The following is a 72,089-nucleotide window of genomic DNA, read 5'->3' on the forward strand; positions in this document are numbered from 1 at the left end:
ACAAAAAATGGATAACAAAGGGTTTTGAACTCGGCAGTCATATTGTGTGATTTTTCTTTCTCTTTTTCTCGTGCATCACGTATACTCTGGGGGTTAATTTCACTCTTTTGACTCTTTTTCTACTCAAATTTTTCGAGCATTTTATAGGTGTTAGAGTCTTAAGTCTCGGCAAGTGCATTTTTTTTCTTTTTTCTTTTAAGGAACATACATACTATTTTTCTTTTTGTATGATCTCTTATTATGCACTTGCCCTCTCTTTCAAGATTTCCACCCCAAACTTAGTTTTATTGCACATCTTGCAATTCACACAATCATACCGAGTAATGGAAAAAAAATAAAAATGAATGATTAAAAGTTAACAGGGGGTTTATGATGAATAAATGCTTAATAGTTAACAGGGGGTTTATGATGAATAAAATGGCTAAGGCTCAACGGGGTTCACGAAGGGAAACATACAGATAGGGATGGTTAGAAAGGCCCTGGCTAAACAAACAACTTGCCTCAGTGTGTGTTGTCATGTTGTGACGTATCAACAGGACATACGCAAAATCAGAGTGATAAAGTCATACCTGGCTGAACTCTCATGCTGATATTTAGTGTTTGGATTTTTGTGATCTCACCATGTTGGTTAGCTTGCAAGCTCTTAAGCCTCCTCGTGTTATGTGGTTCTTTTCTGACTTGGTTTTTCCATACCGCTCTCTTGGTCCGGTGTCACCAAATTGTGTCCGACTTTACTTTCTCATGGTTGCATCAACTTCCGGGGTGCCTTATCAGAATAAGTATGAGGGGTGTCTTTCATCCACTACCATTGATCCCGGATTTGTACAACCATTTCTCATCACTCTGTACACACAAGTAAACCACAAAAAAAACGAAAGCAAAAAACGATGAAGGAAAACATGAACAAAATGAAAACGAGCAAAAAACATGAAAGGAAAAACCCCCCCACACCTGAACTAAACATTGACCTCAATGTTTAAATCCAGATACAAAGGGGACTCACAACGACTACTGTTGTTTTACTGCACTTGTGTGGTTTCCTTCCATTTTGAGGTGTTTGTGACTTTGCCCTTATAGTTCTCCTCCTCCCCTACAACAAAATTTGAGCACACACAAAGAAAAAGAAAAACGAAATAAATTAGAAATCAAACGCGTGGGTTGCCTCCCACGAAGCGCTTCGTTTAACGTCGCATGGCTCGACGGTTCATTTGGCTTATCATGGGGGGTATTTCAGGTTCAAAACCTTGTTGCACCTCTTGTCTACAACTCGGACATTGTCTTTTTTATCAGTGTGGACTCCTTTGTGCCACGTTTCCTTTTTAACCTTCCTTTCGGTGTTAGGAATCTTTCCGTTTCGGGTGGCTACTGGTAGTGGTGAGACTTTGATAGTATTCAATGTCCTGATTAAGCCTACTTGATACTGAGATTCTGCATCTTCCTCCATCTCCTGGTCTTCAATAGCCTTCAATGTTATTTCCTTGTTGTGAACTTTCAAGGTTAACGTGCACTCATCCATGTCGAGCTTGCATCGACTCGTCTTCATGAAAGGTCGACCCAAAATAATAGGTGCTTCATTGTCTTCAGGTATGTCTAGGATTACAAAATCGACTAGGAAAGTCAAGTCAGCTATTGTTACCAGCACATCTTCAGCCAGACCATAAGCATCTTTTCTTGAGTGATCTGCAAACTTCAGATTGGTCTTTATATCACTGATATTTTTAATACCCAGCCTGTGATAGATCGATAATGGCATAAGATTCACACTAGATCCAGAATCTATTAGTACCTTTTTGAAGGTTATTTCTTTGATTGTGCATGGTACTGTGACGGTTCCTGGATCCTTTTGTTTGTTAGGAATGTTCTGCTCCAGGGAGTTTGCATTATATTGTTCCTTACCGGATACCTGTTCTTCAGTAGTTGGTTTCTTTTCAGTCATTACCTCTTCCATGAATTTCTTGTACATGGGCATCCTTTCAAGTGCTTCAAACAAGGCCATATGACCCTCAATCCTTTTAAACATTGTCACGAATTTCTCCAAGTCTGACTCACTAGGTTCCTTCTTTGTCATTCTCTGAGGATAGGGCAACTTAATCACCAGTTTAGTTCCTTTTGTAGTTTCTTCTTTAGTCGGCTCGCTCGGTGATATAATTTTTTTCTTTTTAGCAACCTTTTTCTCTGTCGTCGTGACAGTATTAACATTCTCCTGACCTCTCGGATTTTGAACTGTTTCACTTGGTAGGGAACCTGGTGTTCGAGAACTTGCCAAGTGTTGTGCTATCTGCCCCAGCTGAACTTCGAGATTCTTGAGGGAGGCGGTGGTGTTTTTCTGATTGTTTCTAGTCTCTTCTTCAAATTGCATATTTTGAGCTGCCATCTTTTCAATTGCAATCTCCCAATCTGCCTTCCTTGGGACTTGTTGTTGTTGCTGCTGATATTGGTTTTGATATTGGCCTTGTACTTGTTGTTGCACATTCCCCTTCTGATCTTTCCACGCAAAGTTGGGATGATTCTTCCAACCCGGATTGTACGTGTTGGAGTAGGGATTGTTTTGCTTTAAAAACTTGATGTCTTTTATCTGCTGTGGTGTTGCAAAGCGATGAACAGTATTGTGAGCTCCATTACAAATGCCACACACATCGTTTGGTGCCTGTTGTACTTGAGCCACTTTCTGAGCACCTATGTTTAGTGCTTTCAACCTTTTATCTACCTCCGCAATAACTGCTTCTTCAATTTTCACTTGTTTGTTTATTTTAAGCTTCAAGTCGATAACTGCAGATTTGCTTGACACCCTATCATATAACTCCAAATGCTCATTCGAGGCAATTGCTTCAATTATCTTCTTCATACCGGTGGCTGTTGCAAAGTTAGCTGAGCCACCAGCTGCTGAATCAAGGATTTGTCTCGTTTGAATTCGAAGACCATTAACAAACATTTGCATCTGCTCAGTTTCATCCATGTTGTGAGTAGGACAAGCAACTAGAATTCTCTTGAATCTTTTATAGGCATCTCCTAGTGACTCACCCTCCTTCTGCTTGAAATTTAGAATCTCGTATCTTTTTCTCAGTGACACTGATGCAGGAAAATATTCGTGCAAGAATGCTGCTTCCATCTCCTCCCATGTAGTGATACTGCCCGTAGGTAAGGAGTAGAACCACTCTTCGGCTTCATCTGTTAAAGTGAATGGGAACATGTGAAGCCTCATTGCTTCTTTGTTATGTCCAGGCATTTTAAGCGTTGTGCTCATAGTTAAAAACCTTTGGATATGCTTATTGGCATCTTCATTCACTCTTCCAGAAAATGACCGCCTTTCGAGTTGATTAATTGTGCTGGGATGCGGCTGAAATTGGTCTACATTTACCGGTTGGTTTACAATTGTCATACGACCACCCGCAATGTTGTTTCCACCATAGTCACCGAGAAGTCTCTCTGGTGGTGGTGGTGGTGGGTTTGCAGCCATGATTTCAGGAACTGTTTCCGCGTTTGAATCTGAATTCTCTGAGTGCACTGAAACAATTTCCTCCTCTGCTTTCTCTGCTAATTCCAGTTTTTCTCGTTTAGCTTGTCTCAGTCTAGCGCGAAGAGTTCTTTCTGGATCTGCGTCAAAAGAAAAATCCGCTGAGGCCTTACCTCGCATACACTAGTTAGACAAATATTAGACTCGAATAACAAGATTGTCACAGGTAAAATTTTGGTTGACGAGCAACAAAATTTCAATAGAATAAAAATTAAAATAGGTATTTTGGCAATCCCCGGCAATGGCGCCAAAAACTTAGTCGGAAAAATAGCAAGTGTACTATTTTTACCGATGTAGTAATAAGGAGTTTTATCTCCAAGTATCGATCTCAAGGATTGCGTAGGAAATACTTATTTTACTTTGATTCTATCAGAACAAAAAGATAATGGTTTGGTTGTTTTGGAATTCTAACAATAAACACAACAGACAGTAAAATATAACTGATTAATATAAAATATGCTAGGGGAAGTGGTTGATTTAACCAGTTATGAATTCAGTCAAGATTTCCTTAATACATATGAAACATTCAATTACCTAACCTCAGAATGTTCTTCCTTAAGTCCTTAAGGAAGAAACTATTAAACTACCAATTCTTACTCAAATATCCATTCAATTAATCATTGGTTTTAATCATAAATAATATCAAGGTTTGCAGTGGTTTATAACAGTTACTAGTCCTAGATGATGCAATCATAAACCTAATTATGTGAAAACCCTAACAATCACAATCCTGTTATTGATAGTCATAGATCAATTTGTATTTGTCCAATACAAAAGCATAATAACATCACACAATTGAATTGAAATAAGTAACATAGCAATAAGGAAATCATTTGTTCAAATTCATAACATACGATCAAATCAGGACCACCCCCCTAACGTAGGGGGTTTAGCCTCTCATAGTAGTAAACGAAATCATAGTATGAAAATTAGACATTACAAAGAACTAGGAGATTTGGATCTTCAATGGTCGGAACCCTTGAATCTCGCCGTCTTCGAATCCTCCGTAGTAGTTATCTTCTCAATGTCGTGTTTTCTTTCGTCCGTCAAAAGTATCTTCTCCTTTCTCTTCCACGCCTTCTTATAGTTTCAGATGAATCTCTTCCAAGCAAAAGGTCCAAACTATCCTTAATGAGCAGAATAGGTTCACAAATCAAAAGTTGAGGTTTCCTAGCCGCGCCCAACAACACGGGCCGTGTGTGTACACACGGGTGCCCGTGTTGCTCTCCATGATAATTATCTTCAACCCAAGCTACAGAGGCAACAACACGGGCCGTGTTTCTCCACACGGGTGCCCGTGTTAATGCACTGTTTTAAACAACATGGCCGTGTGTCACCACACGGGTGCCCGTGTTGTTCTCTGTTTTTCTTCTCCCATTTTGCTCTGCCTGATCAACAACACGGGCAGTGTTGTAGCACACGGGTGCCCGTGTTGACCTGCTGTCTCTTCATATTTTTGCCTTTCTGAGTATCCATAACCTCACCATTAATGCTTTTAAACCTGTGCAGTGGCCTGTAACAATAACACTACCAAACGAAGCATAAAAGAGATCTTTTTAACATAAACTTGTAATCGAATGCAATGCGATACCAAACCAACAAAACCTGATAAATGACTCTGAAGCCACTATAAACAAACATAAATCTTACCAAAGTGATGAAAATATGTCGGATTAACGGTGGGAATTCAATGGAAATGGTGACCGATCAAAAATGAGTAAAGAAAATCAAGAGGGGGGGAGGGGGGCAAATGAGTCCTTTTATAGGGCAGTTGAAATTACAAGCTTTTGAAAACCTTTTGCCCCCTCACCCCACCTAAAAAAAAGTCTTAAGAAAAGGTTAACACATTTTTTAACACGTGTGATGGCCAAAATTATTTAGCATCTCAAAAATAAATCATCATTGGCTTCATTTAATAAAATTGAGTACTTTCATCAAGTGACTGAAGTTTGATATCCCTCAGCTGATACACAAGCTATGAAGAAAAAACCTAGTATAGGTTTGATGACTCGCCCTTTAACTGAGGGACTCACCGTTAACTGAGGGACATGCGCTTGACTGAGGGATTCGCCTTTAACAATAGGATTCACCCACAAGTTGCGGGACCCAATAGAAAGAAATGAAGAGTTTAAAATATTTCTCCCTTTATAAGTCACCATGCTTGAGGGAATGTGTAATAATATATTTGTAAAGGCCCATAAAAGGGGCGTCATAATGCATGTCATCATCAGACGCCCGCCTTAGAGTACGTCGTCTAAGCCTTACCCTCACGTAGTAGGCAACTCGCCCAGAGAGGGAATGTGGATGGTGACACATACATTACTTATAACCACATGTCCAAGAAGCCATGGCCACAATTCTTTGAGAAGTGGGTAGTCAACATCCCCCAGTCAAAAGTGGAGTGGTTACTACTTCTGCCCAATGAGCCTCTATAAATACCTCAACTTTAGGGTTAAGGAGGATATCCTGAATACACACAAATTTCCTAAAGAATACAAAACTTCTCACCTCACGTGAACTTACTCTCAGATATTATTTTTTCAATAAAGTGTATAGTTCTTGATTACTACTATATTAACGATTATAACTTTATTTACAAGTAAAATATTTTTAATATGATCCTATCTTTATTATTTTTAGTTATCATGTAATATTATTTTGAGTAGTAAATATATAATTTATTTTAATATTTTAAAGTCATAAATAGATTATTATCTAAAAGTAGAAAAATGAATTATTTACAAAATAAAAGAAACTATAACTTATTAAATAAATAGTATGATATACTTAAAACATATATTTTTAACCATTATTATATATATATATATATATATATATATATATATATATATATATATATATATATATATATATTACAAAAATTGTTATTTAAATATATATTATAATATATGAAGGAGTAAATTTGAAAATAATTTTATTTAAGAATTTAATTGAAATACATTAATAGTGTAAAGAAAATGTATGTCGTCAGTTAATATAATAAGATGAATGTTATAAAGAGTTTGACTTTCTTTTAACCACCTATAAAATAATACAAAGCACATGATGATGAATTGAACGAATATTAATTAATTTTATTATTTAAATACTTAAAATTGTATTTTTAATAATTTTCCCATTTTATATAAGAAAAATTAAGTTAGATTTGGATGAGTGACACTAAAATATGATATAGATAAGAGTGAGAAAGATGATACAAGTTATATATTTAAAGTAAAAAAAAAATACTATGAATTTATATTATAAAATTTACAATTTATTATAAATAAATATTTAAATAATTTGTCTGTAGTTGTAACATAAATATTTTATGTTTACTATAACTTTTTTATAAGTTGACTTATTATCTATTTAAAAGATATGAATATTTAAAAATATATATTTTTATTTTTTAAAATAATTTTTTAATTAAACTGACTGAAATTCACTTTATTAAAAATAAATAAGTGAAATATCATATATTCGAATTAGAACTCATATCCGATATCTATACAACTTCTAAGTTAGAGGGGAAAAAAAAGAAAGATAATTTAAATCATTGATTTTAACTTCTATTTTTACAATATCTTCCATTACAATAAAGTAAAATAAATTATTTATATACAAGTATCCCAGTGAATCACAAAACGATATATTATTTCTTGCTTCTTAAAATATATAAACTATTAAAAAAAATAGAGTATATACTTTTAAACTTTAAAAAACCAAAGAATTTTTTTTTCCTTCAACTTGTGACTTAAATTACTAACTATAATAGAACCAAATGATTTAAATCTATTCACAAAAATACAATTACAATGGCCATCCAAAACAATAAAGGTTAAATAACCTATTCACAAAATCAGCATGTGGCATTTTTTTTTATGAAACGGACACATGAGTTCCTACTAATGTCTATTTTGTGCTTTGTCTCAACTCCTTCACAAAGTGTTTCACCATTCTAACAATGAAATTTTCTCCTCCAAATTGAGTCTTTGTCGCCACCTTTACTTCAAACTTATCATTCTTGAAAGTGATGAGAGACACATCGAAAGTACCACCATCAAGATGAAGGGTAAAAATATTTCTATTTTCAACACAACACAAGTTACTTGGATCCATTCTTTTAACGCAGTCATATATGTAATAAAATTAGATTCAACAATAATAAATAAAAAATGTCAGATATTGGTCGGTCATTCTTGCAAATACTTACTAATAAATAAATCCAACATAGGTTTTGCTATATTTATATTGAGTGTTTGTATAACAAACACAAACTTCAATAAGTGTTAGATTTTGGTTTAAGGAGATGGGTTTTAAACCCAAGTAATTCATCTTAAAATAAAATTTAAATTTGAAATTAATTAATTTTCAAATATTTTTTTTAAATTATTAATTTATTCTATAAAAATATTGATTAATAATTAATTTACAAAATAACATGAATAATAAAAAATTAATAAAACTCATATCACATCATAACAAAATAAATTATTGATTTTGTAAATATGATATAATAGGGGAATAAAACTGTAATTTAACATAAATTATACAATATTATGATAATCGAAAAAATCATTTGAATTGAATTTGTAAACAATTTCTATAAATATATAAGATAATTTTTAAAAAAATATCTCAAACAAATATTTAAAAATACTAAATAAATAATTTGAGTATAGCCAATTCAGTGACATAATACTATGTAAAAAACAATTATAATCTAAATTAGTTATTAAAAATTACAAAATTCAATAAAAAATAAAAAATATAATATAATATGTAAAAACTATTAAAAAGTTATATAAGTTATCTTTTGAGTATCAAATTTTATGGACACATCAAAATGATATTTAATTTATTTTAAAATATTTATTAAAATTTATAAAAGAAATCAATATGAATTTTCATATTTTAAATAACACTCTTATTTTAAATATTAATTAATTTTAATTATATTTAAATTTAAAATAAGAGAGTTATTTAAAGTATGAAAATTCATATTGATTTGTCTTATAAATTTACCAAATACTTATGTAGAAGTGAGAAAACAACAAATCTTTCCTTTTTGTTTACCATGTCATTAATACAGCTGTCCATGAATCGTCATAAGAAAAATTACAGATGTCTCTATACGGGCTGTCTTTTATCGAGTAGAAGTAGCAAAGCAAACGGCTGGCAAGTGAACAATTGGCATCATAACAATTTTCACTGTTTGAATGGAAATGGAATATCCTAGTGTCTTTAACAAATCCTAGAAAACATACCTATCCTAATTCTTAAATACTAGTAGTATCTTCTAATAGACTAGTTTTGAATTTTAAGTTGACAATTTTTCTGTTTGAATTATTAGATACTGATGAATTAATTAGATATTAGTGAATGGTGTTCGAATATGATTACATTTACGCTTAGAGAAATACAACTACAAATGAAAATTGTTAAAGTAAGACTAAACTAATGTACAAAGTATTGCTTATATTAAAATTGAATAATATATTTCGTATACATTATTTCAAATGTTTCGCATCCGAAAGATCTTTTAGAGGAAATGAACTCACTTTATTCGAGGCTAATCTCTATAGTCTAATCTATAATTCAGACACATGATTTTGTTCGAACAAAAACTACATTAGTTTTCTAAAAAGTTTTTTAAACAAGTCTCTAAGACGCTTATTGTTGCACTCATTAGTAGTTTGTTTCAATAATTTTCGATAAAATAGGATACAATAGAGATAGTTTTATATTTGACTCATTTTTGTTTTTTAAATTCATATTTCGTGAGTCTATGGGAGAAATGACTTTATTTAATAGCTACAGTTGGTTACTTTTAAAATAACAAATATATTTCGTGCAATTTGCTATTGTGTTAATTGTTTTATTAATATTTGGCATCAGAGTTTGTCAGATAGACCTGATTGAGAGATAAATTAGAGGTATTCTTCGAATGAAGCTTGAGAGAAGAGGGAGAAAGAATGGCAGAGAGCAGCACCAACAACAATACGTTTGTGCAGCCTGCCATCCCTAAATTTGATGGCTATTATGAGCATTGGACCAAATTGATGGAGAACTTCTTTCAAGCAAAGGAATTCTAGTCTTATAGAAGATGGAATTACTGTGATTTTAGAGGGGGAAATCCATCAGAAGCCGCAACGAAACTCATAGGAGAACGGGAATTGAAGGATAAAAAAGTGAAGAACCGTCTCTATTAAGCTATAGTTAGAGAAGCCTTGGAGACCATTCTTAACGTCAACACATCCAAGCAAATATGAGATTCAATGAAGTAGAAATTCAAGGGATTAACTAGAGTCAAAGAAGCATAACTTCAAGCTCTTAAGACTGAGTTCAAAACCTTAAGAATGAAGGAAGGGGAGACTGTTAATGCTTACTTCGGAAGAACATTCTCTATTGCCAAGAAGATGAAGGCATGTGGAGAAAATGTGAAAGAAGCCGACATCACAGGAAATATCATATGCTCTTTAGTTTTCAAATTTAATTATGTTGTGTGTTCTATTGAGGAACCAAATAATGTTGATACATTAATTATGGATGAACTCGAAAGTAGTCTCTTAATCCATGAGTAGAGAATGAGAGGCCCAGCTGAAGAAGAGAAGGCCTTAAAAGTGACATATGAAGCTCGAGGTGGAAGAGGCAAAGGAACAACTAGGGGTCGAAGAAGAGGAGAGGAAGACAATTTATTGATAAGTCTGTTGTGGAATGCTATAGGTGTCACAATTTGGTGCATTATAAATATGAATGTACAAATTGAGAGAAGAGAGCTCAATATGCTGAAATAAATGATGAAGATGAAATGCTTCTAATGGCACATGTAGATCTCAAGCAGAACAAAAAGGAAGGAATCTGGTTTCTTGACTCCGGATGCTTAAATCACATGTCCAGAAATAAGAAGTGGTTCATGCATCTCGATGAAGAGTTCAAACATTCGGTCAAACTGGGGAATGACTCTAAATTAATGGTGATGTGGAAAGGAAGCATAAAGATGGAGTTTGGAGGTCAAGTTCAAATTATAAGTAATGTGTATTTAATACCTGAGTTGCATAACAATTTTCTCAGTGTAGGTCAATTGCAAGACAAAGGCATTATTACACTAATAGAGAATGGAGCATGTAAGTTGTACCATCCAACTCGTGGAATCATAACCGAAAGCATGATGACTGTAAATAGAATGCTTGTAATCATCACAAATATTCTCATTGTAGATTCAACATGCTTTAATACATATGATGAAGATACAAGTGAAATTTGGCACAAACGGTATGGGCATTTGAGCTATAAAAGTCTTGCCTTACTGCATAATAAGGAGATGGTTAAAGGGCTTCCAAATATCAAATCACTAACAAAGAAGTGCACAAGTTGTATGCAAGGGAATCAACACAGAAAATTTATACCAAAGAAGAGCAAGTGGAGAGCCACAAAGCAACTACAACTCATTCACTCTGATATTTGTGGTCCTATCTCACCTACATCTTATAGCAAAAAAAGGTATTTAATAACTTTCATTGATGATTCCAGTAGAAAATTATGGGTGTATTTTCTGAATTAGAAGAGTGAAACATTTTCAACTTCCAAAACTTTCAAAATAACGGTGGAAAAGGAGTCTAGCTTATCCTTATGTAGCTTGAGACAAACAGAGGAGGAGAATTCAACTCAAAAGAATTCACAGATTTTTGTAAATCACAAGGGATCAGAAGACATCTGACTACGACATATACGCCTCAGCAAAACGGAGTTATCGGGCGTAAAAACCGAACAATTCTCAACATGGTGAGATGTTTACTCGAAGAGAAGAAAATGCCTAAAACGCTTTGGCTAGATGTTATGAAATGAACCTGCCATATTTTAAATCGGAGTCCCACTGCCTCTTTGAAAAACAAAACTCCAGAAGAATGTTGAAGTGGTTTTATACCTAACATTAAATATTTCAGGGTCTTTGGATGCATTGGCAATGTCCATATAGTTAATGCTAGGAGACAAAAAATAGACGCAAGAAGAAAAAAGCAAGTGTTGATCGGTTACAGTGAAGAATCAAAAGGGTACAAGATGATTGATCCTTGTACAAATAAAGTAACAATCAACAGGTATGTAATATTTGAAGAAGGTAAAAAATGGACAGGAAAAGCACATCAGAAGAGACAAAACATGACGTTTTGGATTAGGGAGAAGCCTATGAACATACATACAATAAAGGGGAGGAAAGTGAAGATTAAGCTGCCTAAATGAATATGAAGGAAATACAACATACTCAAATCACAAAGATGATGCGGCCATCTCAAAGGATACAACATCCTCACAAGATCAGACAAAAGAAGACACCAATTCCAATGATGATGTTATTAGTGATGTCGTTACCTTACCAACTCGAAGAAGAAGAACTCTGGCTTATCTAGAAGATTATACCAATAAAGAAGGGCTATCGGATAATGAGGTACAAAACTTTGCTCTCTTTATTTCTGAATCTGATTCATTGTCTTATGAATAAGCAATAAAATCAAAAAAATGGAGGGGGGCAATGAATCTTGAGATCAAAGCGATAAAGAAGAACAATACATGGAAGCTGGTAAAAGCTCCTCCTGGAGTAAAGGTGATAGGAGTCAAATGGGTTTACCAAACCAAATTAAATGAGAACAGAGAAGTTAACAAATGCAAAGCAAGACTTGTGTTAAAAGGTTATGCTCAAGAAAAAAGGATAAACTACAATGAAGTTTTCGCTCTAGTAGAAAGATGGGACACCATCGAACCGTCTTGGTTGTAGCAACAAGAAATCATTAGAAAGTTTTCCAGCTTGACGTCAGAAGCACCTTTTTACATGGAAAAATCAGTGAAGATGTGTATGTTGCTCAACCACAAGGCTATGAAGTGAAAGGGGATGAGAACAAGGTGAGCAAGCTTGAGAAAGCCCTTTATGGCTTGAAGCAAGCTCAGAGGGCGTGATTTATTAGAATTGAGGGATACTTTATCAAAGAAGGATTTGGAAGGAGCTGTTGTGACCACACTTTATTTTTCAAGAAGCTTGAGGACAACAAAATTTTGATTGTAAATCTATATGTTGATGACCTTATTTTTACGAGTAATGATTTGTCGAAGGTGCAAGGTTTCAAGACCTCAATGAAAAATGAGTTTAAAATTTCTGATCTTGGAAAAATGAGGTATTTCCTAGGTGTAGAAGTTAACCAAGGCAGTAATGGAATTTACATTAGTCAAAAGAAATATGCAAATGAAGTACTTGAGAGATTTTGAATGAGAGGTTGCAATGTAGTCAGAAATCCAATAGTACCAGGAAGCAAATTGACAAAGGAAGGAGGAAGAGCAAAAGATGATGTAAAAATGTTCAAACAAATTATTGGAAGTCTCATGTATGTGATATTGATGAGACCTGACTTAATGTACAATGTTGGTCTCCTAAGCAGATTCATGTCGTGTCCAAAGGAAACACACATGTTAGCAGCCAAAAGAGGATTGAGATATATTCAGTCCACTGTAGATTTCTGTATTTTTTATAAAAAGGATTGTACAATTGAAACGATGGTGTATACAGATAGTGATTATGTCGATGATTTGGATGACCGAAAGAGTGCGTCCAGATATATATTTATGTTAAGTGGTGGAGTTGTAGCTTACGCATCTAAGAAGCAACCCGTGGTAACTCTGTCAACCACAAAAACAGAATATCTGGTTGTTGCCTCTTACACCTGCCAAAGTATATGGATAAAACATATTTTAAAACAGACCAAAGGAACTCAAAATGATTATGTTAAAATTCTTTGTGATAATTATTCCACTATTAAACGTGTGAAAGATCCTGTCTTCCATGGAAGAAGTAAGCACATTGACGTGCAGTTTTATTTTCTAAGAAATCTTACAAATGATGGATCAATTTGTTGGTGTAAGCCCTAGAGGCCAATACTTTTGGTACTTGTATCAAATTATTTATTAATAATAAAAAGCTTTTTCTTTATTATGTTTGTTTAATAAAGTCCCTAAAATAGATAGTCTGTTTAATGTATCAAGTGTGACTTAATCATGAGATCACATTAAACATAAGGACATTATTCTTAAAGTATCCATAGTCGAGCTTTATTGTGAAGTGAGATAACCTTAAAGCATTAAGACTGTTATGTATATAGCCTGATGATCACATCTCATGGATCATGGATAGGGAGTTATCAAGTCTTAAACATAGGTATGAATATTAAGAGTAATATTCATACTGGATTGACCCGCTATGAGAATACTCTATAGAATGTTATACAAAGTGTCCTAAGTTATTCTCATGGTGATATTGATGTATACCACCCTTTGACCTGAAACCACTATGGACCCTAGATGTAGAGTCGAGTGCCTTATTGCTGATCAAACATTGTTCGTAACTGGATGACCATAAAGACAGTTGATGGGTACTCCACGAAGCATGCTAAGGGACATGAGTGACCTAGATGGAATTTGTCCATCCTGCGTAGCAGGATAAATGTCTATGAGCCTAATATTGAACTGGACAAGGATGACACGGTCTATGCCATGTGTTCAATATAGACATAAGGGCAAAAGGGTAATTGTACACATAAGTATTATCACAGAAGGATTTGTCAGATCACATGACATTTTCGTGTCTTGGGTAGCAGTGATGTGTTACTAGATACCACTCACTGTTTATTATGTTAAATACGTGATTTAATATAATTGGCAATACCGCGAAAACCTACAGGGTCACACACAAAAGGACGGATTGATGAGAGATAGAGTAACTAAGGAATACCGTAATGTACGGTGCACTTAAGTGAATTGTAGAACATCGTAAGGTACGGTGTACTTAAGTAGAATACGAAATATGGTAAGGTACCACGCGCTTAAGTGATTTTGGCATATTATAAGATATGGGCCACATACACTTGAGTGGATTTTTTAGCTTGCAGCCCACACAAGTGGTTCTATAAATAGAACCCTTGTGTAGAAGCATTAGTGCAGTTGCAATTTCGTCTCTCTCTCTCTCTCTCACTCACTCACTCAAAACCTTCATTTGTAGCAGCTAGCACTGAGATTGAAGGAATTTGTTCGTGTGGGCTGAGTAGAGGCGTTGTCATCGTTCAACGTTTCGTGATCGCTCCGTAGATCTGCATCAAAGGTTACAATCGCCACAAGAGGTAACAATTTTATCATTGATCATGCCCATCCGTAAGGATCACTAAAGGAGAAATTTTAAATTCCGCTGCGTTATGGGAGAAGTAAGCACATTGACGTGCAATTTTATTTTCTAAGAAATCTTACAAATGATGGATCATTCAACATGGAATACATTGGTAGCAATGATCAAATAGCTGACATCATGATCAAACCTTTGAAGATTGATTAGTTCGAAAAACTCAGAGAAACAATGGGCATTAGAAACAGTTTAGGGGAGAGTTTTGTTAGTATTTTCTTATTAGTAGTTTATGTTTCATTAAGTTTCTATAAAATAGGACATGATAGATTTAGTTTTACATTTAACTCATTCTTGTTTTTTAAATTCACGTTTCCTGAGTTTATCGGAGAAGTGGCTTTATTTCAGATTTTCAATTTCTTTGTAAGGCTATTTAAAAGCTGCACTTGATTACTTTCATACTAACAAATATCGGTTGCATTTTGTGCAATTTGCTATTGTGTTCATTATTTTATTAACATTTCGACCGTGTTGATTTTTCCAGACTCTAACTCTTGATCTTTCAAGAGTGTCTTTCTTTTGCTATCGAACTACTTTATCTATTCTTTTTCGAGTCATCTTTATGTCTCAATCAAAGATGTATTTCGAATCTTCAAATTTTAAGTATAATAGAGGTCTCTCCAAATTTGTTAACTAAGAAAAATAATTATGCAATTAAGATTTTTACCCGTGTTTTTAAAATTTTGGAGTTTCTTAAACTTCTTGAAAAGTAATAGTTCTATTTTGAGCAATCAACAACCATGTATCTAGTTGCATACAATCTTCCTCGACTTCCCATTCATAAAAGTTAGACATACAACTTACTAATTTAACCTTTTTCACTAATAATAGCAAAAAATGTTACTTCATTTTATTTTCTTATGCAACATTTTGAACTTACTCCCTTTCTATTTTTTCTTCCTTCATTTCAATTCAATTTTTTCATCATATCGTCATGTCTTCTAACTCACAAATCTCTGATGTTGTACATCCGTCCATGATTTTCCAAGCTCCAAAGCACGTTCTAAAAGGGAAAGTTGAGTTTTCTTCTAAGTTTGAAGGTAAGGAGGAAAAAAAAGGAAATCTATAAATTCCCAATATTAATCTCTTTTATTATAATCTCACAAAGTTTTGCCTGTCTGGATCCATTTTCCCCTTCTAGGTATCACCCTCACCATGAGTATTTTTACCTTTTAACCCATAGACGTTATTGTTGGCCTTAAAAGATTAAGTGAACCTTAAGTTTCTAGATACTACTATGAACACATTTTGTTTTTAACTCACCAAAATTAAGTTCTAAGAAACCCTTTACTAGCCACTTTAAATTGAATGATTAACTCATGTTTTTGTCAAGAAATATTTGTCTTGAAAAATTACGGACTATAAATTGATTAACTCATGTTTCTAAGAAACCCTTTACTAGCCACTATAAATTGATATTTTAATAACTCACGTTAAGATTTTTCCTAATGTAATTAAACTTCTTTTACGCACAGTTATTACACTGAAATAAATTAATTTTATTGTTTAAAGATTTATTTATTTTTCTTAAATTGGATTTATATAATAATGTTCACAGTATTTCCTTTTTGTTTGATGGCTGATTGATTATCATAATATGTATTAAGTTTTTTTTTCCAATTTGATTGCAAAAATAAATAAATAAAATAAAAGATTATAATAAGTGACTATTATTATGAGATAATAATATTGTAGTAAATTATGTATTAATTTGTCATTGGCTATGATATTTTATGATTTAAGTGTCATTTTTTTCTGAAATAAATCCTAAAACATTAGTGTAATATTAATATATGGTATATTGAAGAGTTATAAGTCTTGTTTGAAAGTTTTTTTTTCATGAGAACCAGTCATAATTTGAATTAAAATTTTGTGTTGTAGGTGATAGCTAATTATTCATAGAGCCAAGAATATTATAAATAAAAAAAATATTATGCATGCTCTTTTACTTTTTTTTATAAATATTATCGGTAGTTCATCATTTTCTTTATGTTTTAGAATATTGTTATCAAAATATTTTAGCAAAGATACAAGCATTTATAATATAATTGTTATAACATGTCATATAAATTAAGATTTTATGTATGTACGGTATTTACTACTCTAATAAATTTATTAAGATTTTTGTGATTATAATAAATATTTAATGGAAAATTTTTGAATTTTATTTTTCAATCATGTTAACATTTTATGTGACACCTCAAAAATAATTGAAGGCTCCTGTAATTTTTATGTGGAGGAACAATATTACACATTAAAAATGCATTATTTTTTCCTAAGTTTCATACAAATTTATCAAGTTTCAAAGATATTCATCTAAAGGGATACCATATTGAAATAAGAGAGATGAAGATATTGAATATCTTTATATTACACAATACAATTTGGACAAAAAAAAACATGAAATGGAAAAGCTACTTGCTTCTTCCTTAGACTTGTACTTCACTTACATTAGTACAAATGAAACATATGTCATTGTAAATCAAAAATTTACAAATCACACTCAAGTGTGTTGTTTACAAAATCGGTTGGATCATCTCAGATGGATATATTATGATACAATAACTAGTATTGAAGAATCAGAAATTTCTTCAATCCAATAAAATGTGTGTCTTCTTAAAGAAAATTAAAATGTTAAGAAGTTGAGTTTTTTTATATAACATATATAAGGTGATGTTTACGAATAAATTTATCAATCATGTAGACCACTTAAATATTTTATAACATTAATTATTACATCGACTAAAAGATCATGCACTTTATTGTCTACTCACAATCAGAAGCTTGTGAATTTTTTTTCAACTAATTAGAGTAAGATCTCATTTTCTGAATTTTCCAAATATTTATTTATAAGTATCTGTCATACCCCAAAAGTTGCCCATTAATCTTACAAAACATTTCTCGAAGCACTCCAACTTATTCCGAAAGGCACTGACCTTAAAGGAACAAAAGCCCAGCTCACAACAGACCCAATCCAGAAAATGGCCCAAACTGTCATGCTCGCTAGGCGAGCAAAACCTTCGCCTAGCGAACTCTTCGCTACAATACTCGCCTAGCGAAGCTTGCGAATATCAGAATTTCTGGGCTTCATTCTGAGCCCATTAGGTCACAACAAAAGCATTATAAATAGCCAAGCTTCAGTCAGAAAAAGGGAGAACGAAAACAGACGAAGACGGACAGAAACCCTGACATAGAAACCCTGGAGACCAATTCAGAGGATTCCGAGTAAAGAAACCCTGAAGGCCGCTCATCCGCACCGAAGTTACCTCCGCCCAATTCGACCCGATTTGTCATTCCAAAGCTGCAATTCCATTGCCAACAGGTTTGCGCATCACTACTGTTTTATGCTTTTAATCGGTAATCGCTACATACATAAGGCATCATGATTAAGTTTTCGGATATGTAATTTGATTTCACATGTGAATTTAAGTATGCCTGAATATCCAGAATGTTTGTCCATGTTATTCCTGTAATTAAATGCCATAAAGTTCAGGGTGCCGGAGATCATGCTGCTATCAAACTCAAAACCCGTAGCAGCTCGCTAGCACATCGCTAAGCGAGCCTGTAGCGAGCACTCGCTAAGCCTTCGCTAGGCGAAGCAGGAGCGAACGGGGCAGTGGCTGTTTTGTTTCTTTTCTGTTCTGCCTTATGTTTATCTAATCGAGATCTATTGTAATTCTGCATTATTTGGCCTGACCTTATGACTGTTGTGTTTATTTTGTGGTGCAATTTTAAATTGCACTTTATCTCGATGTTCTAACCCGTGTGCTGAAATGTGTAAAGGCCTACACATTCCCGAAGAAACGGCCGGCTAAGTATTCCACTTTATTTGTGGGATACCCTTATGGAGATGGATTCTGAATTACTTAATTTTAATGTGGAGATACATCCTAAATTATCTAGCTGATTTTAATGTATTGATTTCATCGATTTTAATGTGGACCTAATTACTTAATCGATTACGGCTATCTAATTAATTGTAAAACTTTGCCTTTAAATATGTGATCTTGGACCTCTCTTTGTTGCTCTACGGTATTACGGTATTATGGTCATGTCCCGCGAATGTGGGGATACCCTTAGCCAAGACCCTTCGATTAAATCATCATGTCCCTATAAAATAAATCATAGTCCATCGGATGTTGCCTTCGAATATATGATTTTGTCCCTCGATGACCCTTCGGTGTAGCTTACGGTTAAATGATGATCGTCCCTCCGAATGCTAGGGTATCCTTACAAATGTTGCCTTCAATGACCAATCGATGACCCTACGATGACCCTTTTACGTCCAAAGGGTAAAACTACTTACTTCTCAATAGTAAGGACAGTTTTACCCTCATAAGGATAGGAAATGCCCATAAAGACCTTGGGTAGGTATAACTCTTAATTGCTTACTCACAATTTAAAAATACTTTTCACACTTCACAAATACTAGAAAATCACCATTTGGTATACATTCATACTAGAATCATTACTGAGTTATATTTTTCTAAACCATTTTCAAAACTAAACGAGATAACCACTTTGTATACATTCATACGAGAATCATTACAAAGTTAAATTCTCTTTTTCAAAACATTTTCTAAACAATTCACGAACACTTTTTCAGACAAGAAAAATAATATAAGTGATCAAGCAATTAAGAGCCCATGGATAACCATGGATACAAAGGGTGCTAACACCTTCCCTTTGTATAATGTACCTCCCGAACCCAAAATCTAAATTAAGGTCTTTCCTGTTCTTTTCCACCTTTCCTTATTGGATAAAAGAAAAGTCGGTGGCGACTCTTGCTAACCGCGACATTTGCTTTCCAAAGCAAAAACACACAAAGTCAGTTCACCGTATGACAGTATCAAATATATTAAAATTGATATTGAACATCTTATAACATATGTTTATAAAAAGATGGTCTTAAAGATCCATTCTTTAGACGTCTAAAGTTAATTCTATGGTTGATACTTGTGAGATCATGATTCTAAATTAGATATTTGAAACACACAAAGTATGAATATTAAGATGTTTATCCGCATTAAGCCAACACATTACATATGCTTCTCATTCCTTAACGTACAATTCATTTTAGGTTCATAACCTAATAGTTCTCATCTAAGTTAACTTTTAGATGTGTTGTATATAATTCAATTGCTCTAATATAGTACACAAAGAAGAGTCTTGAACGAATATTGGGGAAAATGTGTTTATATATGAACCTTGTATTTAAGGATATATCTTGATCCAATAATTGGATACTTGATTGTAGTCCGATAGGCTGGTTGTTAACTGAGAATTAATTTTTCCAATATCAAGCGGAAGAGAATAAACGACTGAAAAAGTGAACTAAAAGTTCAAATGAACAATTTAAAATAAATTGTTATCTTGATCCTTTTATAAACTAATATGAACCAGAAGTTCAAAATTTTATTCATTTGCAAAGTTTATAAAACCAATTATAAACTGCTAATAATTCAATCAAACTAGATTCTCCTAATTGGAAATCTAATATTGCAGATGAGTTGAAACCACGTATGAAGCACGACAGAGCAATCAGTTTCAAAAATAAAAATCCTCGAACAAGAAAGGGAGCTAAGAATAAAGATGATCCAAGTTAGGATATAGAAAATCTAAAAGAATCTTTCATACATAATAAATATTTCATCTCTATAAGAGATTGATCAGGTACCTGAAACTCATGAAAATAAAGAGATCTTGATAAATTATGTCCAAAATGGAATACAATGGAACCGACACGAAGTCTACATTGATGATATTTTTGCATACTATATAACGCTAAATGAGATAAATTAAAAAGAGGATCAGGAACCAAAGTTTATTAAAAATTTGTAGACAAAGTGAGGATTCGTCAAAATAGAAAGATGCAATTGAAGCAGAATTAAACTCACTCTACAAAAAATAAAATTTTGGACCTGTAGTCCAAACACCTCAAGGTGGGAAAGCAGTTGGATAAAAAAAAAGGGTTTTCATGCGAAAACGAAATGAAAATAATGAAATTGTGAATACAAAGCTAGACTTGTCGCTCAAGGATTTTCGCAAAGACTTGGAATTGATTTTGATGAGACATATTCATCTGTAATGGATGTAAACACTTTTCGATATTTAATAAGCTTTGTAGCACATGAAGAGCTTAATTTGCACATGATGGATGTTGTAACAACTTATACGTATGGTTCACTTGATAGTGAAATTTACATGAAATTCCCTTAAGGGTTCAATATACCAGATGCACATAATTCTGGATTTTAAAAAAACTACTCAATAAAATTGAACAAGTCTCTCTATGGACTGAAACAATATGGACGCATGTGATTTAATCGTCTTACTGAATATTTGCTTAGAGAGGGATATACAAATAATTGCATCTGTTTTTCTATTTTTATAAAAGTATAAGGAAAAGAACTTGCAATAATAGTTGTCAATGTGAATGACATAAATATTAGTGGAACTCCTGAAGAGCTTCCAAAAACTACGAATATATTATCCACTTTAATAAAACTCAAAAATGGTGTTGTCTTGTAGGTAATCAATATTGTAATTCTTAATTACAGTTCATAATTATAAACTGTTTACACACATTAATATAAGGCTTCACAAATATTGTTTAAAAAAATAGCTCTTAAAAAGAAAATATCAGAAGAAAGAAAAATGGTCAACCACAATTATTGGGATATACAGGTATCTTTGCTAAACTATTGCATGTTTTTTATGCGCGTATGCATGCAAGCATCTACTGTCAGCAACTTTGTGAACATCGACCAAACAAATGAACTAAACCAAGAATACAAAGCCATTCTAGTACAATTTTTTAAGTTGAAAGTAATCTTTTGAACGCATATTCTTCTCACATTCCTATCATGGATATAATTGAATACAAATATCACTTATCTATATATACATATACAACTCAATTAAATTAAACTAAACATTCAGTTTCAATCCCAAAACATTGAACACCTACATAGCAATAGTGTTGCTGCCATATTACTTATTTAACTATAATGGCACCACCCGGTAGACCCAAAAAAGTTGTGCAAATGGAAGAAGAAGAAGATGATCATGATGAGATGAAGAAGAACGTGGTCAGAGCTTTGCCATTCTTTAAACTGTTGAGCTATGCTGACTATGTGGATTGGATTCTTATGGGTTTGGGAACTTTAGGTTCTATTGTGCATGGCATGGCACTTCCTGTTGGTTATTTGTTGTTAGGAAAAGCTCTTAATGCTTTTGGTAACAATATTCATGACATTGATGCTATGGTTCCTGCTCTTAAAAAGGTACTTAACAATATCCATATAGTACACACAAACAAATGTTATATAGGTTGTTGATGTTGTTGTCGTCTTCGTCGGTTTCAGGTTGTTCCGTACGTGTGGTACATGGCCATCGCCACATTTCCTGCTGGGGTACTTGGTATATTATTCTTTCATGCTTATGACAGAATTTTCATGATCATATATATTTGAAAAAATGAAACTCAATTCTACAATTCACCAGATGAAAATTTATGCAGAGATTGGTTGTTGGATGTATGCAAGTGAAAGACAGTTATCGCGACTAAGATTAGCATATCTAAAAGCAGTCCTAAGCCAAGAGATAGGAGCTTTTGATACAGAATTAACAAGTGGAAAAGTCATCACTGGAATAAGCAAGCACATGAGTGTTATACAAGATGCCATTGGTGAAAAGGTAAGCAAATAAATAATTGTAACAATAAGTTTCACCTTTCTTTTTATGACTGAACCAAGCAAGTGAAGTTCTTGCTCACAGTTGGGTCACTTTACCTCTAGCTGCGCAACTTTCTTCGCTGGAATTGTGATCGCCGCGATATCCTGCTGGGAAGTAGCACTTCTATGTTTAGTGGTTGTCCCTCTTATTCTCATAATTGGAGCAAGTTACACTAAAAAAATGAACAGAATCTCAACTACCAAATTGTTTTACCATTCTGAAGCCACGTCTATGATAGAACAGGTATACAACATTGATCCATGCATAGTGCAATACTATGATTTACAACATGACAAATTGTGCATTTTATACACATATATATATATACACAAGCCAAGTCTTCAATATCAAGAATACTTTTAGTCTAATCTATTGTCACATAGCTGATTATAACAAAACTCTGAAACTGATAATATGACAGACCATATCACAAATAAAAACAGTATATGCTTTTGTTGGAGAGGGTTTGGCAGTCAAATCCTTCACAGAGAACATGGATAAACAGTATGTCATAAGCAAAGGGGAGGCACTTGTGAAGGGAGTTGGAACAGGAATGTTTCAAACTGTGAGTTTTTGTTCTTGGTCTCTGATTATATGGGTTGGAGCCGTTGTTGTCAGAGCCGGGAGAGCAAAGGGAGGAGATATAATAGCTGCAGTAATGAGTATTCTTTTTGGTGCCATGTAAGGAAGCAATAAACTTCATGCTAGTTTTAGAATGAAAATAAAGGTTAACAGTGTGCAGTAACAAAAGTTGCTTTTTTGAATTGCAGATCTATCACTTATGCAGCACCAGACATGCAAATATTCAATCAGGCAAAAGCTGCGGGGTATGAGGTCTTTCAAGTGATCCAAAGAAAGCCACTTATACATAATGAATCAAAAGGGAAGATTCCTACGAAGATTAGCGGTTACATTGAGCTTCGAGATGTTCACTTTTCATACCCGTCACGGCCAGAGAAATCTATCCTTCAAGGACTGTCATTGTCCATACCAGCAGGAAAGACAGTAGCTCTAGTTGGTAGCAGCGGATGCGGAAAGAGCACTGTCATTTCCCTGATAACTAGGTTTTATGACCCCACTAGAGGTTAGTGCATTAGAATAATAGAAGTGTAGGAACTGATTGTGTAATCTTGAATGCAAATAGCCAAGCCTGATATTGTTCAATACATTCCAGGAGAAATTTTTATTGACAGTCACAATATCAAGGACCTTGATCTGCAGTTTCTTCGAAGTAATATAGGGGCTGTATACCAAGAACCATCGCTCTTTACGGGCACTATTAAGGATAATTTGAAACTGGGAAAAATGGATGCAGATGACGAAGAGATTCAAAAGGCAGCAATGATGTCTAATGCACACTCTTTCATATCACAGCTTCCTAATCAGTACCTAACTGAGGTGAGCTACTTAATCTAGCATGTCACTTTTGTTGTTAGCACAATTGCGGCTTCTCTGATTTTGTATTTTTTTCTATTAACTTGCATACTTTGTATACATTAATTATATTTTGATGTATTTTCAAACGCGTCTTCAGGCTACATTTTTTTTCCATTCACAACATTAATCGCAACATATGTGTGCCTGAAATTACAGGTAGGACAAAGGGGCGTTCAAGTATCAGGAGGTCAGAAGCAGAGAATTGCAATTGCAAGAGCCATTCTGAAAAATCCTCCTATTCTTTTGCTTGATGAGGCCACTAGTGCCCTTGATTCAGAATCGGAAAAGCTGGTTCAAGAAGCACTTGACACAGCGATAGAGGGAAGGACTGTCATCTTGATTGCACACAGGCTTTCAACAGTTGTAAATGCAGATATGATTGCTGTCGTGGAGAATGGACAAATCATAGAGATAGGAACACACCAGAGTTTGTTAGACACGAGCAAATTTTATAGTACATTATTCAGCATGCAGAACCTTGAATCAGTTCCTGAACTAAGGTAATTAACCACTTTATATTCATATTCTGATATTGAACCGATGGCACTCAATGGACAACTCTAACCAGATTTAAATGTTTAATGGATAGAACTACAACTTCCAAGAATAAAAGTGCCCGCCAAGTAGGCACTATTGATGAAACTAGACCATTGCCGGAGACACAGAGAGAGGTCCAAAGAGATCTTACAGACCATTCTGTACTGGAGGAACAAAACAAGACGAGCTTAAGAGAAGAAAATATATTTTTCAGAATATGGTTTGATTTAAAAAAGAAGGAGCTGGTGAAGATTGCTATTGGCTCGTTTGCAGCAGCTTTCTCTGGCATCTCAAAGCCGTTTTTCGGTTTCTACATCATCACCATCGGAGTAGCATACTTTGAAGAAGATGCAAAACGAAAAGTTGGAATGTTCTCAGCAATCTTCTCTGGAATAGGGTTGCTTTCATTATTTAGCCACACCTTCCAGCATTACTTCTTTGGAGTGGTTGGAGAAAAGGCCATGGCAAATTTCAGACGTGCTTTGTATTCAGGTATTGGATATTCCCTATCAGAATTTCTACATACCTAAGCTCTCTTTTATTGAAGGAAGAAAGAACTCTCAGCGTGAGCTAAAAAGCCTACAACAAAGCATTATATACGTAAAATCGCAGTATGATTTAACAAAAATCAGTCGATAATGATTTAAACTTTTACAGGTGTGCTTCGTAATGAAGTAGGCTGGTTTGACAAACCTGACAACACTGTCGGTTCGTTAACTTCACGCATCATCAGCGATACTGCCATGGTCAAAATCATAATTGCTGATCGCATGTCCGTCATTGTGCAATGTGTTTCCTCCATACTTATAGCAACATCTGTTAGCATGTATGTCAACTGGAGAATGGGTTTGGTGGCATGGGCTGTGATGCCCTGCCACTTCATAGGTGGTCTCATTCAAGCCAAGTCCGCCAAAGGATTTTCAGGCGACTACTCGGCTACACATTCAGACCTTGTCGCTCTTGCATCTGAGTCCACAACCAATATAAGGACTATAGCATCATTTTGTCATGAAGAACAAGTACTGAAGAAAGCCAAAACATATCTGGACATTCCAAAGAAAAAGTACAGAAAAGAAAGTATCAAATATGGGATCATCCAAGGCTTCTCCCTTTGCTTGTGGAACATTGCACACGCTGTTGCTTTGTGGTACACTACAATTCTGGTCGACAGACGGCAAGCCTCTTTTGAAAATGGAATAAGAGCATACCAAATATTTTCTCTTACAGTTCCTTCTATCACAGAATTATACACACTGATCCCAACTGTCATCACTGCCATCAATATGCTAACCCCAGCATTCAAAACCCTTGACCGTAAAACTGAAATCGAACCAGATATACCGGACAACTCAGAACCCGAGAGGATCGAAGGAACTGTCGAATTTGAAAATGTAAATTTCAAGTACCCTTTAAGACCTGCAGTCACTGTTCTTGACAATTTCAGTTTAAAAATTGAAGCTGGATCTAAGGTGGCTTTTGTAGGACCGAGCGGCGCTGGAAAATCGTCAGTTTTGGCCCTTTTACTAAGATTTTATGATCCAGTGGAAGGAAAAGTACTAATTGATGGGAAAGACTTGAAGGAATATAACCTAAGATGGTTAAGGACACAAATAGGACTGGTACAACAAGAGCCACTGCTTTTTAACTGCTCAATTCGAGACAATATTTGCTATGGAAATAATTCGGCTTCTGAAAGTGAAATTGTGGAGGTTTCTAGAGAAGCAAATATACATGAATTTGTGAGTAATCTACCAAATGGATATAACACTGTTGTTGGAGAGAAAGGTTGCCAGCTTTCAGGAGGACAAAAGCAAAGAATAGCCATTGCAAGAACCTTACTAAAGAAGCCAGCAATATTACTCCTTGATGAAGCAACGAGTGCCCTCGATGCTGAGTCTGAAAGAACTATAGTAAATGCTATTAAAGCAATGAATCTGAAGGAAGCAACTGGTTTGTGTTCGAGAACCACCCAGATCACAATAGCTCATAGACTTTCCACAGTAAAAAACTCGGATACCATAATCGTCATGGAAAAAGGTAGAATTGTAGAGACAGGCTCCCACTCAACTCTAATTGCAGTGGATGCAGGACTTTATTCAAGATTATTCAGACTACAGAGCTTCGACGAGACCTCATAGGTTGATAACTCTAAAAATCTGGTATCTGAAACAATGAAGATTGATTTTACAAAACTAAGTTTTTTTCTTAAATTTCTTCTCTGATGTAATTAAGTTATTGTCAGAGTGTACCTTGATGTAACAAAGTGCTTTACATGTTTGCCTATAATTCAAAGAAGACACTATCCATTGTCTTGAGCTTTTCCATCTCCTCCTCGCTAGCGATTCCGGGATCAACGTAACACAACTGGAATAGAAACAAGACCATCAAGATTAATCATTTTTTGATCAAATTCAACTATAAGTTTTTGTTAAGAGAAGCAAGACCTGGTATTGTGGCTTCTTCAGTGTATTCGTCCCCTTTCTTATGAGCTTTTGCCATCCCATTTTCTTCTTTAATGATCTTTCAAGAGCAGTTATACTCTATAATGAAAAAAAAAAAATTCTAAGTTTGAAGCTTGAAATGAAAGGATGCAAAATTAGTACACCTGCATGTAACATGCAAATTTTCAAAATCGTCGGAACTACGATCGAGAAAACAGATATTAACAACTAAATATGAAGTTGGCAAGGAAGACAAATTACATGAGCAGGATCCAAAACTAGGAGATTATACGTTAGAATTCCATCTCGTTGATGCTTGGCTTGCACGCCAACGATTGTTCTTGAATGACCATCATGTTGAAAGTACAAGGGCCTGTCCAACAAAGCATTTAAAATTCAAAAAATAAGAAACAAAATTGTTTGTATGGCTAATATGCGTATCTTAAATGCGCCCTCACGTTTTCTCGCCGACCACAACATGCTGCAAACCGAATTGGACTGTGTTTTCATCTGAAAAGTAATTCCACACAAAATCCATGAGAACTTGATAAGCCTCACTACTTGCTTTATCGTCCGTGTTATCAACATTTGTTCCTACGACAGATTGAGATTCCTTAGGACCGAAATCAACTACTCTTGCACGAAAACCAAAAGAACGCAATAGAGCAGCGCATTCAGTAGTCCCTATCCATTTTTTGGAACCATAAACATCATGATCAAGTTGAGAAGCTCCTGGTGCATCAAAACCCTTTTCCCAAGCAACCTCAAGCCATCTCTGCAACGACACGATATCAGGAACAAACCCCGAACCACCAAACAAAACCTCTCTTGCTTCCGGCCTCTGCGCTAGCAAATGAGAACTAAGCATTTGAATGTTACGCCATCCACAACCCCATCCAGCATCCTCAGAATCAAGGCTCTGGAAATGATCAACATAACCGGACAAAACGGTTTTCGAATTCTCAGTTTCAGACTCCAGACAGTTTCTCAACAAGGTCATTAAACCCGATTCAACTTTGTAAAACTTGCTCCGTGTCTGTAAACCAATCAAGCAAGAGATTTTTTCATCCATTGAACATTCCTCTTTATCTCTACTAGTCTCACCACCATAATAGTTACAATATTCACTCTGCAAAATATATAATTCTCCATTAAAACACTGCTTTTAAAACCACAAGAGGAACCTCTCATGTAGGCACATAGATTAATAGATATAGTAAAAGTACCGGAAGAGATTGGAGGGGCTGTTGGGGCAGCTCAGGATCATGAAAATGAGCATTGGCGTGCCTGCGTTTATGCAGAATCATATTGATATATCATCTTCATATCATCGATGTGAAATGGTGAAGAAGAAGAAAGTGACATGCATACATACATACATACATAATACATACATAATACATATATACATACGCATACATACAATTGAAGTTGAGACGAAGGAACTGGTGAATCACAGAAGGGACACGTGCTCCATGAATCAGGATCCATTTTGTCTCTGTTGTCACAATATATGTCTTATTTATTATAAATTGCGAAATATCTACCAAAAGTCGCATTATATTTAAAAATAGCAGTTTAATTTATATGGATCACTCATTAAAGGAATAAATTATAAATTGCAAGATATTTACAAAAAGTCACCTTTTATTAGAAAATGCAATTTAACATATATAGTAAAGCAACATTGGCGGTCAAACTCAGAGTTAATTAATAGATTTGAACGAGTTTAAAATACTCGGTGGTTAAAAATGAACTATTAAAAGGAGAATTTAACTAAAGACTATTTTTACAAGATAATAGGGGAAGGGAAATAAGGGGTTAAATTTTTTTTAATTTTAAATTCATATCATATATTGAAAAAAGAAAAATAAATAAATATTAGTATTAATATATTTTTAATTTTAAATATTATATAAACTTAGAGTATAATTGAAGACTAGGTTAGAGTGCCTTATTCTTGGATGTTCATAGTATCGATTTAAATCAGTTTTGAGATTTAATTCAAAATTAAATTTATTCGTGGTTTGATTTGGTTTTTGGATGATTAATTCAAAAAATCATGCAGTTTAATTTAAATCGATTTTTAGATATTCAAATTATAAATTATATTTTTATTAAGATTTAAAAAATACTAATAAATAATAAATTTTATATAATATACAATGTATAATTTATTAAAAATTAATAGTAGAAAATAAAAAATATTAATTTTAGGTGAAATAAATAAAATAATAAAATAAAAATGATTAGTTATAGTTAAAATACATAAAATAATAAAAATAAATAATTTAAATTAAACTAAAAAATAAGATTAAAAATAAGTATTTTCGATTAATAAACTAACACAATAAATCATATTAGTTAAAAAAATATATACAAATGGTTTCGTTTGATTTAGATTGATTATAAAAAATCAATCCAAAATCTAATTTGAATCGAGAATTTTTATAAAAAAGATATTCAAACATCCAATAATATTTAATTTTTTTACAATTTTTAATTGAATCAGTTTAAATTTAAACACCTTTATATCAAACTTTGAAAAACCTAAAAAAAAAATGGCATTAGATTTAACAATATAAACATCTGACTGGACTAAGCATTTTGTTAAACTAAAATATCCCAAAAAAATATATTTATTATATAATTAATTTGTAATATTATTAAGAATTTATTTTAATTATACTTTTATTTCAATTATCTCTCTCACTTACATTTTTATTTCAATTATCTCATATTTCATATTTAATATTAAATTAGTTATTTTATATTTTAAATTTATTACATGATTATTTAAAAAACATCTAATACATCATATTTCTAAATAAATAGTTATCACATAAGTAAATAATATTATTTTAAAATAAACAATTTTAATAACATATTATAAAAATATATTATTTTATAAATATTAAAAATTATATATAAAATTGAATATCATTAAAAAAATATTTTGTTTTGAATATTATGTAGACCTACAAAGCTTCCTTCCTTAAGGTGTTTGAACCAATCTTTCGTCGAAGGATTCATTATTTTTTTAGAATTCTCCTTATCTTTATCTCTGATTAGACGATTCAACTTGTCCATTACATTACATTTGAGATGATAGGTCGTAACAAGTTTGTGTTTCACTCTATATTTTACTAATAACTCTTCAAATAACATATTATAAAAATGAGTTCGTTCATAATTCTTGAGGAGTTCAAAATTTAGTGAAAATGTTTATGATAAAATTAGGTTTTCACTTTCTCATCTTTGGTATGTGATGCCGTAAACTTTATCTACTTGGAAACATAATCAACAACAACTCAAATATATAGATTTCAAAAATGACCGAAGAAAAGATCCCATAAAATATATGTCCCAAACATCAAATGGTTCAATTTCCAAAATACTTGTTAATGGCATTTCTTATTTCATGAAAATATTTTTAATTCTTTGACATCTATCACAAGTTTTTAATAAAAGTGTGGTCATGTTTGAATAGAGTAACCCAAAGTGTAATACCTTACCTGCAACCGTCTTCCTTCAAAATATACACAATATGGTGAAGAGTGACAAAATGATAAGAACTAATGAATCTTCTTCTCAACCATACATTTCTTCAATAATTTGTCAATACACTTCTTTACAAAATAGGTTTTTAGAAATTCTTTGATAAATTGAAGAATATTTTCCTTTTCTATAAATTGAATTTTTGGGGAACATAACCATTGAAAAAAAATTTGACTATATATGCATACCAAGGTTTTATGACATAACATCGCTAGCAGCTATTCATTTGGAAATTCCTCTCTAATGCTTAGGATGTTTTGACTTTGCACTTCATACGATAGTCGTGACAAATGATCTACCACTTAATTTTTTACTCATTTTTTATCTCTAATATTCAAACCAAACTTTTGATGTAATAACATCCATCATATTATCTTATGCTTCACACCCTTTTTATAATAAGGCGTTTGATGGAAGAATACTTTGTATACATCATTACTTTGGTGCCCACCAAATAGGTGTGGAACCTTGTTTTTCAGGTGATATGCTTTTTAACAAGGACAGCTATTTTATTTTTGATAATGACAACCTTTGTCTAATGATGACAAATCAAGCATATGCGGTTAAAGATGCAACCCAAATAATTTAGGGTTTGTTGGACTTGACTATCTGATGATGGCAACCTAATGGAAACTAACTCAAGTAAAATCAAGCATGTGTGTATAAAAGAAAAGTATATGACAAAGTCTTGAAATGTAAAGAAAGCCCTAAGTAGCCTGGGTGAAATCTATGTAATGCATAAGGGTTTTTTCGTAAAAGTACAAGGATTACACACAAAAAAAACATTTCTTAAACTATTTTTTCTTAAAAGAGCCACCTTGAAAAATATCTTGTAGTTGTGTCAAATGAGTTGGAAGTTGTTTGAAGTGATATAGGCAAGTTTTTATCTTGGCCAATCGATTGACACCTTATCCTAATCGATTGGGAGATTTCAAAAATGTGCCTTAATTAATTAGGGCAACATCTTAATGATTGGCAACAACTAGATATCTTCCCTTTCCATTTTTAACTTGGTAATCGATTATGAAGGAGAAAACCAATCGATTGACACATCTTTCCAATTGATTGTCATGTCATAAAAAGCCTTTAAAATGATTTCCTTTTCAAGACAACCTATAGCCTATAAATAGAGGTCCCTTCCCCCATTTCAAATCAACCAGAACCGATTTTCATTTCATGCTTCTCTCTCTCTAAAACTTTTTTTTCACTTTCTCTCACTAAGTCTTTAGTTGTAGTATTGTGACTGAGAAAGGAACTTTTACGACTGAAAAAGTTCTTTTGCGATTGAGAAGTTGTATTTCTGGAAGGGTAGTATTGTAATTTCACCAAGGGACTTTTGTTTATACCTTGGTTCAACATTTTAGGAATCATTTGGGTTAGAAGCTAAACTCGTAAAAGCTTTGGTTTAGGGATGTTGTGATCAAACCCTTGTTTAGGTTCAAAAGCCCATCCTATGATAAAAGCTTTAATAGTTTCTTGGTTAACTCGTGATAAAACCAAGTTAAGGTTAAAGATTAGTGAGGTATTAAAAGCTTACTAAGGTTCGTGATTATCTCGGTGTTAGAATATCTTAGGTTATTTGTTATTCTGTGATAAAACCAGGGTTTAAGATTCTTGAGCTCATCCTGGTGATAAAAGTTTACAAGTTTTTTTTAGAAGCTTGAACACTAACCACTCCAAGATTCTCGTGCAAATAAGACTAACGCTTCAATATGCCATGTAGAAAGGAGACTAACCGCTTCAATCCGTTGTTAGGAAGGAAGGCTCATTATTTCACTCGTTGTTTACTATTTGGTTGGAAGTCAACCATAAACTTCATTTTTCCTTGTATAAGGAGGGTTCGTGAGTATAACCTACTAAAAGCTCTCAAGATCAATTCTTGGGGACATGACTAAGTCATTTCTTGACTGAACCTATATAATTCTTGGTGTTCCCTTCTTCCCTCATCTCTTTAAATTTATGCAATTCATATTATGCCAATTTATTTTCCGCTTCTTGATTATTAAATTTTTTTAAAACTCTGAATCTAAACCAAAAAGTTTTTTAAAACCATGTTTTTTGGAACCACACAATTCACCCACACCCCCCCTCTTGTGTGGGAAGTCAGATGTTCAACAATAAGATATGAATTTGTCAAATGAAAATACAATAGCCAATATTCCTTTCTCATAGGTGGTATAATTCATATGGGGATTAATCAGAAGTAGATAAAATGAAACACCTTATCATATTTATGTCCTAACACAAACCATATAGAAAAGTCACTTGCATCACACGTTAATTCAAATGGATTTGACCAATCACAAGAAATAATGATATCAATTGGAATTAAAGCCTTTTTTAAGAGTTTCAAAATCTTTCACACATTAATCAATGAAGTTGAATGTCACATTATGATGCAATAGCTAGAATGGGGGTTTCGTAACATGACCCAAAAAAATTATAATCCCTTTAACATTCATTGGAGGTGGTAGTTTTTCTATTATATTCATTTTTTCTTAATCAACATTCAAGCCTTTCTTTGAAACTATATAGCCTAACAATATACCTTCATTCACCATAAAATGAAAATTTCCCTAAACTATAAAATGAAAATTTCTCTCTCTCTCTCTCTCTCTATCTCTCTCTCTCTCTCTCTCTCTCTCTCTCTCTCTCTCCTCTCTCTCTCTCTCTCTCTCTCTCTCTCTCTCTCTCTCTCTCTCTCTCTCTCTCTCTCTCTCTCTCTCTCTCTCTCTCTCTCTCTCTCTCTCTCTCTCTCTCTCTCTCTCTCTCTCTCTCTCTCTCTCTCTCTCTCTCTCTCTCTCTCTCTCTCTCTCTCTCTCTCTCAAAGAGTTTTACTAAACTGTAAGCTAACTAATACTATGTTATAAAAACTGATGTCAAATGAATTGGTCAAGCTCCCTATTTATAGAATTTCTAAAGGTGGTCCAATTCTTCGAGCGAGCAATAATTTTCCCGTCAAATCTTACTTTTGGGCTTTCTTAGCTTTGAAATCGTCTCAATTGCATTAACTTTGCCCCTTTGGATTCAACTGCTTTAGTTCTTAACCCTTTGGCTTTGTCTCAAATTCACTAGTCGGACTTGAATTCGCCTAATAAATTGGTCTTGGTTTTCTGCCACGCCTTTTGTTTCTTATTCATTAATCAAACCTAAATTTTCCCGATGAATTTGACATGACTTTGGATTCTAGATCTCTGGTCAGATGATCTTGCCTGGCTTAACATTTGATTCTTTTAACTTTTGTTTTCCATCTTCCAATATAAAAAGGTATAAAATAGGATCAATGTGTATTTATCGAAACGATTCTTAATTTAGCATAAATCAGGGGTTTTCAGCATTACTTCATGTCTAAGTAAGCTAATAAGTGTGAAATTGATGATGTAAAATTGGTATATTACACACTTATCAATTTTCCCCAAACTTAGCATTTTGTTTGTCCTTAGACAAAAATAAGACACTCATTCAAACATGGTTTCATCAGTACGTGCATACACAATTCAAGGTTTTGATTAAACATGTTTTCAGTAACCTACATAGCTTTGCCAATAGCTAGATTCAAGAGAAGCACAATAGTATTCAGAATAAATCATGCCTATAAATAAATTGGTATAAAAAAGATAAAACTAAAGGTTCTGCTATTTTGAAAACCAGACATTCATTCATGCCTCACAATGTTTATCTCAAAATGGTGACTATTTTTCTCTTACCATACACGTGCATTTTTTTTCCAGCCAGATTGGTTATCATTATATTAAAGCAAACAAGTTATTAAACTATAGAATAATAAGGTCTTTCTTATGTTATATTGTGGTTGAGCTCAAAATAAATCTTTATTTGTCTTAGATTCAAATAGTCATTAGATTCAAGAGAGCAAGCATTTGTCATTTGTCACACATTCTCTCTTCTTTTTCTTTTCATTCCTCTTTAGAATGATTAAAACTAAATTTGTATATTTGATCTGTTGAGATATAAGATATAATCGAAGTTGTGTGTGGCACAAGCCCAAAGTCAATTAGGGTTTAGGATTTTTTACTTAGTAGTCAAGTAACTTTGTATATAAATACATACATATGTAAATCAATTTGTATCATAATCATTCTTCAATAATAGAACTCTTATTTTCATATTCCCCCTCTCTCTCTCTCTCTATCTATCTCCTCACAAAATTGCCTCATGCACTAATAAATTGGTATATAGAGCTTGAGTTAGATTCTTGATCGTGTTTTCAAGAATCACACATCAGTGATCGTGCTTCTGGGATGATGGGTTGTTAATCTCCTTTTCTATAAAGATGAATGACACCAACGACATTCCGAATTCTCTTCCACTTCTTGACGACAAAAATTGGATCCGGTGGAGGAAACAAATGCAATCCTTGTTTAGCTTTCATGAAACCCAAGAAATGGTTACTAATTGCGTCCCTAAGCTTGCTAATAATGCAATTGATGCTCAGAGAGTCGCGCACAATGAGGCGAAGAAGAAAGATTGCAAAGCCGCATATTACATTCAATCAGCGGTAGTTTTAGTGAATTTCGACAAGATCTCTCATGCTGAATCAGCGAAGGAGGCATGAGATGTTCTTTTCAAGTACTACGAAGGAGGTGAGAAAGTCAAAGTCGTCAAATTGCAGACTTTGCAACGACAATATGAATTGTTGCAGATGGGAGAAAATGAAAAGATTGTAGGCTATTAGTCGAAGGTGAAAAATCTCGTCCATCTCATAAAGGGTTGTGGTGAAACCCTAACTGGTAAGATGATACTTGAGAAGGTAATGCGTATATTGACCTCTCATTTTGATCATGGTATCGTAGCTATTTGAGAATTCAATAATCTCACATGGCCAAGAATTGTTGGTAGAATAAAGACAAGGGATCGACAAAAGGTAAGAAGGAAGGAGCGATCCTTGCATGCCAAGATTTAGATGACTCTGAAGATATGATGGTTATAACTACAGTTGCAGATGACCATGTCGAATCCAAGATCAGGTTCCTCGACTCGGGTTGCTCGAATCATATGACTGGTTGAAAGTGTGGTTAGCAGATTTTGACTCGTCGAAGAAGAGAAAGTTCAAACTTGTTGATAATAGCTCGTTGCAGGCAGAAGGTACTAGCAACATAGTTTTTCAAAAGATCAACGGAGAAAAAGCTATGATCAAAGATATACTCTATGTACCTAGAATGAAGTGCAACCTGCTAAGTGTTGGACAATAGATCGGAAAAGTTTTCTCATTAATTATGAAAGATGGAGCCTTAAAATTGTTTGACACCTAAAATGATTTGGCCTTAAAATATCCTTTGTCGAAGAACAGAACATCTAAGGTCGTGATTCGTTCGACTGAAGTATAATGTCTAAAAACTATTGTTGACCACAAGCATAATTGACTGTGGCATTTGAGGTTTGAACATTTGAACTTTCAATCACTCAATTAACCTATTACTCAAGATATGGTAATTGGTATACCAAGTATGGATATCCCCGACAAACTCTATGAAGGTTGTATAGTCGGAAAGCAATCAAAAAAGTCTTTCATTTCGACTATGTCAATGAGATCGCCCGACATACTCGAAGTTGTACATTCAGATGTATGTGGCCTTTTTGAAGAGCATGCCATTGATGGAAACATGTATTTTGTTTTATTTTTCGATGAGTTTAGTCAAAAGTCATGTATCCATTTGATCAAGCGAATGGACGAAGTATTCGAAATCTTCAAGAGATTCAAGATGCTTGTCGAAAACCATAGTGAGAAGAAGATCAAAGTTTTGCAAACAGATGGAGGTGGAAAATACACATCCAGGATATTTGAAGAGTTTTGTGTAAAACAAGGTATTGATCATGAGGTAACTGCTCTTTACATGCCTTAACATAATGGAATAGTAGAAATAAGAAATAGAACCATATTGGACATGGCGAGATGCATGTTGAAGCAGAAGAATTTGACAAAATCCTTATGGGGTGAAGTTGTTTCCGTTATTGTTTATATTTTGAATAGGTGCCATACCAAGAAGCTGAAGCACAAGGTTCCCGAAGAAGTTTAAAATGGCAAACAACCATCAGTGAGTCATCTGAAGGTGCATGACTCTATTTGTTACAAGCATGTTCCTGATGCTAGAAGAAGGAAGCTTGATGACAAGAGTGAACCTATGATTCTAGTAGGATATCATAAAACTGGTACATACAGGCTATTCAATCCAATTAATTAAAATATCATGATGGGTCGAGATATCATGATTGATGAAAATTCTTCCTGTGATTGGAATAATGATCAAATTGACAAGCCTTTGATGAGCTATTATTTCGACGAAGAAAGTAATGATGTCGAAGTAGAAGATATTTTTGATATTCGAGTTGAAGTCGAAGCAATTGCTGACATGACCGACACAGTCGAAGTCGAAGATGGTGTAGCTAGTACTAGTCAACGACCTCAAATAACTAGATCTCTCCCAACAAGACTTCAAGACTATAAAGTGACGGGTGATGATGAAGTCACACCAGATGGAGAATTGGTTCATTTCTCCTTACTTGCAGGTGCTGAACCAATCAACTATAGGGAAACCTTAAACGATAAAAGGTGGAAGTCAACTATGGTCGAAGAGTTACAAGCAATTGAAAGAAACAACACATGGGAGTTAGTCGAATTTCCAACACATATAAAAATTATCAAAGTCAAGTGGGTGTTTAAGTTGAAGCACAAAAACTATAAACTAATTTGATATATAAGCTCCAGTTACAAGATTGGAGACTATTCAATTAGTATTAGCCTTGGTATGCAAGCAAGGTTGGTCGACATTTTACTTAGATATGAAATCAACATTTTTAAATGGTCCCTTAGACGAAGAAGTATATACACACAACCTTCTGGGTTGTGATTAAGGAGGAAGCAAGGAAAGTGTATAAGTTGCATAAAGCGCTCTATAGCCTTAAGCAGGCACCTAAGGCATGGAACAAGAAGATCGACTCAAACTTAGTTGAATTGTGATTCATCAAATGCAAATCTGAGTATGGTGTCTATGTTCAGGTTGTGGCACAAGATATAACAATCATATGCTTATATGTTGATGACTTGTTAGTAACTAGAAGTAGCTTGGAGAACTTGTCGAAGTTCAAATAGATGATGAAGAAGGAATTTGAAATGTCAGGTTTGGGAAACTTGTCTTGTTTCCTAGGCATGGAATTTAAAATGTCGAAGCAAGGTATTTTGCTACATCAAAGAAAGTATGTCAAAGAGATACTCAAGAGATTACAGATGGATGATTCGGCTCCTGCATCTTCACCAGTCGAACCAAACTTGAAGTTGGAGAAACATAGAAAGGAAGACAAAGTCGGTGCAACTTTGTTCAAACAAAATGTCGGATCTCAGAGATATATGTGCAACAGTCAACCTGATAGAGGTTTCTCAGTCAGGTTAATGAGAAGATACATGAGTGAACCAATGGTGCCACACGTGAAGGCTGCAAGAAGAATCCTGAGATACTTAAAAGGATCGATAAACTATGAAATTCTATTTCGACGAGACTCTGAAAACAAAGAGGCTATAGTTACTTTCTATTCAGATGCTGATTGGTGTGGAGATAAGGAAGATCAAAGAAGCATAATTAGTTATTTCTTTCAAGTATTTGGTGCCCTAATCTCACGGTGCTCGAGAAAGCAACATGTGGTGGCATTGTCATCGTGTGAGGATGAATATGAAGCAGGATCCTATGTTGCGTGTCAAGCAATTTGAATCAGATATGTGCTTGAAGAAATTGAGGTCGAAGTGAAGAAACCTCTGGTGTTGCATATCGACAACAAGTCAACCATAAATCTTGCGAAGAATCCAGTTTTACATGGAAGGAGTAAGCATATCGAAGCTAAATTTCATTTCCTTAGGGAGAGGTAAATCGATGTGAACTTGAAGTGAGACATTGCTCAAGTGAAGCACAGTTGGCTGACATTTTCACCAAAGGATTGAAGATCGACTGATTCCTGAATTTGGGAAAGAAATTAGGAATAATTTAGATTGACTATGATTAGCATATGTTCGACAACTTGGATTATATGAGGTATGTTGAGATATAAGATATAATCCAAGTTGTGTATGGCCCAACCCAAAGTCAATTAAGGTTTGTTATTTAGTTTCTTACTTAGTAGTCAAGTAACTTTGTATATAAATACATACATATGTAAATCAGTTTGTATCACAATCATTCTTCAATAATAGAATCCTTATTTTTATATTCTCTTTTTTTCTCCACACAAAAGTGTCTCACGTATTAACATGATCGAATAATATAAACAAATTTCTTATGTTCTCACGTATTATTTTTTTTATTTTTTTGGGTCATTTGTCTAATTTGTCATTAATTTTATTCTACCTATCAACTTCTTTGATATGATTGTAATCTAAACAATCGACAAACTTCAAATATTAAATTATATATATTTTTTCAAGAACTTGTGTTTGTTTAATACACATGTCAAAAAGGCAATTCATTTGACATAAAATATAAATAAAAACCATATGTAAAAAAGTTAATACAAGTAACTAAAAAGAAATATATATATATATGTATTTAATTTTATTTTAAAAGTATAGTAGTTACAGTCTAATAATTTGTGTGTGTAAATATTTTAGATAAAAATTTATCTTCAAATCTAAATCACCATATTTTTGTATTTCTATAAAATATATTTAAAAATAGAGGATTTCTGTAAAACAAAATACATTCTTCTTTAACAAAAAAAATCAAAATGTATTTTTTTGTTTTGTTTTGTATAAATGCCACATTAAGAATGTTATTTAAACATTTAAAAACAAACGAATTAGGCCAGCAAAGCATCGGGAATGTTGAACGGGTTAAACTGTAAGTGAAAACAAGGTTCATTGAACCTGGACACACTCAATTACAATCTATTTACAATATTTATAACCACATCTCAACACCACACACTCAAACCCAAAATCACAAAGCTTCTTCTTTCCACCGCATCTCTATTATCTCCAAACCTAGAACTTAATTCCCCTTCAAATTCATGAGTATTTTCACCTCGTCAATGATGGCAGTGATCGGCACCGGCGGGAAAAAACAGATTAAAAATGCGGTGCCGGAGCCGGAGTTGAAAAAGAGAAACGAAGAGCTTGAGAAGGAGTTAAAGGAAAGCAAGGAGAGAGAAGAGCAAATGAAACGGCAGTTACAGAGCGCTTGGGAGAGGCTGCGCGTGGCGGAGGAAGCCGAGGAGAGACTCTGCTCGCAGCTCGGAGAGCTAGAAGCGGAAGCCGTTTATCAAGCGCGTGACTATCACGATCGCATTGTTTCTCTGATGGAGCAGCTCTCACGCGCGCAGAGCCTCCTGCACGAGGTGATTCCTTCATCTTCCACCTAATAACGGCTTCATGAAAATGAAAATGAAGCTTGTAATAGATTTTGTATATGCGGCGGCTACCATGTAATAGCTATTGTTATTATTTATGTAAATGTAAATGAGCCTTGAAAATTGATGATTCATATTAGCGTGGATCCGATCTCTGTTCTTTTGAGTAGCATTTCGTTGTTTGATGATTGGTAAATTTCATATTAGTTATTATTAGTTTGATTAAATTATGTTAGGTTGATGATATGATTAAATTCATATATTTTTTTTATAATTGTGTCTAAATATTTTAATATTGGATTGTGTCCAAGTAAATATTGTTGGTGAGAATATTCTCCTCTTGCGTGTGGAAGGTGTCTACTGTCTTTTACTCGATGAATGAAATTAGAGGAAAAGAATGTGGGACCATCACCGTTCATCTCAGCACCATATATAGATTCGACACGAAGTAATGTGTGGCTGTGTGCGTAAAGTTGAGTATTTACATTTTTTAATTATTGAGCAATGGAAGGCGACATTTGGTGTACTGTTCTAGACAGTAGAAGCCACGATGAGAAAAGCGTGGTCAGGAAGCATTTGCAAATTGCTTTATTTTTTATTTTTTTAATACACCTATATATTATTAGAATATCTTGTGAAAATACTAAACCAAAACACAATTTATCACTACATCTAAGGGATGCTTTAGGAGTGTGTCTTTCTTAATTTGGAGATGTATATAGGAAATCTATCCCTAAATTCATTTTCGTAACACTGTGAAATAGAAGAAAAAAAAGTAGAAAAGCAAAAAGTTGTATTTAGACAACAAAATTTTCATTCATAACATAAAATCAATATTGTATAGGTGATGTCAACATAAAATCAAACTTTACATTTCAATATTCATGTGGACGCTTTAACATCTTTACAATATCTTTGATCGATTATGAGATTATGAAATCGTCGTTTCCAACTTGATCAGAACTGTTGTTTCAAAAAGGAAAAACATTATTTCACATAGCCCTTACATCTGCATCCGTCTTGATCTCATAGTTGTTGAACTCAATCTTACCTTTGTTGTTAATTGACGGTGAAAGTTACTCAAACTTCACAATTTTTCGATTATCTCTGTAAGGTAGGAGATTATACACTTCGTATTGCAGATATGCAAAAGAGGTGTACTCATTGATCTTAAACTTTCGTCCTGGTGTCGTGCTAGAGAAGAAGACATTTGCGGCATATCATATGATGTTTATTTGTGACATTTGAGATATTTTTTGTTTGTATGAAATAAAAAACAAGAGTCTAGATTCAGAGATACATTTCCGGTACCATCCTATTATCTTATTCCAGAGATACATCTATGGAACCTCTCCTGAAGCAGACATAAAATAAAACTTGTGTGTTTTGTTTGGCAAATGAACAAATATTTTGACAAACATAAAAAATGTATTCAAATATTTGAAATTGTATATATTACACTTCATTAATATTAATACACAATTATTACATACACTTAATTGATGATGAAAAACTAAAACGAATCGAAAGATTTGTGTCCGGCTAAATCTATAAGTATGAGTGATACTCCCTTTGACTTTTGTGAATTTGATTCTCTTTCAATGTTGCTCAATTTCTCGAACTCTTGCATCCTTTCCACAAATTGGTTCGCCCAAGTCTCAGTTTTTATTGTTGAATGAACTGTCCATTCCACTGATGCAAGTGGTATAGAGCACCCCAGTTTCAAATAAACTCTAACAAAGTTCCATGATTTTGAAAGTCACCCAATACACATAATACAATCATTTGGATTTTGAGGTGGGGCAGTGCACAATGAGAAAAAGGTTTCTAAAAAATTGTATCTTATAAGATCAATACATACTCTATCATACACACTTGTTATGAGATGACCCATTTCAGGAAAGCGCATCTATTTTTCCTCCAGTGTCGGTCCACTAATGCAAGGAACAAGAGACTCATAAATTGCATCAAAGTTTTCATTCTTTTCGTAAAGTTGTGTGTATGATTCTTTATGGATCTTCAACTCATGGATAAGTTAATGGTGGACAAATGTGTGATTATCTTATCCTTTATCGAGTAAACCTGAAACAACTCGATAACCGGAATTGTCGTCACCCTTAACATTGGTGATCCGTTCAATGTATTTGTTCATAAAAACCAGTATCTCATCAATGAATGAAATTTTTGGTGGAGGCGGTGAAAGAGGTGGTTTTCTAATATGAGCTCGTTTAAAAACACTTTTTTTGAGATTTTGGAGTTGACGAGTCTGGAAAAACTTTGTCAAAAAGTTCAAAATACAAAGGAGATTGAATTGTTGAATTGTCACTCAATGTAGGCTTGAGCTTCTTCGAAGCACCTTTAGTTTTTACCAGTTGAGAGAATGGTTTCAAGTCAGTGGTTTCCGGATAAGCAGTCTTCCTCAATTGTTCTTTGATGTAGAGTTTCATATTATCATCGGCTTTCCATTAGGTAAATATAGAGATATTTGATTTACCGTCTTTCATGGCACCATCATCATCAAACTTAAGCCTTTTCCAGTGACTATAAACTTCATACATTCTTAACGAGCTACCAAGTCTCACCTTCTTTGCTATAAGACAAGCACATGGAAGACCATAGGTTTTCACAATTGTGCAACCACACTTTACACTATTGGAGCCTACATTATCAACTCGTTTAGCTTCGTGAAAAATATAATTCAAACATGCTCGAGATATGTTGCCGACCAATTGAGAATAAAGGTTGTTGTCTTTATATTTGTGTTCCAAAACTGTGATGCTCCGACCAAATGATGTATGTATCACATTATGTTGGTTCTGGATCATTTGGTTCATATAGTCTCCATCTCTACACATATCGCCCTTACTATTTCCCAACCAATTCTTCAGTGTAACATGGGCAGACTCAACTCGGTTTGTTGTTGTATTCCCAAGGTGTCTAACCTGACCGGTCCATGCACAAATGATTTTCTCCTTCACCTGGTCCAGAATTGTGTTTTCAACATATTTCAACAAATTTGGATATTTCTCGCACATCTTCCTAAAATGTATAACGGAATTGGCATATAACACTTTAGCAGAAGAATTTACTATAATATTTCATACATCCATTATTTTTTCCACTATCACATTCGCCTTCACCATTTTTTCATCTTCTGCCTTTATCTATTTCATCCCTATCGCGGGTTTAACCTAAGTTCTCACATTTTTGTTATATGGTACCTACAAAGTAATGCATAAGATGTAGGAAATACATTTGCAACCGAATTCATCAAAGCGATATTACAGTTGATAACAATTACTTTAGGCATCTCTTTTTGGTCCTTCAACATTTCCCGACACACCTCTAAGCCCAAGTAACATTCTCCTTTTTTTCGCTCTCTAGAAATGCAAACCCGACAGAATAGGTCTTCTTAATAGAGGTAACACCAACCATCTCTAATAATGGAAGTATGTATTTGTTGGTCTTGTATATTGAATCAATGATGAGCACAATAGGAAACGTGTTAAACAACTTGATGGAATCAGGATAATTCAAAAATATATCTCTAACGGTTACTCCATCCCCGCGTATTCGGTACCTGGAAGCATAACTGTTATCATCCACAAGTTTCAATAGTTGTTGCATTTCAATTCAATCCCCTCTTAGCGCCTTGTTATTTTGGTACTAAATATTGTACACTTGCTTTATATTTGAGATATTTTCGGGTCTTTTACATTTCAAAGTTGTAAGTATGTTTTTAGGTTGAACCAAATTCAATGTCATGTCTGAAATGCATTCATTCTCTTCCAGCATGAGGCGACACACAATTGGATGACCGACTATTTTTTCACACAAGTCATGGTTATGCAAACCACATATGACATTAAATCTCCATTTCTTATTTGCCAACATATAACCATGCAACTTAAAGGGACACTCACATTTTCTTGAACTAGTGTTATTTCGTTTAAAATTCCGGAGATGAGGTATATATTTCCCACTTCTTTCGTATGACATTGTCACAAATGCACCTCTTCTATTTGAACCATTACCAAACCTTCTGATTACCACACCAAATCCCAGTTTGAAGGTCTTCGTACAAATCCATTAAAGCATGTGATCACGAAATTCAAACTATTCCTCATTTTTAAATTGGTTACCAACATCTACCATGTAACACCCCGATGAAATTAAGATAATTGTTTAAATTAAGTTAATATTTTATTTATTAATTTAATTAAATAATTAGAAAATTATTGGATTATTAATATTATTATTGGGATAATATTATTGGGTTTTATTATTTGAGTATATAAGTTGGAATAATAAAAAGTCCTAATTTTGGGAAAAAGGGTTTTCACGTGAAAAGGAACAGAGAAGCGGCTGAAAGTGGAAAAAGGCAAAGAGGCAGAGCAAGAGAAGAGGAAAAGCTTGAGGCTAACGGAAGTGCCGGATTAACTCAGGTAAGGGGGGTTTATCATCGATTAACGGGTATTATGGGATAGTATGTGATGGATAGTGAGAAACCATTGAAATTGCCTCTGATCGAATGATATATGTGATGAACTTGTGACTTATTGATGAACGAATTTGGGTGATGATTGATGAGAAATTCGTAGGAATTAGAGGTAGAAAGGTTAACAATTTGTGAAATCGAAAATGTATGATTCGTGTTAGATGTTATGTGTAATATTATGTGAAATTTGGACTGTGGGAGGGTAAATTGGATAGATCTCGTAGCAGAGAAAGCCATTGCAGATCTGAGAGTTCTGGTTTCTGGTCATACGCGTATGGCACTAGTCAATACGCGTATGAGATGGCTGGTACGCGTATGGCACTCGGCAATACGCGTATGGATGAGGAAGATGATGTTTTGAACGTGTTTTGGTCTCTGTTGGTACGCGTATGGGAATGTGATACGCGTAGCATACGCGTATGGGCGTGGGCATTACGCGTATGGATTTGGTCAGGCGTGGGCAATACGCGTATGGGCACAGGCAATACGCATATGGGCAGAATTGTGATTTTCTGTGCTGTTGTTGTGCAGTTTTTGGTTGTTTAGGCTGAGGGATGTACTTAGCTGATGTATGATGTAGCAGGGATCATTTCCCGTTGTTTTGAGTAGTATAGGTATTAGTAGAATATGCTAATACTGTATCTGATTATGTGGCATGATGTGATATGCTTTTGTGATAAAATGTATTAATGATGTGTGATGATAAGCATGATGCTGTGAATGTATCAGTTATGTATGCATTTGTGAATAGACTGTTTTATGGCTTAGAGTGTGAGCTTATGTCTATTCTTGAATTGTTTGCTGTTGTTGTTGCATTGCTAGGTGATTAGCATGCTTATTCTAGCCTTTGGGGCTGTAGCTAATTCCCATGGTGAGGAATTAGTGAGTGAACCATGGTGGGTTTGTTGTTGATGTTTGCATGCTAGATGATTAGTGTGCATAGTCTAGCCTTCGGGGTTGTAGCTAATTCCCATGGTGAGGAATTGGTGAGTGAGTCATTAGATCTCAAATGAGTGGGACTAGTGAGCTTAGTAGCCGTATCTGGATTTGATCGGTGAGCTTGAACTATATGTTCGAGAATAGTCGGTACCGCATGTGTGGAGTCTCATTTCATAATGAATGTATGGCATATAATATGAATGGATGTATTCCAGTATTATATGTGTGTTATGTGTTGTGTTGTTGATGTTGAGTATGGTTGAGATTATACATATGCTATATGTTACTGTTGAATATGATGTTTGAACAGATATTGCCGTTGCTGAGTGCGTAGTCTGATTAGGGTGAATTGATGTGTTATTTACTTAGCATTACATGTTGTTCTATAATGCTTATTATATTGATTGAGGAACTCACCCTTACATCTATGTTTCAGGTAACGCGCAGTGAGTTGAGTAGAAGCTAGTGCTATGGAGTCTAGTGTCGTCCTTAGTGGGTCATGCTCTGGTAGATGTAACATCGGGAGGGAATGTTTGACTATGTTTTAATTTAGTTGTTGACTCAACTTTACATGTAATGTAGTACATGATTTGGATGTCGATGTTTTGTACCCGCTGCGAATTATGCAAAAGAGTCTTATTTTGATTTAATAAATGAGCATGACAGGATATTTTGATAATTGTTGTGAAATGATTGTGTGACACCCTTCGGGGCATAATTACTCTGATTGATATGTTATTATTTTAATTAAATATTTTGGGGTATTTAGAAGGGTGTTACATTAGTGGTATCAGAGCATAGTCGGTCGAGTCGAGTCGTAATTATTCTGTTTCCCCTATACGGTATAGGTGTTGTGTAACCTATCAGTACTCATTGTTTTAGTTTGTTTGGGTTTTCAGAATAGAGATGGCTGGAAGAGGTAGAGATGATGCTGCAATTGCTGAGGCTCTGGGTATGCTAGCTGGAGTACTTGGAGGAAATCCGAATGTTGTGGGAATGGGAGCTGCTCGTCAACTGAGTGAGTTCCAGAAGAACAATCCTCCAATGTTTAAGGGAGCATACGATCCAGATGGCGCTCAGAAGTGGTTGAAGGAGATCGAGAGAATCTTCCGAGTAACTGAGTGTGCCGATAACCAGAAGGTCAGGTTCGGTACGCATATGCTGTCAGAGGAAGCTGATGATTGGTGGGTTGCTACCCGCACTGAGTTGGAATCTGCTGGAAATGCTGAGATCACTTGGGCTGTGTTCAGAGAGAGATTTCTGAGGAAGTACTTTCCAGAGGATGTCAGAGGAAAGAAAGAAATAGAATTCTTGGAATTGAAGCAGGGTAACCGGTCTGTTACTGAGTATGCTGCTAAGTTCACAGAGCTGTCAAAGTATTATACTCCCTATAGTGAGGCTACTGGGGAATTTTCCAAATGTGTGAAGTTTGAGAACGGGTTGCGTCCCGAGATCAAGCAGGCGATTGGATATCAGCGGATCAGGGTGTTTTCTGATTTGGTTGACTGTTGCAGGATTTTCGAGCAGGATTCCAAGGCTAGAGCAGAGAGCTATCAGCAAAGGGTTGATAGGAAAGGTAAGAATCAGATTGATCGTGGAAAACCGTATGCAGCTGGCAAAGGTTTCCAGCGGCAGAGTGGGATGAAGAGGCCTAGTGGGGGAGACTCTAGTGCCCCTGTTAAGTGTTATAGATGTGGTCGGGCTGGACATCGTGTTCATGAGTGTACCAGTGCTGAGATGAAGTGTTTCAAGTGTGGAAAAGGTGGTCATTTGGCTGCAGAGTGTCGGTTGAAGACTGTGACTTGTTTCAACTGTGGAGAAGTGGGTCATATCAGTCCACAGTGTCCTAAGCCGAAGAAAGAGAATCAGTCAGGAGGCAAGGTCTTTGCTTTATCGGGTTCTGAGACTTCTGCAGATGATCGTTTGATCCGAGGTACGTGTTATATTAATGGCTTTCCTCTTGTAGCTATTATTGACACAGGTGCTACTCATTCCTTTATATCTTTGGATTGTGCTGTGAAACTTAAGTTAGAGATATCTAAGATGCTTGGAAGTATGGTGATTGATACTCCTGCGAAGGGTTCAGTGACTACTACTTCAGTTTGTTTGAGTTGTCCTTTGAGTATTTTTGGTAGAGACTTTGGGATAGACCTTGTGTGTCTTCCACTAGTACAGGTTGATGTTATTCTGGGTATGAACTGGTTGGTGTTTAACCGAGTCTATATCAACTGTTTTGAGAAGACTGTGATTTTTCCTGAGATTGAGGAAGGAAAGGATTTGTTTCTATCAGCGAGGCAGGTGAATGAGGAAGTGGCAGATGGGGCAGAGCTGTTTATGCTATTAGCGACTTTGGAGGCTAAAGATAAACTGGCGATTGGTGATCTAGCCGTGGTGTGTGATTTTCCTGATGTGTTTCCGGAAGAGGTGAATGAATTGCCGCCAGAGCGTGAAGTTGAGTTCTCGATTGATTTGGTACCTGGTACTAGACCGATATCGATGGCTCCGTACCGTATGTCTGCTGTTGAGTTAGCTGAATTAAAGAGTCAGCTGGAAGATCTGTTGGATAAGAAATTTATTCGTCCGAGTGTGTCACCGTGGGGTGCACCAGTGTTGTTGGTTAAGAAGAAAGAAGGTACTATGAGGTTGTGTGTGGACTACAGGCAACTGAACAAAGTGACGATCAAGAATCGGTATCCTTTGCCGAGGATTGATGATTTGATGGATCAATTGGTTGGTGCGAGTGTGTTCAGCAAAATAGATTTGAGATCTGGGTATCATCAGATACGTGTGAAAACTGAAGATATTCAGAAGACTGCTTTCAGAACAAGGTATGGACATTATGAGTATTCTGTAATGCCTTTTGGTGTGACTAATGCGCCTGGAGTATTTATGGAGTATATGAATAGGATTTTCCATCCGTACCTAGACAAGTTTGTGGTAGTGTTTATTGATGACATTTTGGTGTATTCGAAATCTGAAGAAGAGCATGCTGAGCATTTGAGAGTGGTTTTGGGAATTCTACGAGAAAAGAAGTTATTTGCTAAACTGTCTAAATGTGAATTTTGGTTAGAAGAGGTTAGTTTTCTTGGTCATGTGATTTCAAGAGGTGGTGTTGCTGTTGATCCTTCTAAGATAGAAGCGGTATCTAAGTGGGAGGCTCCGAAGTCTGTTGCTGAGATTCGAAGTTTTCTTGGTTTGGCTGGTTATTATAGGAAGTTCATTGAGGGATTTTCTAAGTTGGCGTTACCGTTGACGATGTTGACTAGAAAGGGGCAAGCGTTTGTTTGGGATTCGAAATGTGAAGAAGGTCTCCAAGAGTTAAAGAGAAGGTTGACTACTGCTCCTATCCTGATATTACCGAGTTCGTCGGAACTATTCGAGGTTTATTGTGATGCTTCATTGTTGGGTTTAGGTGGTGTGTTGATGCAGAATAAGCAGGTTATAGCTTATGCTTCGAGACAGCTAAGGGTTCATGAGAGGAACTATCCGACGCACGATTTAGAGTTGGCAGCTGTGGTGTTTGTTCTGAAGTTGTGGAGGCACTATTTGTATGGGTCAAGATTTGAGGTTTTCAGTGACCATAAGAGTTTAAAGTATTTGTTTGATCAGAAAGAGCTGAATATGAGACAGAGGAGATGGTTAGAATTTCTGAAGGATTATGACTTTGGTTTGAATTACCATCCGGGTAAAGCAAATGTAGTGGCTGATGCATTGAGTAGGAAATCATTGCATATGTCTATGTTAATGGTTAGGGAATTGGATTTGATTGAGCAGTTTAGAGACTTGAGTTTGGTGTGTGAGAGTACTCACAATAGTGTTAAATTGGGGATGTTGAAGTTAACGAATGGTATTTTGGATGAGATCAGAGAGGGTCAGAAATCCGATATGCTTTTGGTTGATAAGCTGACTCTAGTGAATCAAGGTCAAGGTGGTGAATTCAGAGTTGATGAGAATGGTGTTTTGAGATTTGGTAATCGGGTGTGCATTCCGGATGTTACTGAGCTTAAGAAAAGCATTCTTGAAGAAGGACATCGTAGTGGTTTGAGTATTCATCCTGGAGCTACGAAGATGTATCATGATTTGAAAAAGTTATTTTGGTGGCCGGGAATGAAGAAAGAAATTGCGAGTTTTGTTTATTCCTGTTTGACTTGTCAGAAGTCAAAGATTGAGCATCAGAAGCCGTCTGGGCTAATGCAACCGTTGGCTATTCCAGAGTGGAAGTGGGATAGTATCAGTATGGATTTTGTTTCTGGTTTGCCGAGGACAAGCAAGAATTTTGAGGCTATATGGGTAATTGTTGATAGATTGACGAAGTCGGCTCATTTCATTCCGATCAGAATGGATTATCCGTTAGAGAGATTAGCCGAGTTGTATATTGAGAAGATTGTAAGTTTACACGGTATTCCGTCGAGTATTGTTTCGGACAGAGATCCTAGATTTACATCGAAATTTTGGGAAGGTTTGCAGAGAGCTTTGGGAACTAAGCTGAGATTGAGTTCTGCATATCATCCGCAGACTGATGGTCAGACTGAGAGGACGATTCAGTCATTAGAGGATCTTTTGAGAGCTTGTGTTTTGGAAAAGGGAGGTGCTTGGGATTGTTATTTACCTTTGATTGAGTTTACCTACAACAATAGTTTTCATTCGAGCATTGGTATGGCACCGTTTGAAGCCTTGTATGGTAGGAGATGTCGGACACCTTTATGTTGGTATGAGTCCGGTGAGAGTGCTGTGGTTGGACCGGAGATTGTTCAACAAACTACGGAAAAGATTAAGATGATTCAGGAGAAAATGAGAATTGCTCAGAGTCGTCAGAAGAGTTATCATGATAAGAGGAGGAAGTCACTTGATTTCCAAGAGGGAGATCATGTGTTTCTTCGTGTTACTCCGATAACTGGTGTTGGTCGAGCTTTGAAGTCGAAGAAGTTGACACCTCGATTTATTGGTCCTTATCAGATTTTGGAGAGGATAGGAGAGGTAGCCTATCGTATCGCTTTAACGCCATCGCTTGCGAATTTGCATGAGGTTTTTCATGTGTCTCAGTTGAGGAGGTACATTCATGATCCGTCGCATGTAGTCCAAATAGATGATGTACAGGTGAGAGATAACCTGACTGTGGAAACATCACCTATGAGGATCGAGGATCGAGAATTGAAGCAGTTGCGGGGTAAAGAGATTGCCTTGGTGAAGGTAGCTTGGGGAGGACCAGCAGGTGGCAATGTGACTTGGGAACTTGAGAGCCAGATGAAGGAGTCTTATCCTGAGTTGTTCGCTTAAGGTATGTTTTCGAGGACGAAAACTCTTTTAGTGGGGGAGAGTTGTAACACCCCGATGAAATTAAGATAATTGTTTAAATTAAGTTAATATTTTATTTATTAATTTAATTAAATAATTAGAAAATTATTGGATTATTAATATTATTATTGGGATAATATTATTGGGTTTTATTATTTGAGTATATAAGTTGGAATAATAAAAAGTCCTAATTTTGGGAAAAAGGGTTTTCACGTGAAAAGGAACAGAGAAGCGGCTGAAAGTGGAAAAAGGCAAAGAGGCAGAGCAAGAGAAGAGGAAAAGCTTGAGGCTAACGGAAGTGCCGGATTAACTCAGGTAAGGGGGGTTTATCATCGATTAACGGGTATTATGGGATAGTATGTGATGGGTAGTGAGAAACCATTGAAATTGCCTCTGATCGAATGATATATGTGATGAACTTGTGACTTATTGATGAACGAATTTGGGTGATGATTGATGAGAAATTCGTAGGAATTAGAGGTAGAAAGGTTAACAATTTGTGAAATCGAAAATGTATGATTCGTGTTAGATGTTATGTGTAATATTATGTGAAATTTGGACTGTGGGAGGGTAAATTGGATAGATCTCGTAGCAGAGAAAGCCATTGCAGATCTGAGAGTTCTGGTTTCTGGTCATACGCGTATGGCACTAGGCAATACGCGTATGAGATGGCTGGTACGCGTATGGCACTAGGCAATACGCGTATGGATGAGGAAGATGATGTTTTGAACGTGTTTTGGTCTCTGTTGGTACGCGTATGGGAATGTGATACGCGTAGCATACGCGTATGGGCGTGGGCATTACGCGTATGGATTTGGTCAGGCGTGGGCAATACGCGTATGGGCACAGGCAATACGCATATGGGCAGAATTGTGATTTTCTGTGCTGTTGTTGTGCAGTTTTTGGTTGTTTAGGCTGAGGGATGTACTTAGCTGATGTATGATGTAGCAGGGATCATTTCCCGTTGTTTTGAGTAGTATAGGTATTAGTAGAATATGCTAATACTGTATCTGATTATGTGGCATGATGTGATATGCTTTTGTGATAAAATGTATTAATGATGTGTGATGATAAGCATGATGCTGTGAATGTATCAGTTATGTATGCATTTGTGAATAGACTGTTTTATGGCTTAGAGTGTGAGCTTATGTCTATTCTTGAATTGTTGCTGTTGTTGTTGCATTGCTAGGTGATTAGCATGCTTATTCTAGCCTTTGGGGCTGTAGCTAATTCCCATGGTGAGGAATTAGTGAGTGAACCATGGTGGGTTTGTTGTTGATGTTTGCATGCTAGATGATTAGTGTGCATAGTCTAGCCTTCGGGGCTGTAGCTAATTCCCATGGTGAGGAATTGGTGAGTGAGTCATTAGATCTCAAATGAGTGGGACTAGTGACCTTAGTAGCCGTATCTGGATTTGATCGGTGAGCTTGAACTATATGTTCGAGAATAGTCGGTACCGCATGTGTGGAGTCTCATTTCATAATGAATGTATGGCATATAATATGAATGGATGTATTCCAGTATTATATGTGTGTTATGTGTTGTGTTGTTGATGTTGAGTATGGTTGAGATTATACATATGCTATATGTTACTGTTGAATATGATGTTTGAACAGATATTGTCGTTGCTGAGTGCGTAGTCTGATTAGGGTGAATTGATGTGTTATTTACTTAGCATTACATGTTGTTCTATAATGCTTATTATATTGATTGAGGAACTCACCCTTACATCTATGTTTCAGGTAACGCGCAGTGAGTTGAGTAGAAGCTAGTGCTATGGAGTCTAGTGTCGTCCTTAGTGGGTCATGCTCTGGTAGATGTAACATCGGGAGGGAATGTTTGACTATGTTTTAATTTAGTTGTTGACTCAACTTTACATGTAATGTAGTACATGATTTGGATGTCGATGTTTTGTACCCGCTGCGAATTATGCAAAAGAGTCTTATTTTGATTTAATAAATGAGCATGACAGGATATTTTGATAATTGTTGTGAAATGATTGTGTGACACCCTTCGGGGCATAATTACTCTGATTGATATGTTATTATTTTAATTAAATATTTTGGGGTATTTAGAAGGGTGTTACATACCACATTTACAACAATACCTTTGGAATCTGGAGATACAACATGTTTGGGGAAAACATCAGGGTGCACCATATATAACAAAAATAGTTACAATAAAATACTCAATAAGTGATAGTACTGTAAACAGAGCTGAAAAATGAGAACACAAAGATATCGAAGAAGCATTTCCAGACGAGTACATACAGAATCCCGAGATGTATCTCTGGAGTAAATGCATATTTTTCAAACTATAAACAAGATTAATTTAAGCAATGAGGCTTGAAATATATGATTCTTACCTGGAATTCCAGCTTCTTTTGCTCCATTTGATGTGATGAAACACAAGAATAAAGATTTGGAGTGAAAATGTGGATTGAGAATGAAAGGGTTTTTAGTAAGGGTTTGGAGTGGAAAATAAGTATGGATATGTGATCATGCAGGTGAGTGTTTTATCAACTTATTCCAAAAATACATCTCCAAAAATATCTGACATGTAAAGGTGACAGAATTTTCAAAATCTCGCCCCAAACCTCCGTAGATGCATCTTCGGGCAATCCACTAGGCTACTAAAATATCAATATATTTGTTGAAAATACCCGGAGATGCATCTCCGAAATAATTTTTTATTTTAATCTGGGGTGACACTCGTTTGGTGCGTCATAAAAGTGGTTCATGGTGCGTCCAGAGATGTATCTCTGAAATCTGAGCATTTTTGGTTTTTTCATAGGGTGTTTTTCCATCCCATAGGGTGGGATAAGAAATTCTCTATTTTTTGTGTGTCAAACATAGATGAAAGGGGGGCTTGAAGCTCATAAGAAAAAGGAAAGAGATGAATATTAAAGCATACGAATTAGTGTTTTAAAAATAGGACCGGTCATCAAACCGATGAGGATACTAGGTCATTAGTTCATTGGTCGAACCACTGAGTAAATGGTCAAACCGTATGACTAAATCAGATAACTCGGTTGGATAAACTGATATTTATAAAAAAAACTATATTATTATTAAATTGATCGAACCGGATAACTTCATCTCTAAAAAAATCATAACACCTACAAAATTTCAAAATTTCAAAATATCATGATTTTATAAATTCATTCTTTAAATTTAAATTCTAAACATAGTCATCACACACAACAAAATCCAAATCCAAATTAGTTTTAAACAAAGTTTAATGCATCATAAATTGAATAGCAAAATAATTGACAGTGTGTAGCGGGAAATTCATGACCATCAAGCTATTGACAAACTAGAGATCAAATAACAAGAGTCGCCACAACACTTTTATTGTTTCCAAGGGAAAAGGGAAAAAGTACGAACAAAACCCAACAGTAAGAAGTTTTCAAATCAAAACTAATAAAATGTCAGAGATTACAGGTAAGGGGGTTTGTTACACAGAGGGAAGGTGTTAGCACCCAAAGTGTCCTAGGTACTCCTAGGGAGCCCTTTTTGTGTGCATATGTACTTGACATAAAGTGATGTTTACAAACAAATAGAATGAGGGGATGAGAAAAGAATTCATTAATTATATTTTTTGTGTTTGACAAAACCTTTGGTCTTGTGCCTACGTACCAACATAAAAATGAGGGATCAAAACCTCGTAGTTCGTGATACAAATTTCAAAGTGGATGCATTACTTTTAACAAAAATTAAGTTTGAAAGGCACAAAGGCCTAAAAATGGTTTGAATGAGTTAGTTCTTTTTGGCTTTTTGAAAGTTTAAGTCAAGTATAGTTAAGTATATTTACAAGTTTGATTTAAGAAAAGAAGTTTGAAAATGCAATGGCATAAGGCCAAAGTTTCTATCTATTTTTTTGTTGCAAAAATGGTCAAAGTTTAGAACAAAAGTAGTTCACACAAAGAAGATTTTGAAAAATGGAGGGAGAGATTTTGAAATTAAAGAAACGGGAAGAAGATGAAGAGACTATCCTATGTACAAAATTAAAAGTTTAGAGTTGAAAAGATCTGACCAAATGGGTAGCAATCCAATAGACAAGAATGTCAATAGAAACCCAGAATTCTCTTGGACTTTTAGAATCAAGCAACACATAAATGCAAAATTATATTATCTTGAAGAGCAAGGCATCAAATAAAGATGACCACATCCAAGCTTATCCATTCCATGATCTTCTCCAAAATAGCCCATGTAACAAATGAATTTCACAAGTCACAGGTTCAAAATAACATCTTCACAATGTTCATGTTGCGGATAAATTTAGAGAGGTATTCAAAGATGTATCATATGAATTTCAAATTACAAGCATTTGGTTCTTCAACAAGTTGGCATTGGCCAAGTCCTTTAGCATAGGAAGGTTGCCTAAATTCTAAGTCCATTTATCCAAGATCAAGCCAACAGTTCACTCAAAAGTTTTTTAGGTTTTTTGTTATTATTATGTACATTAATGGTCAAAGACCACACAAATAAGCATAGTATACACAAACAAAATATATCACACAATATGGTCCAAATGGACAAAGTAAAAATTGCATTAACATAAACAATTAGAATGATATGAACAATGGCAAATGAAATAAAGTGCTAAAAGTAAATTGCATTAAAGTAAAGGCTTGAAATTAAAAATTAGTAGTTAATTGGTTAGAAGTTAGTATTGTTTTGCTTTTGCTTATCATTTCAAGATATTCTTTGGAGAACACTCAACCCACTTATCACAAGCATGAATCCTTGAACCAAAACATTTTCCAAAGGAAGGAAAGCAGGCCAACTTTCCACACAATACCATGAAAGAGGGGAGACTTACAATCTCACTAACTAGAATGCTTATGCCTTTTATGTCACAAATTTAGCACTATGTTAAGCAATCGTAATTGGACTTATATAGAAGTTACAACTATTTGAGGTCGGACAATATAATTTTGGTGTTAATGTATGTTAGAGACATAGTATAATGGACCATGCTCATGAAACATACCACACACAAAAAGAAAATGCAAAATGTGTGACCTAATCTCATCCATACTCATGTCAATTTTTCAATCAACTAGCATTAGGACTTTGAGATGTCATAAGCCAAATGGAATGAATGAATGAAGAAAGGGAATAAGATGAAGTGAGAGAGGAATGGATCAAAACACAAATTGGTCAAAGGAGGACTTTTACCAAATTAATATCATCCATTCATTTTGGGAGATGGAATGTACATTCCATTAATCCCCTAAATCCAATGATACTAATTTGACAAAGTCAAATCAACCTTGACCAAGGCCCAACAACAAGAGTCAAACATAAACAAGTCATCACAATTGGTCAACAAATTTATTTGGCATTTATTCAAATTGAAAAATACTAAAATAGTGCATTTAAATTAAATATGGTTTGTCCAATTCCTAAAATCTCATCAAAACACCAAAGAAATGGCCATGAGATTTATCATAGGTCAAACAAGGTCAAAAGACCTTGGAGAAATTTTTTCATAATTTTTGGACATTTAAAAATATTTTTTAACAATTAAAAACAAATGCAAAATCAATTAATTCATGAAAAATATTGATAATGATCCAAAAAATAATTTTAATTCAGAATATGAAAGAGAAAAATATTTGAATTTTTTTGGTGAAAGTCCCATATTTTTTGGATCAATATTGAATTTAATATAAATTATTGAAAATAATGCAATAAAAATGAAAATTAAAATATCAGAAAAAACGTGGACCACTTGACCTCCCTCATTAATTGAGGTGGCAGATCAAGTGGCCAGAAACACGCGTTCCATCGTGCACATGAGTCAGCGCGCCATAACATTGGTATTCAAAAAGAACGATCATGATTAAAACAAATTACATGGATCCTGTGGCTGTGAGACATGTCAGCGCATGGCCGGAGCTGTAGCTCCGGTCTTCTTCTCCGGTGGACTTCACCGGACTGGTCCACCTTCAACCATCACCAAAATTGAAAACAAGGACATGATTTCAAAGTAAAAATGGCACTGAGCTCGAATCTGGCCTCAATTCATTCTAACTCCAAGTATATTGAGAGATACATGGAGTTGAAATTTGAGGTACATGAACTGAGTTGCTTCGATTTGGCCTCTAAGATACTCAATCTTCTTGCCTACATTGGTAGGACTTCAGACAACCAAAGAATCAATAGAATTAAGCAAGAATTTGAGAGAATCGAAGAGACCAAAATTTCTGGAAAATTCCTTCAATGGAGGTCTGGATTCAACTGATCTTGATCTTGCTCGTGCTTGTTCTCACTCCAAATGCTTGCAGAAGAAGGATTGAATGCTTACAAGGCTGTGGATTCCTGGAGATTTGAATTTCAAAACAGTGGAAATTCAACCTCAAATTCAAATGAATTTCTCACGTTTATCCCTTGTAAAGTGAGGGTTAGAGATGGGGGATCAAAGCTGGTGCGAATGTGTGTTTATTGCTGAGCATATGAGGCTCTATTTATAGCTGAAACCATTGATATTTGCACACTTGAAATCACTCTCCAAATTTGGTCATTGATGATGCATGGGTGCATGGGCGCGCATAGACCCATAAAATCATTTCCATAAGTCCACAAGTGAATGTTAGATGGTCTGAATTCAGCTTGGATTGCAAGGCAAGTGTGCATTTGGATTTGAAGTTTGATCTTTGCCAAGTGATGACACCATGTTCATGCCATGTGCAACTTATGTATTCCTTGTCCAAAATGAATGAATTTGAGCTCTTTGGAAAGGTGAGATCAAGAGGAACAACTTTCATGTTCAACACGTTTCCATTTGGAGTTTGTAACTTGAAGAAATTTGAGGTGGAAGTTTGGAAGTTTTTTACATAATTTTTTTCTCTAAGTGTCAAGCCATATGTCTCAATATTCCACCTTGCTTAACTTTTTATATGAGCTTCAAATGAGAAAAGTGTCTTCATAAAAGTTGTATCTATCTCAAAGACCTTAAAAATGGTCACCAATTTCATGTCATTTGGGTTTGAAATGATAGAGTTATGCATTTTTGAAGTTTGGAAAAATCACTTGATCAATGGTATAGGTCAAAAGTGACCTATAATGTATCCTCATATCACATGCTCAAAAAAGTTGAATTAGCTTCCACTCCAAACATAAAAGTTGAAGTAGACAAATTGAATTTTATTGTTCAACTTGGAAATCTTTCATCTCATAAAAAATGAGCAAGTTATGGCCTTGGGAAGTTGACTTTCAAATTAGGGTTTAGACAAAATGACCTATAATGTTTCAACATAGAAAATGATTTTCCAAGAAAAACTAGCTCTAGGTCTCAACATGAAAGTTGTTTGGAATATCATTTAGAGTACATTTAATCTTGGAATCATTTTCATATGGTGAAAATTATAGGAGATAGGGTCTAGGGAGACCCAATTTTGATCAGATGAATCCATCTGGCCAACCACCATCAACCAACTTGCTAACTTCCAATTCTCTTGACTTTCTTGGCTCATGGTTGATCATATATTCATAAGATGATTAATTTTGAAGTGCCCTTTGAGAAATTTGATCAATTGGTGAGATATCTTATTGGAGAAGTTACTCAAGATACCCAGTCAAACTAGGGTTTCCAAGGCAAATCACCCTTAAACTCTTGAAGAAAACTTGATCAATATAATATGTAGAGAATATTGGGACCCATATATTATGCTCATAACCACTCTTGGATAAATTCTTGGTTGTGTTTTTTGTTCCTGAGGGTCTCAAACCCTAGATGTGAACTTGATGAATCAATGGAATCATGCCCTTCCTACAAAAGAGTTAGACAAATGCAATAACATATTTTGGTATTTTGGTTAGTGAAATGATAAAATACAAGTATGATACAATCACAAAGTGCTTGGTAATCTCTCCCAAAACAAACCCAATGAAAGAGGGGTAAGGAGGATGCCAAGGTATGATCCCAATGCTAATGCTTATGATGGAATTGCATGAGGGATCTTAGGGTCAAAATTTGGGTCTTACACAGTGTCCAATAAATTTCATTTCAATTAGAGAAAGTTGTTTCTAATAAGTTTTAAACAAAGTCTACTTATATTTTAATTTTAATTTTAATAAAAATAAAAGAAAAAACTGCGTCGTTTTTTCTAAGGAAAACAAAAACAAACATTGAACCTGTTGATTTTCCAAAATCGTCAGTTCACCATTTTTTTTACCGATTTTGGTTGATTATGACCGGTTCCCACTGGTTCAATAGCTTACCTAATTCAGTAGTTAGACCAGACCAGTAACCCCTCATATTCCTGGTTCAACTGGTTCGACCAATCGGTTTAGTTTAATTTTTTAAACAATGATACAAACTTTATTATTATGCTTGAATTTCCAATGATAGATGATGCAATTTTATATAGTTTGTTATAGAGGCTTCTAACTGAATCAACAACCTTTAACAAACTCTATTCAACTACTTTCTTAAAACAGAAAGTATTCAAACAAACTTTTGAAAAACTTTCCAAAACAAGAAAGTAGTTACACAAGCTGTAATTAATCAATATTAAAGTTATTTTAACATAATGAGATTCAATATTTCAACATCCTTCCTCAAGCTTAAGCATGGTAGATACCTAGCATGCCAAACTTGAAAATGAAATTTTAAAACTTGCTTGTGGCCAAAGGTTTTGTGAGAAAATCAACGAATTGCTCTCGTGAAGTTATTGGCGTCAACTTTAGAACACCTTGGTTGATCTTCTCTCTCATTAGATGAAAATCAATCTCGAGATGCTTTGTCCTTTCATGGAAAACAGGATTCAAAGCTTTATGTATGACACCTCAATTCTTACAACATAAAACATGAGGTTTGCAACATGTGATCTGGAGATCCTTCAAGATGTAGAGTAACTAAATTAACTCACAAGTGGTTATTCCAAGAGCTTTATACTCTACTTCAGACGGGGATCTGGCTATGGTTTTCTGATTCTTTGCTTTCCAAGACACAAGGGATGATCCTATGGATAAATAGTATCCTGATGTATACCTCCTTTAATTAAAACATCTTGTTCAGTCTGCATCAGAATACCCCAAGATTTGTATATTTGAAGTTTTAGGAAACATTAAACCTTTACTAGAATTTCCTTTCAAATATTTGATGACCTTACATGCTGCATGATAGTGTATCTTACTTGTACTTTGAAGAAACTGGCTCAATTGTTGTGTTGCAAGTGTTATGTCAGGTCTGGTATTGTTCAAGTAGAACAATCTGCCAATAAGCCTTATGTATGCAGTAACATCCTCAAAAGGCTTACTCTTGTCTTAATACAATGTGATTGAGGGATTAATAGGTGTGTCAAGAGGTTTTGATACAAGCAATCTCGTATCCTTTATAAAATCTAGGCAATACTTTCTTTATGAGATGAAAATTCTCTCTTTTGAATGGGCTACCTAAAGTTCAAGACAATATTTCAAGGTTCCTAGGTCCTTGATTTTGAAAGCGTTATGAAGAATTTGTTTGATATCATCAAACTCAGATAAGAACGTGCCTGGAGAAATAACATCAACAACATAGGCCAATAGGACCGTGATGTGACCGTATCTCAATAGTGTGAACATTGAATAATATGTGCTTAATTGAATGTATCCATGTTTGAGCAGCAAATATGTGAGTTTCTCATACAACTTTCTGCTAGCCTGCTTCAAACCAAAAAGGCTTTTGATTAGCTTGAAAACTTGGTTTGGCCTGTTACATGTAATTCCTTGAGGAGCACTCATGTAAACATCCTCTTTTAGGTCACAATGCAAGAATGAATTATTTACATTTAACTGATGTAAATGCTAATTCTTGATGGATATCACTGCAAGTAACACTCTAACTGTGAACAACTTTGTGATAACCATGAAACGTATCACATTTCTAACTCGATACACATACCATTTTAGTCCTTTTTATTCCCATTTTATGGTTTTATGCCGGTATATTGTGTCTATTTCAGGTACTTTCCAAGTAGGAGGATTCGTGCGAGAAATCAGGACGAAAATAGTAAAGAACAGAGAAAAAGAGAAAAATATGCACTCATGGCGTTCACCATGGCATTTGCCATGGAGCTGGCCATGACATGGCAGTCACAGAGCCACCTAAGCACAAAGAAAAGTAAAAAAGGGTGCAGTTTAACACTCATGACGTTCGCCATGAACCATGAAGGCCACATTCTACCAGTTTTGCACTCATGGCATTCTCCAAGAGGCCATGGCGTCCACCATGGTCTTTTAGGCCTGAAAAATATTAACTGCCAGACCCAGTCTTCTCTCACTTCAGCAAAAAAATCTCTCACTCCTTCTATACGAATTCAGTCTCTTTTCAACAGTTCCCAACACTATATATAATCCATAAGTCCTAAGTTTTCACTATCTAAGTTATTAGAGTTTTAGAGTATTGTTGTTAGGCAAAAAACCCACTATTGTAAAAGCTGTCGTTTCTCACATTGGAAGACTGTTGCATCTTAGAATTAGGAGTTTTTCTATTTGCACCTGGATCAATATTTCAACAATCCTGCCGAAATTCGTTTGCAATTTAATTTCAGAATCCACTTTTAATTAGCTTTAATTTGCAGGTTTTATTTTATTGATTGTTTTAGTTTTATGTTTTATCTATTTCAGTATCTATCATTCCTGTTTTTATCATTTTTCTTACTTATTGTTGTTGTTCTTAATTTCGAGTCAGAATTATTATCCATTATTGTTGTCATTAAATTTCTAGTTTTAGTTCGAATTACTTTTATTGTCAATTGCATTATTCTATTTTACATTTCAGTTTGGTTTATTACTATTCGTGCTGTTTTTATTTGCATGTTACTAAGTTTTAAAATTTGATCCTGACCTTATATATCTGATAACTCTTTACCACATATTTGTATAACAAAATCCACCGTTGGATTGAAAACTATTATCATATACATCATTTCTATAAAATTTAATATCAATCAGAAATCATTTAACATGTCAATGAGATACATAAAAACTAACGTCTTATAAAACTTCATGAAAACCATTAATTTTTATCATTCTCTTTAACATATCAAATGATTTTTGATTGATGTGAAAATTTATAGACATGATGTATATGATAATATCTTTCAATCTAACAGTATATTTTGTTATATGGATGTCGTGCCACAAAAAATACATGAGCGCATCGCACACTCGAAGACACAATTGGGTCGCAATCGAACTTTATTTATTCCTGAAGGAAAGAGAAAATATCGATAAAACCCAAGGGAAGAGAAAATGGGTAAGGAAGTCGGTTATGCAAGGGGAAGGTATTAGCCCCCTTCAAATTTGTTGTACTCAACGGGAACCATTTTGATTGTTCTTTTCTCGAATGGGTGTTACTATATATAAAGGTTACTTGAGAAAGAGGAAAAAAGGTTTAATAATTAGTGTGCTCGCCAATGATTCAAACCTTTGTGACTACATATCCTCATATTGGAATAAGGAAATTAGAGTTTTGTAGTTCATGGTAGAAAATACGGATGTGTTGGTTGTTTTTATGGAATAGTTATAATCGTATCCTAGAAGTTATTTTCTAAAAAGAGTAGAAAGTTTTTTTTGAAAAGGTTTAAGTGTTAAAAAGAAATAGTTATAATTGTGTCCGACTTTTATTCATAATTAGTCGTTTTATTTTTATTCTTTTGTCAAAATATTCAGGAATATCAAAATAGAATTTTCCATGTTCTTATTTTATTTTTATCATATTCATTTTAGAAGTTGTGAATTTTATTTGATTTAAATTGTTTTAAATCAATTAAATCATCTAGAATGAACATAGTAAAGATTTTAAATTAATTCGTATTTTTTGATTCAATCATGATCATTAATTCAAATTAATCAAGAGTTAGCAAACATTATCCATGTGCATTTTTATTGTCCAATAAAATAAATTTAAAGTGAATTAATAAAAAAGAAGAAGGTGATATTGGTTTTGGATTGTATCCTCAACATCTCTCGTAGCAGTAAATAAGAAAAATTGAAAAAATGATTTATCCCTCCAATAGGCAAATGCCACGCAACATCTTCATTTCCTTCTTTCAAATTTCAATAATAAAAGTGGAAAGGAGGAATGAGGCGGACAACTGGATGAGATTGAGAAGAGGCCAATTCACTTCAGATTCTATTTAATTTGAGAATGATAACTTAGGGTTCTTCCAAGATTTCCTTCGATTTGGTTTACACTGGAACAATTTCATCAAATCACCCTTATATCCATCTCCAGCGCAGCCTTGTGTGTCGGATGGTGGTTGCAATTTTAGTTTAGGTCACCACCGTCGCCGGCGGTAGCCGCCGGCGCGGTGGTCTACGACGGACGGCTTGTGAGCTGAATGTATGTGAGTGAGAGAGATTGGCGCGCACGTTTGCATTTCAATTTCTGTTGACTTACACAAGTCAACATTGGTTCTAGTTAGGTTTGATTGGACTTAACTTTCCCAAGCCCACTGAAATCTACTTCATACACACCCAATTCCTTATACACCCATGGGAACTTTGAATAAATGTGATAATGGGCTTAACAAAAGCCCACATGTTGTTTTGCTATTCCACTCTACTTCATGAAGTGCACCCCCTGTGAATATTGAGTGAATTGGATAGTGGGCTTAACGAAGCCCACACTGCACTTTGGTGCTTCTCACACCGTTTTTGGAGCACACCTCCTTTGTGACCAATAATCTAGAATTGGGCTTGTCTGAAGCCCACAAGACAAATTCAGCCTCTCACCCCCTATCATAATTCACACCTCCCAACCAAATTTAACTGATTTTTTTAATTGATTTTTCATTTTTGCAATTAGCTTAATAAGGTTAATGTTAGGTTAATTAGGTTTATTTTGGTAATAAGAAATTAAATCTTGATTTTTTGAACATTAGATTTATATGGATTTAATTAGGTTTTAATTAGGTTTAATTAGAAATAGTTAGATTTTTGATTAAATTTAGGATAGTGCAATTTTCAACATTAGGTTAAACCATTTTTAGGTTTTTTTTAATCATTTTTAGGTTCTAGTTAAGTTTTGATTAGAATTTAATTTTGTTCACATTTGCATATATTTTGTAAATGACAATTTTGCCCTTTAGAGGTAACTTTAGGCATTTTATCCATTTATGACATGACCCTATTAGGACTAGAATTTGACATTATGATTGAATATTTTCCTAACAATTATAGGTTCCCTTAGGATATTATACATATGGTTTTTAATCAAGATTTTGACCAGTATGTACATGCTCCCTTAGGGCTTCTAACATAGATTCTTAATCATTTTTTTATCAATCAATGCATGATCCTTTAGGGTAGTTTCTAACAATTACTAACTTCTAGATTAGGATTAACCTAATTCCCTAAAACCAAAATAAACCCATGATTAAATTGATCAAAAGCAATTTTGATTAATTAAATCCTTTGAACTTGTATAATCCCATAGTCTAAATTGAGTGACCAAAAGACCCTTGGTCACTTAATAAGACTTTTCTTCTAAGCTGTGGAGCTCAAGGCCTCAAGTCAGGATCATCAATCAAGGCATCCTCAGTCATACCAAGCAGCGGATTATACAAGCATATCAAAGGTGGCAACTTCAAAAGCTTTCTAAATCAAAATTAGAATTGTGTGGCATGAGCCTTAAGCAATAGAGAAGGAGTGGGACTGGAGTATTCCTACCCCCATTCTGAATATATTTGGGTATGGGACGTATGACCCAACGCTCATCATATTCACCTCTATTCATAGACTTTAACACATTTCTAATCATGTGATTAACAAGTCTCTCTCCCTTCACCAAGCAATACAACAAAGCAAGGACTACATCAACAACTTATCAATCATGAATCAAGTTGTACGATGTGAGCCTTAAGCAATAGAGAAGGAGTGGGATTCGAGTATCCCTACCCCTATTATGAATATCTTTAGGTATGGGACGTATGACCCGACGCTCATTGTATTCACCTCTATTCATAGACTTTAGTGCAATTCGAATCGAACGATTGATAAGGTCTTCATCATCAACACAAGAAACAACTACAAAGATTCTTCTCTCTCCACTTGAAACTTAAGACGAGAGTTGCATGCCATGAGCCTTAAGTAATAAAGAAGGAATGAGACTGGAGCTTTCCTACACTCATTCTAGACATCTTTGGGTGCGAGACGTTTGACTCGTTGCTTATCGTATCCACCTTTACTCATAGACTTTAGTGTGATTCTTATCTATAAATATCAAGTCTATTTTATCACTTCAATTTCAATCATTCAACACAGTCTTCTTGCCTCCTTAACCACCTTGCTTTTAGCCCTAGTGGGCTGAACTACGAAAGTTCTGATTTCCTTATTGCACTATAAGGGTACGTAGGGAGGAGAATTCAGATTCTTCGCGAGCTATATCTTATTTATCAACCTACCAATCATTTTTCATTCAATCATATCATCCTTTTGAGATCAATCATATTTCTCCTTGGACTCCTTGTCTATCCTTTTAGGACGTCTTAACGACAATCCACCTCATCAATCGAGAGTTTTTTGGGCTACAACCTCAAACACTTAAGTCAGTCTTTCTTTTTGGCTTTACCTTATAGCGGCGGCCTGCTAGTCCACGTATTGGTAAATTCCGACCTTGCTCTTTGATTAAGAGTCTATCTCCTTGTTGGATCCAAGATACTATCCTTCTTGATCTAGAACTGTTTGTTTCCCCAACAAGTAATTGTTTACTGTGGAAATTGGTAAACAACCGCTGGTCCTCCCTGGGCCTTAAGACTAAGGGTTACTTGCAGGATCGACCAGTTGATCATAGGACATGTGTTAGTCCAAGTGTGGCTTATCCAATTCGACGAAATAACTTTGTGAGGAACGACTCCTGACAAAGTATTGAACAAGCACAGGTTTTTCCACACGAACGGTTTAAACGATGTTATAGCCTATGGGTGACTCGTGACCGACAACGCTACAACATTCAAAAGATGTACACGACGAATACGCTTTTGGTGAACTCTATTATCGTAATAGAATCAGTGTCGACAGCGTAAACGATAACGTAAAGTGATAACTCAAAAGTAAATGAAATTAATATAAAATGTTCAACGGGAACAATTGAAAAGTAAGGAGGTTGCATTGAAATAAATGTGGTGATTCACGTACATAGCACTCTTAAAACTCTTGCTTCCTCGCGCTGGGAATGAGAAGTTTCTTACAAGTGATTTTTAGTACAAAGTGAACATCCTGGGTCCCTTGTGAGATATTCTATTTATACTAAACTAAAGAAACTGCCTACATGCTAAAACTCCTAAAAACTAGCGGACGTCGTGCCACACGGTTTGCAAACCGTTCTACCCACGTCTTGCAAAACTGCTTCAGACTCTGGCGCTTTTATTGTTCCTGTAACTGCTAGTTATTTTCTAATTTCAAATTTCTCTCGCCCAAATGTTCAGGGCGACACTGTCTTCTAAGCATTTGGCATGGAAGAAAATTCTTTAAGTCCCAAACTTCATCTCAGTCGACGGAATGACCTGTCGACCAAACATGCTTTTCTTTATCGACTTCATCCCTTGACTTGTGTTCTTTCCCCTCTTGCTCATCTCAGGCGCATCTTCATCCTTTGATGGGGTATAACCCCCAAATTCACAGGACCCTATCACCAGTTATGCTTTCAGCATGCCTTAGAGATTTCTCGTGGTAACAGTAATATAATCATACCATCCAGTACTACAATCATCCTTTGAAGTGGTGTTTGTCTTGTGAGCCCCCGTTGCTTAGACAAATGTCTCTCTCTCTATTTTCGTGGTTCCGAACTACGATTGCTCTGACTTTGTCATTGCATGATGAGAATACGTAGGCATAAGGATGTGAATCCTTGACGAGCATACTTCTAATTATTCCTCCTTCGCCTTAGGGCATCACTCATATCTTTCACTATCCATCACCTACCTTCGATCATAAATCATTCACCCAGTGACATATTATTCCTTTGACATCGAGATACACTTTCTTTGGGATTCCATATACATCCTTTTAGGACACCTAATGTAATTCGTCTTTCTACCTAGAGTTGTTTGGCCTACAACCTCAAACACTTAATTCCTTCCTTTTTTTGGCTAAACACCCCATAGCGGCGGCCTGGTGGTCCACATAGCGATTAAAGTTGTTTCCTTCTATGGTACAAATCCCATTTCTATTATGGATTCCAATACACTTTCACCTTTTGATTTCAAATAATACTTCTTTAGTCAATTATCACCAAATATTCAATTTCTGTGACTTTGGTCACTTCCTTCCATTCATTTCCGTGATACATTCATATTCTACCTTCCTTCACTCCATGTGATATACCAGTTACCTTTGAGCCAAATACACTACCTCTTTGTGCTTCTTCTTGCGCCACCTTGTGAACCAAGAGATGTTTGGGCTACAACCTCAAACACTTAACTCCTTCCTTTTCGGTTTTACCTTATAGTGGCGACCTGCTGGTCCACGTATTAGTAATAGCCACCTTACTCTCGGGTTCATCTTTTCACCCTTGTTGGAGTTCAAAACACTATCCTTTGGTTCAGACCATATTGCTACCACACTTCTTTTCATTTCCTGCCATTAGTTCTTTGAACTACGAAGCTCTGAATTCCTCATTGCATTATGAGGATACGTAGGCATGAGGGCCCAATCCTTACTGAACACTTTATCTATTTCTCTTCCTTCCCCATCCTTTTGCGAGTAATCTTAGATCTAACACCTATTCGAGCGAGAATAATCAAAATGGTTCCCATGGAGTACCATGGATGTTAGGGGTGCTAATACATTCCCCTTGCATAACTGACTTCCTTACCAGTATATCTCTTTCCCCTGGGTTTTATCTATGTTTTCCCTTCCCTTTGGGGACAAATAAAGTTCGATGGCGACTCTGTTGTATGTTCAAGCGTGCGATACGTTCGGGTATATTTCCACTAGCTTCACACTGGTACAAAACCCTCTTTCTCCTTGTCCGACGGTCTCACAGTTATTGTCCATACAACTGGATCTAAGCGAAAATGGCCACCGGTTGAAGTTCGTTTTCTCTGATGTTGACACTGCTCATAAAACAGAACAAGCTTAACAGTAAGCATGTTTTGGCAATTGTTGCTTTATGAATCCAATGTTATTGGCTTTAGGAGATTTCCCTTGTTGATTATTACAGTCCATTGTGTTTTGAGATTCAATATTTTATTGTTGGGTTTTTGTGAGTTTTGGTTAACCTAGATTTATGAGTTAACTCAGTTTACTTAAAATATGTCATGCTAATAAAATTGTTATTATGATTTTTGTTTTGATAAATAGTTCTTTCACCTTGTTGCGTTAATTGATGAAATGAATATTATCTTGTGTATGTTTGGGATTATTCTTTGAAAGAGTACAATGGGATGCTGAAATTTCATTGGATTTTGACTTATTAATGACAAACATTTTGTGGGGTAAAATTTTGATTTCACTTTATTTGGTATTGTTCGTTTATGGTGATATTCATTGTAATTAATTTTCCGGTTTCATTGTATTGCATCTATTTTGGTTTAGGTATCGTAATTATATTTGGTTTATTGTTGTTTTATTCCATTGCGTTAAATCGGATTACATCCATGGATACGGCAATTTTATGTCGTTATGCCGCCCAAATGTCAAATACATCAATAGAATATTTTCACCGTATTATGATCTTGCGTATGACATTAATCATGTTGTCATTTTGCACAAACCGGTTTGAGCACACCGATTCAATTAAATAAATCGATATCGTCACTTAATTCTTTCTCTTTTAATCATAATAAATTAATTTTGACAATTAAAAAGTTGACCGATTTTATTTCACTATTACAATTTCACTGTCATTTTCCACCATCTTTGCATAATACAAATTCGATTCCATTCCATTTCATCATCAATACAAAATCATTTGAAACCACTAAAATCACACAATTCTCGATTCAACATCGAGCCCATTTTTCAAACATCTTTGTAAGTCGATTGCTTTTAGCATCGCCATCAATCTCACATAGCTTACTCTTGGGGTTTCTTACAATGAGACCTATTCTATTTTGATTAATCGATTAGATGATTGATACACCATGCATTTCTATCTAAATCCTATTAACCGTGCAATTTCAAATCATTTTTCAAATCAATATAATTTCTAAAGAACCTTTTTTATAACTTAAATTTGGATGAAAAGGAGAATGGGATGCGTTCGCTTCACTATCTCTCGAATATTTAAATGATTGGCGTCCGCCATATTGCTCAAGTTTTCGTCGTTCGATTAAAACACCTTAAATGAACTTTGGATGAAAAGAGTATAGGATGTGTTCGCTTCACTATCTCTCGAATATTCGAATGATTAGCGCTCGCCATATTGCTCAAACTTTCGTCGTCCGATTAAAACACTCTAAATAAACTTGGATAAAGGAATAGGTGGCGCACGCCTCATTATTTCTCGAGTAAGCAAGTAGGAGGCGCACGCCTCACTACCATGCATATTCGGTTTCCGCAAACAATTTTCAATAATAATTTGAATGAAAAGGGAGTAGAAGGCGTTTACCTTGTTATTCCTCGAAAGAATTGAATGATTGGAGTGCACTACATTGCTCAATCTTTTGTCGTTCTTCTTCAAAATACCAAACATATTAAACTTAATTCGTCGCCCCTGTGTGACCAACCACTAAAATCTTTTCAGAAAGATTATTTCTTAATCCTTTCTAATGCATACACAAACTAGCGCTTAAGTCTCCACCGCGAGCATGCAAGCCAACGTTTAACCGCTAGGATGCGATCTAAGTACTTGTTCATTAAAACACATTCAACTTATCAAACCTCTTTCCTTGCCCCGTGCGATCGAAACTCTTTTCAAAAAGAACACTGTTTAATCCCTTCTAACGCGCATAATAAACTAGTGCTTAAGCCTCCGCCGAGAGTAGACAAGTTTAGCCTTTAGAACGCGATCTAAACAGTCGTTCATTAAAATACACGTATCAATCGTAGTTCCCCGAACTACAAATGCTCTAATTTCCTTATTGCACCATAAGGATAAGTAGGCACGAGATTACGAGATCTTAGCGAGCACACTAATAAAAAAACCTCCATTTCCCCTCTTATGAGGTTTCCATCCATCTCTTTTCTCAATATTTTTATCACTCGAAGAAAACAAACAACATTAACTAACATTCAAATTGAAAATTAAACTAAAAGGTTCCCGTTGAGTACAATGGACGTAAAAGGGGTGCTAATATCTTCCCCTTGCGTAATCGACTCCCGAACCCGAATATGGTTGCGGCGACCATTATTCTATTTTTAAAGGTTTTATTGATATTTTCCTATTCCTTCATTGGGATAAATAAAGTTCGGCGGCGACTCTGTTCGAATCATTTTTTCTGCAACCATCGCGAGGGATCGTATTTTTCGAGATGCGACAGATGGCGACTCTGTTGGGGACTGTATGCTCTAAGCAAGAGAGAGTCAAGCCTAATTTAGTTCAATTTGCATATAATGTTAAAATGTTGTTTATTTCTTTCTCTTTATCTTATTGTATTATTTATGCTATCTGTGATTTGCTTCTTTGATGCTGTAATGGGTGGTTTATGGTTTTGGATGCATGTTGTGAGATAAGCTCTGTACCCGAACTTCGAGAAAAACTTAGAATCAGAAGTTGTGTAGTACTGAACCGAGGGGTCTACACCTTGTTGGAACAATACGAAGACTCCACCTAGAGTAGATTTGTTTGGAATTTCCATCATGATATGGCTAGCCCATTATGGTGGGGAAATTTTAAATACGATCTGTGACTCTAGGAACCTCACCTTAACCTGAAGCCTATTACTAAGGTTGGTGATTATGTTCTATTAAACCGAGGGGTATACACCTCGTTCGAACAATACAAAAATCCCTCATAGAGTAAATCTGTTTAGAGTCTCCATCGCGATGAGGCTAGCCCATTATTGCGAGGATTTTCTGAACATGATCTGTGATCCTAGGAACCTCATCTAAAACCTAAGAGCCAACCCCGTGAGTGGTTTATGGGTAGAAAATTTAAAACTATCCATTATATGGAGCCTACCTAGTAGTTTGTTATGTGATACTCATGTTATCCTAGATCCTAATTATACATGCATTACATTTTCTTTGTGTCGCGTACGCGAAAAACAACCGACGGGAAAAGACACAGAGCCGCCACCATGCGTTATTTATCCCAAAGGAGGGAAAGGAAACGCTTGAAGTAAACCTGGAAAGGAAATTGTCTCACGACTAGAGATTGCAAGGATCGGGAGTCGGTTACGCAAGGGGAAGGTATTAGCACCCCCTCACGTCCGTCGTACTCGACGGGATCCACGCTCAGAAAGAATAGAATAAGGTTGCTAAATAACTGCTCAAAAACTGCATAAGACTGGAATAGAACACAGATGAAAGAAGATGGAAGAAGATGACTCGGCAGGATGTCGCATCCTGGGCCTACGTAGTTTGTCAGACACAAACATCAGAGTCGACGTAGTTCGGGGAAACGGGAAATGTGCTCGCTAGGATATCGTATCCTGTGCATACGTATCTTCTCTAGCCAGAGAAAGAATCAGAGCACTCGTAGCTCGGCTAACGCACGCCGAAACAAAACACTAAACCAAAGACGCTGAGACGTCAGAGCAAACACACAACCGGAAACAGACTGCCAATCAATGGTCTTACATCTGACTCCGAACTCACACAATGCAAACGAGGAAACGGAATGCCAATCGCTGGGCTTACATCCGACTCCGAACAAAGAAACGCAAACAGAAAATCGAATGCCAATCGTTGGACTTACATCAGACTCCTAACAAACAACAAACAAACGGGAAACCGAATGCCAATCGCTGGACTTACATCAGACTCCCAACACACACACACACAAAGCAGAAGGGTCTTGATTGCGGCTAGGGAAAGAGAAAAGGGAGGTCTCGATCGCAACGAGGGCGAGAGAAAAGGAAGGTCTCAATCGCAACGAGGGCAAGAGAAAAGGAAGGTCTCAATCGCAATGAGGGCGAGAGACAAGGATCAAAGTTAGTTGTTAGTCAAACTCGACAAGACATCGCATCTCGTGCCTACGTATCCCATCTGGACATGAGAATCAGAGTTGCCGTAGTTCGGCTAAACTATTTCTATTGGTTTTGTGTTTTTTAGGTGAACAACGTCACTACGCAATCTACCGGATGCTCGACCTTGGGAGACTTACTCACCTGTAGTAGAAGGAGTTAACGTGTCCTTAAGAGGGGATAAAGTTGGTTTGTGTTTTAGGAAAGCTCACGCAAGAAAGGAAGTCCTAGACGAAGGAACCGTGCTACCTTAATTGACATGCAAACGAGACTATGCGAAGTCTAGCAAACCTAGGGGATACAATCACACCACACAAACACATACAGCTTGAAGTAAACACACCAACAAGGGGCTCAAACATCAAGGGTAAGGCTTTAGTCAAGGGGTCATATCAACCTCGACAAACAAGCCATTTGGAAGGGTATCTAAGGCTCTTAACCACTGACATTGACTGTCAGAGTGAGCAGATGAAAGGTAATGAGGATTGGACCTCATAACT

At 35.2% G+C, this 72,089-nt stretch overlaps 4 protein-coding genes and 1 pseudogene across 9 annotated transcripts; 3 read left to right on the forward strand and 2 right to left on the reverse strand.

The window, feature by feature from the left end:
- Positions 1 to 21,742: 21,742 nt before the first annotated feature.
- Positions 21,743 to 26,581, forward strand: LOC127081011 (ABC transporter B family member 10-like; annotated as a pseudogene).
- LOC127081009 (uncharacterized) lies at positions 22,327 to 28,429 on the reverse strand. Of its 6 annotated transcripts, XM_051021299.1 has the most exons (9): positions 28,308 to 28,422; positions 28,111 to 28,171; positions 27,343 to 28,013; positions 27,146 to 27,257; positions 26,888 to 26,983; positions 26,693 to 26,807; positions 25,137 to 26,606; positions 22,466 to 22,573; positions 22,327 to 22,380 (listed from the first exon to the last, which is right to left on the reverse strand). In XM_051021299.1, the coding sequence occupies exons 1-6, from the start codon at positions 28,373 to 28,375 to the stop codon at positions 26,724 to 26,726; spliced, it is 1,092 nt and encodes a 363-aa protein (XP_050877256.1). In that variant the 5' UTR covers positions 28,376 to 28,422; the 3' UTR covers positions 22,327 to 22,380; positions 22,466 to 22,573; positions 25,137 to 26,606; positions 26,693 to 26,723. The 6 variants fall into 6 exon arrangements, with proteins under 6 accessions (XP_050877256.1, XP_050877254.1, XP_050877255.1 ...); XM_051021297.1 differs by having other exon boundaries at positions 22,327 to 22,573; XM_051021298.1 differs by having other exon boundaries at positions 22,327 to 22,641.
- A 9,190-nt stretch (positions 28,430 to 37,619) lies between these two features.
- On the forward strand, positions 37,620 to 38,162 carry LOC127079495 (secreted RxLR effector protein 161-like). Its single transcript, XM_051019878.1, has one exon. The coding sequence runs from the start codon at positions 37,620 to 37,622 to the stop codon at positions 38,160 to 38,162; it is 543 nt and encodes a 180-aa protein (XP_050875835.1).
- Positions 38,163 to 39,230: 1,068 nt separating this feature from the next.
- Positions 39,231 to 39,924, forward strand: LOC127081013 (protein RESPONSE TO LOW SULFUR 3). The gene has a single exon (XM_051021303.1). It carries the CDS (start codon positions 39,452 to 39,454, stop codon positions 39,800 to 39,802), a length of 351 nt encoding a protein of 116 aa, XP_050877260.1. The 5' UTR covers positions 39,231 to 39,451; the 3' UTR covers positions 39,803 to 39,924.
- Positions 39,925 to 42,255: 2,331 nt separating this feature from the next.
- Positions 42,256 to 43,417, reverse strand: LOC127079496 (uncharacterized). The gene is made up of 2 exons (XM_051019880.1): positions 43,185 to 43,417; positions 42,256 to 42,829 (listed from the first exon to the last, which is right to left on the reverse strand). Exons 1-2 carry the CDS (start codon positions 43,415 to 43,417, stop codon positions 42,256 to 42,258), a joined length of 807 nt encoding a protein of 268 aa, XP_050875837.1.
- Positions 43,418 to 72,089: the final 28,672 nt, after the last annotated feature.

This window comes from Lathyrus oleraceus, chromosome 5 (assembly GCF_024323335.1).
Source record: "Lathyrus oleraceus cultivar Zhongwan6 chromosome 5, CAAS_Psat_ZW6_1.0, whole genome shotgun sequence".
In the NCBI taxonomy this organism is placed as follows: Eukaryota; Viridiplantae; Streptophyta; class Magnoliopsida; order Fabales; family Fabaceae; genus Lathyrus; species Lathyrus oleraceus.

Coding starts and splice junctions, on each gene's coding strand:
- LOC127081009 (XM_051021299.1), bottom strand. CDS start 28,375: ATGGATCCTGATTCATGGAGCACGTGTCCCTTCTGTGATTCACCAGTT. Junction 27,258..27,342: donor GTTGTGGTCGGCGAGAAAAC/GTGAGGGCGCAT, acceptor TTTGTTGGACAG/GCCCTTGTACTTTCAACATG. Junction 26,808..26,887: donor TGAAGAAGCCACAATACCAG/GTCTTGCTTCTC, acceptor TTTCTATTCCAG/TTGTGTTACGTTGATCCCGG.
- LOC127079495 (XM_051019878.1), top strand. CDS start 37,620: ATGTCGAAGCAAGGTATTTTGCTACATCAAAGAAAGTATGTCAAAGAG.
- LOC127081013 (XM_051021303.1), top strand. CDS start 39,452: ATGAGTATTTTCACCTCGTCAATGATGGCAGTGATCGGCACCGGCGGG.
- LOC127079496 (XM_051019880.1), bottom strand. CDS start 43,417: ATGCAACAACTATTGAAACTTGTGGATGATAACAGTTATGCTTCCAGG. Junction 42,830..43,184: donor AAGAAGACCTATTCTGTCGG/GTTTGCATTTCT, acceptor TATACATTTTAG/GAAGATGTGCGAGAAATATC.